The sequence below is a fragment of the Arvicola amphibius genome, chromosome 11 (assembly GCF_903992535.2).
Source record: "Arvicola amphibius chromosome 11, mArvAmp1.2, whole genome shotgun sequence".
Classification (NCBI taxonomy): Eukaryota; Metazoa; Chordata; class Mammalia; order Rodentia; family Cricetidae; genus Arvicola; species Arvicola amphibius.
In genome coordinates, this window is record NC_052057.2 from 46,871,245 (window position 1) to 46,943,333 (window position 72,089).

The 72,089-nt window shown below is 45.2% G+C and overlaps 1 protein-coding gene and 1 non-coding gene across 2 annotated transcripts; one reads left to right on the top strand and one right to left on the bottom strand.

Moving 5' to 3' along the window:
* The first annotated feature begins 16,961 nt into the window (after positions 1-16,961).
* Tmem212 (transmembrane protein 212) lies at positions 16,962-39,164 on the top strand. Its single transcript, XM_038348413.1, has 4 exons — positions 16,962-17,120; positions 22,917-22,976; positions 24,358-24,681; positions 39,031-39,164. The coding sequence occupies exons 1-4, from the start codon at positions 16,962-16,964 to the stop codon at positions 39,073-39,075; spliced, it is 588 nt and encodes a 195-aa protein (XP_038204341.1). The 3' UTR covers positions 39,076-39,164.
* A 5,089-nt stretch (positions 39,165-44,253) lies between these two features.
* Positions 44,254-44,427, bottom strand: LOC119826949. The gene has a single exon (XR_005287512.1). It is a non-coding gene; the product is annotated as a small nucleolar RNA SNORA81 (small nucleolar RNA).
* Between the last annotated feature and the right edge of the window lie 27,662 nt (positions 44,428-72,089).

Genomic DNA, 72,089 nt, shown 5'->3' on the forward strand with positions numbered 1-72,089 from the left:
TGCATTCTAATCTGAAGGATATCATTAACTTTTTGGTGTTTTATCTATCCAAATTGTGTGCAGGCATGCAAACTTTTCATGAAAGCAGACAAGAAGAAAGTGTGGGAATCCTTTATCACCCTACCTTTCCTTCCTGGAGGTTAGGATTTTCTGAGCTTTGTTGAAAGCTGGCAAACTGCGCAACCCCCACCCCATCTCCGCTCCCCTCAGAGCTAGATATACAAGGTGTTTGCAGGATGCCCAGCTTGTTATGTGGGTGCTGGGGTGCAAACACTGGTCCTTAGGATTGCAGAGCAGGAGATCATAACATTACCCCACCACCACCACCACACTGTGTATCCTGGGCTGCTCTCAGTCTCTGCAGTTCAAGATGACGGTGAACTGATTTTTCTGCTTCTGACTTCCAGGTGCTGAAATCACATGGTCACTAGCTCACTCTGATTCTCCTACTGTAAGCCTGCACTGGGTCTCCTCTTTCCGGACACTCCCCAATGGCCTACAGACCATAGGGATCTAATTTCAGAACTATTTGAGGGGCTGGAGAGATGCCTCAGCAGTTAGGAGTGCCTGCTGTTCTTCTACAGGACTAAAGTTTGCTTCTCAGCACCCACATCTGTGGGCTCACAATCACCTGTAACTCCAACTCCAGGGGACCCAATGCCGGGCTTCTGGCAGCACACACACACACACACACACACACACACACGCACTTGTATATAGGCATACATGAAAATAAAACTCAAATCTATCTTTATAAGAAGCATTTGACATGAGCATGTTAATGTATCCTAGAGGTACCAGCTTTTGGGGATATTGAAGCAAGAGTGAAAATTCAACAGCCTTCTGAGTCACACACAAAGTTCAAAAAGCAGAATTAACTTATCTGTGCTGTACCATGAAGAAAATTACCTCCTCCCTCAGCCCTACTGCCCTCCTTCTCTCTCCCCTCCCCTTTCCTTCCTTTCCTCACCTCCCCTTTCCTCTCTCTCTCTCTCTCTCTCTCTCTCTCTCTCTCTCTCTCTCTCTCTCTCCCATAGGATCTCTAGCTATTGTTCTGACCATATTCACTAAGACAATAGGAACGTGCTCCTCCGGCCTCCACAGGCACCAGTCACTATGCCTGGCTTTTTTTTTTTTTTTTTTTTTTCTGGCCATATCCCCTTAGTGTTTGGGCTTAAAGGAGGAGATAATCCCCCAGGGAAAAGTCTTTCGTGAATAACGTAGATGGGAATTTTAAATAACTGTGTCCATTAAGTTTGCAGATGGAAACTCCAAGAAAATGTCAGATTCCGTATTTACAGTGGCTTCAATAAAGCAGAAAACTAGATTAAAATGTCCAAGAATTCAAACTATAGTAAACAGAGATTTTGATAAACCAACTTCACATTCCTTAAATGGGAAATTTGATTTAGAAAGACCCAATATAGCCTGGGGTGTAGCTCAGTGGCTGGAAGGCTCGCCTAGCATGTTCCACCCCAACAACCCACACACTCTGCAGGTAAACACTCTGGAGTTCCCAAACACCTACACAGGGACTCCAAGGCCAGCCTGAACTACGCGCCCTGTCTCTCTGTGTCTTTTCGCTTGTTTGTTTGCTTGCTTGCTTGTTTTTTGAGACAGTCACACTCTGCAGCTCTGGCTGTATTGGAACTCACTACCTAGATGAGGCTGGCTTCAAGCTCAAGCTTTCCTGAGGGACTAAAGGCATGCACTACCATGCCACCTGAGACCCTGTCTCAAACAAACAAACAAACAAACAAAAGCACTAGGCTAATGCATAACTCTGTGAAGCTTTTTCCTTCTTTATATACATAAATTTTAAAATATTTTCCTTAATTGATGTGGGGATGAGACACGAATGTACCATGGCTCAGTGTGGAACTCAAAGGGCAACTTGGAGAAGTCACTTCTCCCCTTCTACCACATGGGTCCCAGAGACCCAGCTGAGGTCCTCAGTCTTGGCAGCAGACAGCACCTTTATTGCCTAAGCATCTCAGCCCCTGTAGGAGCAGCTGTTATAACATGGTTGGTTCTTATAACTAAATGTTACGATTTGTATGTTTCATTCTTACCTGACATCAAGCAATCCCCGGGCAAAAACTCAAACCAACTCTGCCATTTGCATTAAAAATCCTTGGCTGGGCTTGGGGTGTGGCTAAGGGGTAGAGTCTCCTGGATTCAGTCCTCAGGACTGAAACTCAGAAAGTTCCCTCATGGCTTCACATTGACCCTAGACGCATGTATTTTTAAATGATTTTTGTAATTTTTTTTCCTGATTCAAGGAAGTAGGAAAGTTCTATGGGGCCTGAAGTGGATATCATCTGGGGATTGCAACCGGGATTGCCTCTGTAGTACGGATCATGTTTCTTTTAGATATTTATAAAGCTTCACATTAGGGAAGAAAATAATGAAAACATGCATTGAAGCAACAGGGTAGGAATTTTGACTTTTGTTTCACTGGTAGAGTGAAATTTTGTCTCAAATTTGGAATAAAACTGAAAAACAGTTGTTAAACCAAACTGGAACTAATTTTTAGTAGAGAATAAGACTCAAACCACCTCCTGGGATTATGTAAATGAAACCTCTGGTGGATAGAAAGGAATGGAAGAGATTAGCAGGTGACATTTAAAAAGCCCCCACACCAGGGTTTTTATAACTTTGATCAGTTTAGCAGAAAGAAAACCTAAGAGTAAATATTTGGTAATCTGAGAATGTATCCATGTATAAATATAAGTCTATTTTCACAGGATTTTTTTTATTTGTGTGTTATATGTAGGTCTCCATAGACTGTGTGTGTGTGTGTGTGTGTGTGTGTGTGTGTGTGTGTGTGTGTGTAACCAGAGATCAGTGTCAGGTGCCTCCCTCTACTGCTTCTCATTTGGTTTTGGAGACAGGGTCTCTTACAGGTTCTGTCACACTGACTGACCAGAGAGTACCAGAGGTCATCCTGCACTGCCACCCCACCCCTGGGTTATAAACACAAGTCACCGAGTCTGGCTTCATGCGGGTGCTAGGGATCCAAGCCAGGTGTCTTAGTTGGGTTTCTATTGCTGTAAAGAGACATCACGACCATAGCAACTCTTATAAAGGAAAATATTTAACTGAGGTGCCTGTTATGGTCAAACGCTGCAGGTCCCCATGTGGCAGCAGTGGGCAGTGGGCCATGAGACTATGGCAGCCACGAAGGCAGCTAGTCCCAGGCAAGGAGTCACACGGCAGGTGAGAGACAGAAATGGCTAGACACATGCCATGCAGTGAGGTTGGATATTTATTTAGTGGGTTATGGAAGGGAAGGAGAAAGGGGAGAAGGGGAAAGAGCAGAGAGAGATACACAGAAAGAGAACCAGAGAGAAAGAGAGAGAGAGAGAGAGAGAGAGAGAGAGAGAGAGAGAGGCAGAGAGAGAAAGAGGAGGGGGAAGGAGAGAAGGAGGAAGAAGGGAGAGAGGCAGAAGAATGGAAGGGCTCAGCCTGGAAGCAGAAGGAAGATTCTTCTGCCTTACTGGTGGATGGGGAAGGGAGTGGGCAGGGCTTGTCTCTTACAGGGACAGGACAGACCATTACAGTACCAGCTTCCATTTTCAGAGGTTTTCACTAGCATCATGGTGTGACATGGTTGAAAGCAGGCAGAAATGATGCTGGAGAAGGAACCAAGTGTCTTATATCTTGACTTGCAGGCAACAGGAAGTAACCTCAGACACTGGGCACGACATTAGCTTATATGAGATCTCAAAGCCATTCTCCACAATGCCACACTTCCTCCAACAAGCCCACACCCCCTCCTACAAAGCCACACCTCCTAATAGTGCCACTCCTTTTGGGGGCCATTTTCTTCCAAACCACCACACCAGGGTTCATGAACTTTAGCAGCATAGACTTCCCCATTTCCCCATGCCTGCTTTCACAGGTCTCACCCCTCTGAGAGGGTCCATAGACTCAGCTAAGTAGAAGCTGTATTCAAAAAGGCACAGCCTAGTCATTCTGTCTTCTCTTTCTCTCATTAATGTACCATTTATCTCCAAAACTAATTTTTCAAAAATTCTCCATTCTTACAGGAAGTAGATAATTTGATGGATATATAAACATCTCTTCCTGGAGGCTGAGGAGAGCAAGGGTCAGAATTTGACCTCTGGTCACTTTTGTCTACCTCTGACAGACACATAATGAAAGAAGTGCGGAGCAGAGGGTTACTACTTCATGTCGTCTGTGTTTCTCCTGTGTGAGTGTCCGTGCTCAGGCTACGGGAGGAGAGCAAGGAAGACCTCGACGAGGAAGGTGTGAGACAGAGCACAGGCCTTGTCCATTTCTAAATGCCCCGACTAATTAACACAACGGCCATAGCTCACCATTCCATTGTCAAAGGATAGAGATGACTAGAATGTTCAGAAAAGAAGGGCCGTGTTTGTGGCAGGAAGAGAACCAGGAGAACAGTTTGTAAAAAGCCAGATTTTAGCCACATGTTTATTTCCATTAACCCTTAGGCCAACACTTTAAGAACGAGAAGAAAACCTCTCTTCATGGCAGACTGAAAGGCTGAACTGTGGTCCTAGCAGCTGACTTTGCCATGTTTCCCAAGCTCTGTAATAAAATTAAGATTTCCATCTTTCTACTTCCCTTTGTCCCTCTCTCCCTCCCTCCCTCTGTCCCACCTCACCTCTTCTGTACTTTATCTCATCTGTCCCAGGTTGGCCTGTGGCTCCCTATCGTCCTGTCCCCACTTCCTGAGTGCTGAGGTCACAGGTGTGTGCCACCTGGGGCTTTGTGCTAGGCAATCATTCCACTGATTGAGCTACATGCTCAGGCCCCTTTCTGTCAGCTTGTGCACGTATGTGTTTGTGTGTGCCACACGTGTGGAGGCCAGGGTTTGACATCAGGTACCTTCTTCAGCTGTTCTCTCATTCTTGAGAGAGTCCCTCCCTGAGCCTGGAGCTCACAGACTCAGTGACACTGCCTGGCTGCCAGCCCAGAGCATTCTCTGGCCTGTGCTTCCCCGATGCTGGTATCACAGGTGTGTACAGCCACATCGGCTTTTCCTTCTTTCATATTTTAAACATGGTTGCTGGGAATGGAACTCAGGCAGGTCCTCCTGCTTACAAGGCCAGCATTTCACCACTGAGCCATCTCCCCAGCCCTCCCTTCCTACTTTTCCTTCAACAGAAGAGCGCATGCTCAGCGTGCACGAGGGCCTGCATGAAGCCTCAGCAGCCAACACCACTAACACACAAACAGTAAAATAAAAGGGAAACTCTAGCAGTGCTGTGAGCATGTTGCCGGGTTACCACTACTGTGAACAGTAAGTGCCAAATGCCAACAATAGCATGGATAGCAGCAACAAGCCGTGTGCTGGTTGGTTACACACGTGCAGCAACAAGCCGTGTGCTGGTTGGTTACACACGTACAGCAACAAGCCATGTGCTGGTTGGTTACACACGTGCAGCAACAAGCCGTGTGCTGGTTGGTTACACACGTGCAGAAGAGTTTCCATCTTAGCATCCTGTAGTCACGGCACACGCAACTTGCAGGCCTGGAACCTCTGCACTGTGCCAAGCCCGCCTGAGTTCATCTCACAACACAGGACCAAGCAATGATGCTGAGGACTCACAGGGCAAGAAAGCTGACTTTTGACTTTTAGGAATCTGTTGTTGTTGTTGTTGTTGTTGTTGTTGGATTGTCCATTTGTTTGCTTGCTTCTTTGAGCCTCTGTAGCCCAAGATTCACAGTAACCCTCCTGCCTCAGCTGGTTTAAAGAAACACAACTAACTGGTTCTTTAAAACTTAAAGGTAGGCCGGGTGGTGGTGGCGCATGCCTCTAATCCCAGCACTCAGGGGGCAGAGGCAGGTGGGTGGATCTCTGTGAGTTCCAGGCCAGCCTGGTCTACAAGAGCTAGTTCCAGGACAGGCTCCGAAGTTACAAAGAAACCCTGTCTCTAAAAACCAACCAACCAACCAACCAACCAACCAATCAAACAAGCAAACAAACAAAAAAAGACTTTAAAGGTAAATTGAAAATTTGCTTTCTTCCTAAACTCTCTGTGATGATTAATATCACCAACTTGTCAGGATCTAGGACACCTAGAGAAAAATACCAGAATATATCTGGGAGTTTCTACACTGAATTAATTAAGGTGAGAAGATTTACCCTAAATGTGGTGACACCACCCCATAGATTAGGGTCCCAATATTTAATTAAGAGGTGAAAAGAAACAGAAGGTCTGCGTTCGTCACTGTATCCCGGCTGTAGGTGACAGTGTGGCAGAGCATGACTCTTCCTCTCATCAGGATGGTCTGGGTTCCCTCAAAATATCAGCAAGATAAAGCCTGCTTTCCTACATGACTCCTGGTCAGGTGTCGGGTCACAGCAATGGGAGGAGCCACTGGTAGGCTGAGTAATGGCGCACCCACACCCCGATGGAGTGAGAGCATTTACGCCTTTGGTTAGCAGCAGGGAAAGTCCTAGAACATCGTCCCTGTCCCACTCAAGCATGGGAGTATAAAACCCCAAAGAACAGTGTCCCTTTTTTTCATATTTTGTTTTTCTATAAACAAACTTTATCTGCGGCCTTGTGGGAGACAGCCAGTTCCAGGAAAGAGAGCTGACAATGTCATTCCCCTTGAACTGTGCGTAATAGAAAAACAGAGTTTAAGTAAATATTTAAATTAGGACAATTACAGAAATCTAACTTTGTAGTACCTCCCCTACTATGTATCGATCCTTCCTTCCCGGGGCTGTGGCTTCAGTGTGTCACACCTGCTCCAATCAGAGGAATGACCATGACATTGGATGTGCTGACACAGGGCGACCGAGAAGAGTGTGACGGAGAGGTTAGGCTCCTGCCACCTCGCGAAGAAAGACGTGTCTATACATAGCGGTAGAGCATCACCTAGTGCTAAACCCAGACATAGCAGAGGAATGTAACAGTAGGCCTACTGAAGGTTAGGCTGGGAGGCAAGCAAACGATGCCTTCTTGGGAGTTTAACTGTGGATTCGCTCCAGGGAATGACAGGCTAAGCATAGCTAGTTCTTAATGTTTCTCTGGCTCTGTCTGTGACTCTCTGGTTGGCTTATCCCTTCACGCTTTCCATTGTTAGTACCACACATTCTTTTCCGTGACCTTGCCTGTTGGATACAGTGGCCATGCTTGGCCCCAGCTTCGTCAGCTTGCTTTGTACAGACAGTGAGGAAGGAATGGAAGCGCTTTGCCATTTGGAAGTTGCACAAATGCTTCCTTGTCCTACTGTGGAAAAAAATACCACCAAGGACAGAAACCTGGGCTGAAAGGGGACAATTAGTCACTGCTAATGCTATAGATCTGCCAAAGGGTGATGCTTGGATTGAGACCCAACGCTATACCCAAAGGGTTTATTAAGATGATCAATTTTTGCCAGTCTTTTTTTTTGTTTGTTTGTTTGTTTGTTTTTGTTTTTCGAGACAGGGTTTCTCTGTAGCTTTGGAGCCTGTCCTGGAACTAGCTCTTGTAGACCAGGCTGGTCTCGAACTCACAGAGATCCGTCTGCCTCTGCCTCCCGAGTGCTGGGATTAAAGGCGTGCGCCACCGCCGCCCGGCTTAAGATGATCAATTTTTGTATCTCAGAAAAGATCGTGATATCATCTATATAGAGATTCGGTGGGAAAAAAGTTTACATAGTTCAATCCTCCCTTTTCCTCCCCCCCACTTTCTTTCTTGTCAGGATAATAGGCATCCCATGCTGGCCTTGAACTCACTATGTGCTGACGAGGACCCTGAACTCGTGATCCCCCTTCTCCTACCCCAGTATTACAAGTGTGTACCACCACAACAGGTTTGTGCAATGAGGGGATGGAGCACAAGGCTTCATAATTGCTAGGCAAGCAGCCTATCCTGAGTCTGCCCCCAGGTCCTTGTGATAATCACGAGGAGGGCCTGCTTTACAGATCAGCACAGTGGATTAAAGAAGTACACACCAGAGTGTTCTTTCTCTCTCTCTCTCTCTCTCTCTCTCTCTCTCCTTCCCTCTCTCCCTCCCTCCTTTCCTCCTTCCCTCTCCCCTTTCCCTTTCTCTTCCATAACCCCCTAAACAAACTATACCCATTTTCTCTGCATGGTGTCTAGCCGTCTCTCACCCGCTGCAGCTCCTCATGGGACCTACTGCCCCTCTGACCTTCTGAGATCTCTCACCCACAGCCATCATGTGCTTCTCAGGGAAGACCTGTGGGGCTGTCTTCTACAGCAGATGGTTTAGATACAGTAGTGGTTGTGAGAAGCAGTTTATCAGTCCAACAATCCGCCCTAATCCTGTACTCCAGGCTGGACATTGTTTTGGGATGTGGTGTTCGTAACTAAAGCAAAGGCCTTGCATTCACGGGGCTTTCCTCTAGTGGGGGAGGATGCACAATAAACACATAATCCAAGAATTTGAAGACAAATCAGGTGTGATAAAACCATGTCATAGTATGAAATGTATCCCACAGGCTCGTATGTCCAAATGCTTGGTCCCCAGCTGGTGACTCAGAATACTTGGAATAGGCTCTCAACCTTTAGGATGTGGAGCCTCACTGGAGGAAGGGAGTCACTGGGGGCAGGTCTTGAGATTTTATAGGCTGTTCCCTCTCTGTGTCCACTCTCTGTTCCCCCTATGCTTCCTGAGTGCTGGTGCCCTGTGACCAGCTGCCTTCGCTACTGCCATCATGCCTCCCTCCCTTAGTGGACTGTGTCACCCTGAACTGTGAGCCCAAACAGTCCTATCCTCCTTCAAGTTTTCTTCCTGTCAGGTATTTGGTCACAACAAGAAGAGTAACAGAGTCCCCCAAATAGTAGGAAGAGCACTGGGCATGTGTTGCGAGAGCTTTGTGCAGAGACTCTGGGTGAGAGGATGGGACTGTTTGTGACACCGTTACCTCACCTGGGTTCCCCACCTGTGTGGAAGCAGAAGCCCAAAGCTTCTGGTACGTTTAGCATTACTTGGAAAGCACAGAGAAAGTATTTTGTTTCCTGATTGGTCACAGATTTCTATAGGCCCAATAGACATTTATACTGTCTCCTCTGAGGCTCAGAGCACCTTGAAGAAGAGGAGTCAGAATGGAAAAGCTGGAAAATAGGGAGAGTGTCTGCAAAAATCCCAGCCTTTGAGCAAGACACAGCCATGGCAACCACAAACTCACATCAGCCATAGCCATGGCAACCGTGAACTCTCAGCAGCCATAGCCATGGCAACCACGAACTTTCAGCAGCCATAGCCATGGCAACCACAAACTCTCAGTAGCTATAGCCATGGCAACCACAAACTCTCAGCAGCCATAGCCATGGCAACCATGAACTCTCAGCAGCCAAAGCCATGGCAACCACGAACTCACATCAGCCATAGCCATGGCAACCATGAACTCACAGCAGCCATAGCCATGGCAACCATGAACTCACAGCAGCCATAGCCATGGCAACTGTGAACTCTCAGCAGCCATAGCCATGGCAACCACGAACTCTCAGCAGCTGCCCATGGTTATACTCAGTCAGCACATGTGTCAGGCACGGATGGAGGAGGGCTCAGGGGTTCTCCTTCTCATTGCCGAATTATTTGCTCCTAATAGAATCAGGGAGCAATCATTACCTTCATCCATGTACCCATCCACGACTCTGTCAGACCCCATTGACACCTCTAATCCACAGTCACAAAGATGGTTAACCAAATAGGTCACCAAACCCAAGCAAAAGTCACGAATCCAGGAAAGGGACTGGTAGGGTTTTGCATGTTGTGTGGTAGGGTGCTGGGGGTGGGAGAGAAATAAGGCCAGCTGTGAGAGCTATTAATTAAAATACATTACATACATGTATGAGATTGTTAAATAACAAAACTAACGAATAAAAGATCATAATCTAGAGGTTTGCTTTACGCAGTCTTTGCCAGTCAATTGCCTTTGAGCTCTTCTCAAGAAGCTGGGGAAAACATGCCTCTTCTTTCCCAACATGGTACCTCACAACCATCTCTAGTTCCAGTCCTTCCTGGGGATCTGATGCCCTCTTCTGGACTCTGTGGGCACTGCACACACAGGGTACACAGATGAACATGCAGTGGAACCTTCAATACACACAAAATAAAAATAAAAGAAAAAAATTTTTTAAATAAGATGAAAAAGAGTAGTGACTCTTTGTCTGCTGTCTGCTCACATGTTTTGATTTTTTATAGCACAGACAACCATTAGCTGATGGCTCAAACATCATGACTGAGGTTAACGCTGAAGCTGCTAAGTGTTAACTGGTAGCCGCTAACTACCCTAGCGGCCATTGTTCCCCCAGGTTCAAAGGGAAGCTTCTTTCTAGTAACACTGGGCGAAATGTCTCAAGCAAGGATCCGCCTAGTCCAAACCCAGTGCTCTCAGATCTTGCTGCCTTTGGCTTGTATATCGAGGAACTCTGTGACTTGATCTCAACTTTCCAGACCACAGCACAAGGAATGAAGGTTTCTTAGGGCCATGTAGTCTGCTCAGACACGTGTGTCTGCTCTTTGGGGATCTAAGTCATAAAAATTCAGAGACGAAGCATCTCAGAAACTGTCAAGCCCTATCTCCACATTTAATGAGGTTAGGAAAGGTTGGAACTTATGAAAAGTCATTCTTCCTTTCTTGTTCCACCAAGAGGTGTTTTGTTTTGTTTTGTATTCTGGAAACTTCCACACATCAGTTGTTCAAGTCCATGTTCATCATTTATACTCTAAATGAAAGTTAAAAATTACACACACACACACACAGGCAAACACACCTACAGACACATACACACACAGGCAAACACACCTACACACATGTACACACACAGGCAAACACCCCTATACACACATGCACACACAGGCAAACACATCTACACACATTCTCACACATACACACACAGACAAATACATGTATACACACATACACAGGTAAACACACCTACACACACTCTCAAACACACAGGTATATACATGTATACACACAGACATACACAGGTAAACACGCCTACATGCATGCACACACACATGTGCACACACTCACATGCACACATACACACTTTAACTGAGATTGAATGTATTATAACCGGGGTGTGCAAACCGTGGTGCCCATGGAGAGGTAAGAGGACCACTCTGTGGAATTTGCTCTCTCTTTATACCTTCACTTGGATTTTGGGGATAACTCAGGATGTCAGGCATGAGCAGCAATGTTTTTTTTTAATGAGCCAGCTACCTGGCCATACATTTTTATATTTGTGTATAAAAACAAAACTTTGATTTTAGCTCTCTTCTTTAGTTTAATTTAAGAGAATGGTGGGGAGAAATCTTAATAAGTGTTTTTGTTCAGTTCTTTTTAAAATGTGGGAGTAAAGTCATGGTCTGATGTCTGACATCTCTTTGGTGTGTTGGCTTCATCACCATATCCTCTCGTGTGCTTAGACTGAATACAGTTCTGTGTTCTTGCTAAAATGTTCAGATGTACACACACAACTGGGGAGGGGCAGGAGGGAGAGAGAGGGGGGAGGGAGGGAGGAGAGACAGAGGAACTCCTATATGCTAGTCTAGTGGAGAAGAATGAAAGCTTCAGTCTCCAGAGTCCAGGAAGCAGAACTCAGAGCGGGACTGATACCACACACCTCAGAAGGTCAGCAAAGCACTGCAACCCCGGATCACAAAGTGAACAAAGGAAAATTTGGTTTTGGTTTTTGGTTTTTTTAATATGTCAAAACAAGGAGTTAAATGATGGTACGTTTCCTAATTAAAAAGACTAAGGCCAAGGTGGTGGTACATAGGGGTAATCCTAGAACTTGGGAGGCAGAGGCAAGCTCAAGGGTAGCCTGGTCTATGCATCAAGTTCCAGACCAGCCAGGACTGCATAGTGAGATACATATATACCTAATACACACATACACACATACTTAAGTATGTACATGCATACATATATAAATCAAAGCTTTCAAACTTTCTCCCTTAAAGCAATCTTTAAAACAAACAATATGAGAATTTTCTGGGCACCTGGAAACTTTGATTTGCTCATTTTTATCTCTTTTCTCCATTTCTTTCACTTTCCTTCACTTTTTAAACGTTTTGTGACCTGCGCACAAGCAGCTTGCCGCTTTCATGGCTCCTATGTTCCTAGTCCAACTCTCCCAGGTGCAGACTTTAGATTTGTGATCGCCACAGAAAGCCGTTTATGGAGTCTTCTCTTGGTTCCAGCTTGACTCGCTGCTGTCCCTGCTGTCTTCCCCAACCCCTCTCTCCTCAGACACCCTTAGTGTTTCTCCCTGCCCCTTCCTGGTGGCCAGAGCGTCAGTCTGTCACATCCCTGTCCCTGGGGTGGCCTTTGCGGAGGACAGTGCCCACAGTGGCCTGTGGGAGGCTCCTGTTAGGGACAAGGCACAAGTCACAGCTTTTCCCCCTGGACTGAGAAGGCTGGGCTGACACAGACGACGGGCTGCGCCAGCTTGCTGGTGACAGTAGTTGTCTTGCCCGGGAAAACCAGGGAAAGGCTGATAGATTCCAAGTGATTTCAAAACGCGCGTGAGGGAAAGACACCAAAAGCAAATACAGTTGGAATCAGGTTAAATATAGGTCGGTGCAACTATCTTTAAGTAGGTCCAAATATCTTGCATATTGGAGGGTTTAAAACTGAGTTTGACAGTTCCTAGTTAGGGATAATAAACATTGAACTTTGCCCTCCGTCACCCCTGGGTCATTATGGGGAAAGAAAGTTTAAGTCAGAGTTGAAACTAAACAACCAGTAAAAGCAGAAGAAACAAGCTGTGTTGAACACTGGAAATGCTTAAATGAGTTGAGAAATGGTTTTCTTGGAAATAAACAATCTACGAAAGGGCACTTCTAAGTGGGAGGTGTCCCTCCACAATGTACCCTGGCGCGCAGGCTCCGTGTTGCCTAGAAACCAGGCTTTAGCTGGCTGCTGAAGCAGGCCCAGGAGCCCTGTGTCCGGCACCTCAGTCCGTCCTCGCCCTCAGAACTTGCTGAGCCGGCACAGTCCATGTTTAACTTGAAACTTTGAAACCTCCGGACTGTCCCAGCATCCTTCTTCTTTTTCATGACTTAACTATTCAAGCAATGCTGACGAGTTCAGAAATTTAGTACCTAAATTTATCTAATTGTTTTTTTAAAATCATGTTCCATTGAGATACTCTTGAACAAATGCTACACAGGTGACCCTGAGCAGTCCATCCCATCATACTAGGAGGTGGTGATGTCGCTTAGTCCTGTTATGGTCATAGTCACTCGTTACTATGACAACTGGCATACTACACCCTTTCTCTTCCTTCAATATCCACGAATGTACCCTGCTGGAGTTGGTTACTACACTGCTGTTACCAGTGGTTTATTTTTTAGATTTTTTGTACTTATTAGAAAGAATCTTCAATACTAAACTAATGTCCTTTCTTTGTTGGGGTGGGAGGGAGGGAGAGAGTATAAAGCTAGACAGCTATGGCATACATGTGGCTGTAGGAGAACAAGTCACGCGTCCACCCTGAGCTTCCACTCTGAGGCAGGGTCCTTTACGTACCTTTGGATAAGCTGAGCTAGTTGGCTTGGCAGATTCCAGGAAGTTCTCTTATACTCTTCCCTTGTCTCTATACACCCCATCTTGCCTTGTGAATATCGTAATTACACACACACACACACACACACACACACGTGCACTCACACGCACACACTCACTCATGTAGGTTCTGAGAATTCCAGTTCTGGTCTTCAATTCTTGAGCAATCAACATTTTATCTGTCGGGCCATCTCCCTAGCAAAGCCACCCACTTTTCTAAACTGGGCTTCTAACTTGCTATGTGGTGGAGGGTGACCTTAAATTCTGGATCCTCCAACTCAGGTCTTTCCGACACCAGATGTATGCTCTATCTGCTATATGGGTGACCACCTCTCAGTTCTAAAATAAGACACACGTCTGAAGCTACTAGGAAAATAAATCTTAAGTATGTCTCTCTCTGAAGCCCCATTTTCTTTCTTTTCTCTTTTTAATACAAATGAATCTCTCCTGTCATTTTAAGCCTTAAACCTCTAGCACCCACAAGGCTGTTATTCATAAGGATTATATGAGAAGGGATGTATGGAAAAAGACACGGGATGATGGAATCAGGGTCGCCCTCAGCATCTCTGCCATCATCCAGCCTTTGTGAGTCTGGGATTCCTTGCTTGACTGTGTGCAATGTGCAGAGGTGAGCTGGATTCAAATGTCCGTTTTTGTTTGGTTTTTTGCTTTACTTCATTTTAGTTGAGATAGAGATTTGCTGTGTAATCCAAGCTGATCTTGAAGTACTGATCCTCTGGCCTCAGGCTCCCAAGTGCTGGGATAGGCATGGGATATCCAACACTGTTTTGTTTTTTTTTGTTTTTTTTTTCATTTTGTCTTTAGTGGCAAAGTGGGATTGAAATGTTGGTGGAGCCTGAACCATTCTCCCTTGAGCCAAGATCTTGGGGTTTCTTTGAGTTGAAGAGAAGGGAAGGTGTGCAAAGACTTTGACTCTGCCTCTTTCTAGAAGAATTTACAGGATTCCTGCTCTAGAAAATTGGTGCCAAGAAGAAGGGTCTTCCCCGGTAATGGTAGCTGCTGGTGCCTAGGCACAGAATGGCTGATAGTGGAAGCTGGGAACAACTGCACACCCACTTCTGTGCCCTCTGAGAGATGCTTTTGCTTTAACAAAGTAAACATGAGTCCAACCTCTCTGGGAATCACGGAGGGAGATGTCCCTAGTTCCACCTCATTTTCTACTTGGTTATATTTAGTGATAACACCTTTGAACCACTAATAAAGTTATATGGATAACATTTGGGTTAATCTGGAATGTTATAGGCTCTTAAAATCTCCCCACATTAAAAGGAAACATTCTGTCTTTGTTTGCCAGCCTTTGCACTGTGTACTGTTTAACAAGGGGATTTCAACAGTCTGTTTTCCAAACGTGCAAACAGCAGAGAGTGAGCTGACCCGGGGCGTGCAAGCACACAGCAGAGCTGCAATCTTGAGATAAGAAGTAGAGGAAAATGTCAAAACAGCTCAAACAAATATGAATGCAGACAAACCTTTCTTCCCCAGACCCTTTCCCCGGGCATGAGGGAACAAGCTGGCCTCGGCATCAGCTCTGGTGAACTTGAACTCACATACATTCACCCTTGTGCTGCTCCGTGGGGCCCAAATGCAGACTGAACAGGCTAACACCTCCATAAATTGATTCCATAAGTATTTACTAGTGTGGATCTGCTCAGTAGACACAGTCTTAAGCTGTCAGAGACGCAGTCCTAAGCTGTCAGAGAGGCCATGTGTATTAAGACTCACAAGTTCTCTGCCCTTCGGGAACTTTGCTAGTTTATGGAGAAAGAAAACAGTCTGAGAATCTAGCCCACAGCATTGAGAGGAACCAGGGCACAGTGGCCGTGCCAGACAGTCTGAGCAGCTTTCCCGGATCCTGCATATCTGGATACAGCTGTTTTGAAATCTGGGTCAGCTTGTGGAATGATTATTGTAGATCAGAAGACAGAAGTGCGGAAAAGTGGAGAACAGGCGAGAGGCTCCCCTCTCCGGTACGCGGCAGGGCCTTTCGGAAATCCTCATCAATCTGATCAGCAAAAGTCAAACGTAGTGTTTCCAAGGTGATGGACAAGAAGATCAATGATTTCTGAGCCACTGTTACAAGAACCTCGAAGAAAGGTGAGTTCAGGATGTTCTCTGTGAGGAGCTTGCTCCACCCTAAGCATCTACATGTGAGCTGAACTGGTGTTCTCAACCAGACACCTGTGAGAGGAACATTAGTGTCTCCCGCTTCTCCCATGAAGAAACAGACCTAGAAGTGGTTTATTCTTCCTCAGGATACAATCCCAGCAGACAGTGAAACTAGAATCAGATGCTTGCTCTGCCTGACTTCAAACCCATGTTCTGGGCTGATGAGGCAGCACTGGCCTCTAAGCCTGAAGACCTAAGTTCAAAGCCAGGCCCAACATGGGGGAGGAAGAGAACTGACTCCTGCAAATTGTCATACTGTAGCGTGAGCATCCCCCTTCAAAACACGTGTGCTCATGCGTGTGCATGTGCACGCGTGGGCGCACGCGCGTGCACACAAACACATGAGTAATATGTGTGACTATTTTATGTGTGTATACCACATGTATGCCTGGTGCCCAAGGATGCCAGAAGAGGGTATCAGATCCCTTGAGGCTAGAGTTATAGACAGTTGTGAGACACCAAATGGATGCTGGGAAATGAACCCAGGTTCTCTGGAAGAGCAGTCAGTGCTCTTAACCAGTAAGCTACCTCTCCAGCACCAATAAATGTAATTTAAAAAAAAATTGAAAATAGTTGAGCATTATGCCTATAACATCAGCCCTTGGAAGACAGAGGTAGGAAGATCCCTGAAAATTCAGGGCCAGCCTGGTCTTCATAGCAAGTTCCCAGACCTTGCCTAAAGTAATAATAATAAATAATTGTATCGAATTAAACTTGGCAAGGAAAAGTTTGTTTGCTTAAACCGTTTAAATTAAATACAACAAAAAGGGAAAAGTGATTGGCCGTGTGGTTCTTGCCTTGCTTTGTGGGAACGCTTGCTGGGAATGTGGTTCTATTGTGCAAGAGGATGTTGGCTTTATACTGTAACCACCAGGCAGGTTGAGCTCAGAAACAATTAGTTCAGTCCCTGAGCCTTTGAATCTGATTAAGCCAGGAAGTGGTCACTCCCCAGGACATAGCAGATGAAGGGAGTCAAGGCAGCCACTCCAAAATGAGAAATCAGCCCCCACTCTCCCTGAAAAAGGATAGTGTTAGAGTTTATCCGGTCTAACTCACATCCAGGGCTCTAGCATGCCCTCCGTTCACCTTTGGAGAAGCGGAAGTGATGTCTGCAGGAACCTGTTGCCGGTGTTTGCGGTCATCGCAGTTAGTCTCTAAGAAACTTATGTTTACAGAGGGCTGGCTTGCCCTTGTGTTTTGGTAACAAATTATCTCAGAGCAAAGACTCAAGTCACAGAGGAAAATGAAGGGCCCTTACCAGGCTGCTGGCAGGACCCTACTTACTCTAGGGAGCCTCAGCATCCTCTCTGGAGTGCTTGCCTTCTTCCCCGTCTTCTCTTGCAAGCTTCAGTATGCAGGATGGAGCGTTTGGATCGCCTGTCCCATCTGGAACGGGGCTTTGGTAGGACATATTTCATTAATACACTGACGTAAAGGGAGAGGAGAGGAAAGGGGAAGTAAAATATATCAGTTAAGAGTTTTCCAATAATTCAAAGAAGTATATACCCTTGCAGAAAACCGTACTCCTGAATTGGGAGCAGGAATTTCTATGAACTGAATTTTAAGCATGCAATTGTTCTTAGCATTGTTTTATATGTATTTGTATGTCATGTATACAACGAAATGTTAAAAAAAATTATGGGGCCTGGTGGCATAGATCTGTGACCCCAGCTCCCAGGAAACTGAAGAGGGATAGGAGCTAGAGGCTAGCCTGGGCTACACAGTGAGGCTCTGATTGTTATGCAGTTGTCCACCCCTGCTAAGATTGTGTCACCACACTGGGCATAGTTTTGACTAAGATTATATACATTTGATGAAGGCTGAACATATATTTCAGGCATAGGCCAAGAGGAAGGGCATGCGTGTCTCTAACATGCCACTGAGTGGCTACAGGAGGTAGAACGGGGCAGGCTGGGGTTGGGCACAGAATCAGAGGCACAAGGGGTAGGGAAGTAGCCTGTGTTCAAGTTCTGACTTTAATGTTCTTACTACTTGGTCTAAAGCAGGAGTCTTGGCCAGTTAGCTCCTTCTTGCTCTTTTCTGTGCTGTGTGTGGGTACATTCATGGGTATAAAGAGACCATGTGAACAACTGTCTAACCCTAAGGCACTTGGTGAGGAACTTAGAACAAAGACAGCCACCTGCTAGATTTTGAAAACAGTAACATTTGATGGAAACTCTTAACTGAGTAGATGTCTCCAGGGCCCTGCATTCTGGTAACACAAACTGTGTTGTGCTGAACTCTGGCTGGGTCTTGAGGACGACAGGCGAGGCTGGGTCTGTGCAGAAGAAGCCCCAGAAGGAAGCGGTAGAGTGCCCACTCCTCCCCTGTCTAAATCTGGAGCAACAATCATTTTCTTCCTCTTGAGTTTCTTATTAAGCTACAGTTTTGTCTGATCAAGGTCAGCTTTACAAGGCCGCTGCTTTTTCCACACCACCCCTGCCAATCACTACTTTAATTGCTGCTGAGACACATCTTCCTCCAGGGAAAGATGACTTGGATATATCAGTCATATTGCAATCTCCTTTACAAATGGCTTCGTATTTCTTTTGATGCGTGAAAGGAAGAAATTTTTGCGTGTGATACAGTCCCTTGTATTTGCTCAAAGCTTTTATTCAAGACTTTCTAAAGTCCAACCAGCATTTCGTTCCACACCCTCCTAATTCTGTTCTAAAGCCACATGGCACACAATTTTCCTAGGATGTCTGGGCAAGACTATTTAAAGGCATCACCTGCTAGGAAGCATGCAGCCAGCAGGTCATATGTCCTCCCGAACTGAGCCCTATTAACCCTCAACACATGGCCCACAGAGCTGTCTCCTATGAAGACACTGGATCCTGAGAACACATGGTCGGCAGAGCCTTCTGATGAGGAGACTGGATCCATAAACACATGGCCTGAAGAGCCGTCTCTGGCAAAGACACTGGATCCATAAACACATGGCCTGAAAAGCCGTCTCTGGTGAAGACATGGGTCCCATGCATTCAATCAAAGAATCTACATGTAGAGAGTCAGGGTCTTGGCCAGAAACACGTTACAGCCTACTTCCCAGAGCTCTGCTAGTACTAGATCAGGGTTCCCCTTGAGCCCTGCTGAGCAGGCTTCTCAACTGTTGTAGAGGGGGCTCGGCTATGTGGGGACTTAGCAGTCGTGGGCCTACCATTTACCAGACAGTAGCAAAGGAGAGACAATGTTTGGCAGTGGTTAAAATAATGAAATCAGAGTTTATTCAGGACTAATGCTGAATGGAGAAGGAGACCTCTGTACAGGACCAGGTTCTGCTCCAGATGCTGCAGCACGGCAGAGAATGTATGTCAAGGAGCAGGGAGTGGGGCATTGGACAGGAAATTACACAGAGGAAACAGCAAGGAGAATTTATTGGGATTTTTGCTGAGGATGGACTAGGTGATCAGACATTGTTTACAGTATGATGCTGGAGGATAAAGAGATCAAACACACGGTTGGTCAAACATCTTGGCTAAATGTTTTTATTTATCTACTTGTGGGACTCAGAGCACAGCATTCAGCAACCAGTTCTCTCCTTACACCATGTGGGGTCAATCTCAGGCCTTCGGCTTGGCAGCAAGAGCCCTTACCTGCTGAGCCATCTCATTCACAGGTCCCCAGGAAGATCTTACAAGGAAGTGCTGATTCTGGCAGTTTGGCTGGTTGGAGTAAGCAAATTGATCTTTGTCAGCGGTTAGTTTCCCACTTGAATAGTCCAAGCCTCTTTTTAGTCATCCTGCCTAAAAACAAATTAGTCATCTCGTCATCCAAACCAATTCTTTCTTCTCCAATTTCCCTTTCTTTGTGTTGGGAAATCAATTTCAAACCAAGAATGACCTTTGACTCAATTCTTTCTGCTAAAGTAGTCGCTTTTCAGACTGTGGGGATAAATCACTGGGAGCCAATGGGAGACAGGGTCAGCGCTGGGGGAATCTACGGGTAGAAGGGTCAATGCTGGGAAAAACTATGGACAATAGGGTCAGTGCTGGCAATCTATAGACGGCAGGATTAACACTGGGGATCTATAGAAGACAGAATTAACACTGGGGGAGTCTATGAACGGCAGGGTCAGTACTGGGGATCTACGGGCAGCAGGGTCAGCGCTGGGAATCTATGGGTGGTAGGGTCAGCGCTGGGGATCTATGGGCGGCAGGGTCAGTGCTTGGATCTACAGATGGCAGGGTCAGCACTGGGATCTATGGGTGCGGCAGGGTCAGCACTGGGGATCTATGGGCGACAGGGTCAGCGCTGGGGATCTATGGGAAGCTGGGTCAGCACTGGGATCTATGGGAGGCAGGGTCAGTGCTGGGGATCTATTGAAGGTAAGCTATACAACTCTTACAGATGACCTGAGTTTATTTTACAACACCCATGGTAGGCAACTCAAACCTGCCTGAAATGCCAGCTTCAGGGGGTCTGTGTGATGAATCATTTCTGGCCTCTAAGGAACTCTCTCTCTTTCCCTCTCTCTCTTACACACACACACACACACACACACACACACACACACACACAAAACAAATCAAATTTACTAAAGGAAATAAAGTAAAAGTAGATGAGAATGCGAGTTTGGCACACTAGAAATATGTAGGTATTAATTTTAGTAGGAAAACAAGAGAGATAGAGCCTGGAAAGGACTGCCTCACTGCTAGCTGTAGTAGACCCACAATAGATGCTTGTAACTGACTGCGTTGTGTATCCTATCTTCGCATGATACCTCTAAAATTGCTTCCTTCAATTCATCTGCTTCTGGGAACTGCGTGCTGTACTTAAGCAGTTTAAACGTCCCCTGGAAGGGCTCACAATTACCCCAGAAAGCCAGCCAATAGCACGGCAGCAGGCTCCTCACCTCCTGTCCCTCCTCAAACCCCACTGATTCACCAGTCCCTTGCTTCCCAGACAGCCTGCGCCTTCCTCCTTTTCTTTGCCCTCATGACTTCTGTTCCCTACTCTCAAATCTCTTCCTTTTTCATTCTTCCCCTCTTCTTATCTAAATATGGGAGTGAGCATCAGGAAGATGGGTGTGCTCAGCCCCATCCCATCAGCCAAGTGGATTTAAAAAGTTACAGAACAGTCAAACATCCTAGGCTTCCACTTGGTGGAAGAGTTTTTTTCAGAGCCGTGTGTAAACAAGGCAAAATTCAAGCTGGCGGCTGTGACCAAAATAACAGGAAACTGACTGCAATTCTGCAGCGTGTTTCAGCTTTCAAAAGGAAAGAAAGTTCTGCCAACACACTTAAGGCAAGCTAGAGTCTCAGCATCCCACAATGTCTGCTGTCTCCAGAGCTAAGCCAGCCAAGGGACAGGAGCAGTCTCCCGCTCTCCTTCTGCTTCTGAGGTTCTGATTGATGACAGGTGAGCCATGTGTTGGTCTGGAAGCTTAGACAGCCCCAGGCTCCATTGCTCAGCTCTTAGTAATTCTCCCGTTTGCTAGGCTGTTTGTGCCGCCGCTGCCTCCTTAACATCCCCTGGAAAGGTTCCTCTTGCAGAATCAAGCCAGGAACTTCTTTTGTCTACAGATGGTCCTGTTTTTATCCACAGGACATTGATGGCAGACCCACGCCAAGTCTGCAGTCTTGGGCTCGTCAACTGGAGCCATGCGTGAGCAGGAGTTTCCCTCTTCCAGTTTCTCTAAATCCAAGTTTCAAAATGGTAAATACACTAAGTTTGGAGCTCTGTGAGCAGCATCCCACTGGCTCGCACGGGCAAGCTCTCGTTTCCCCTGCACCCAGCAGGTCTGAGACCTGATTCATACTTATTCCTCTGTCAGAATCGAAATTGGGCTGTGTTTAAACCTCTCTACACTGGGCTCATCTCTCCCTGACTTTCTATCTGGACCTCAAAACCCATGCTTTGATTGAGAAGAAGGATTTCTGTGGTTTGGGGATAAGTGATTTCTAGTCTCAATAACCACAAACGGCTCCTTCACCAGACCTCACGATGAATCCAAGATGAGCTCAGAAATTCTTTTTCCATTATCTACTGCGGCATTCTGGACACGCTGTCCCCTCCTTATTAACTATTTTCTTTCTGCACTTTGGGCCTCTTTCTTTAAACATGGACTGTAGAGGAAAGCTCTTCATCAAAGCAGACACGACTGCACCTGGAGCACGAATACGTCCATCCTAACGACTGTCTCTGTTACTTAGGAAACAGAGGTCACGTGTCTGCATCCCTCAGCAGGTCAAGGCCACAAGCTGTGAAAGACCAGGCCAGGGCTGGGGATGACTCAGGCCTTGGAGACAGGTCTCCATTTCAGTCTGTCCCAATTGGAAAGATGAAAACCAGAATACTGGGGTGGCAACATGGCTCAGTGAGTAAAGGTGCTTGCAGCCAAACCTGTCACCCTGAGTTCAATTCCCGGGACCTGCATGGTAGAAGGACAGACCCAATCTACATACACACACACACACACACACACACACACACACACACACACACTCACTCACGAGGAAGGGGAGGCAAATAAAGTCAAACAAATATTAAAAATCCTTAAAATTTGTGTGTGTTACTTTTCTGTTTCTGTGATTAAGAAAATACCACAACCGAAAGCAACTTCGAGGTTTATTTTGGCTTATGGTTCCAGAGTCTACGGCGGCAGGAAATGTGTGGCAAGCCAGCAGGAAGAGGAAGTTGGCTCCGTACATTTTCACCCCCACACAGAAAGCCGAAAGCAGAGGGAGCAAGCAGAAAGTGGGGCAAGACTATAACCCCTCCAGGCCCACCCCCAGTGGGCTTTACATACTCCCTCTAGCAAGGCTGCCATTCCTAAAGAGTCTAGACCCTTCCCAAACAGCCCCACCAGCATAGAACCAAGTGACCAAACCCACGAGCCCACTGGGGGTATTTCTCATCCCAACCACCACACAAAGCAGGGGGCAAGATCTGTGAAGGAGGATTTAGCTGCGGTGACCTGACAGTAGCAGAGGTGGTGGCTGTGAGGAGAAGGCGGCACAGGGAATGGAAATGAGCGGGGTGTGACTCATGTCCGGGTGACTCTAATGGCTATTTTCCTCCCTGTCAACACATTTCCTCCCACAAATGAAGACGGGATCAGAGCCGTAAATCCATTTCACCCCTTGCCCTGCCTTCTTGCTTGCGATAAAGTTGTCACTCTGTGAGACAGACTGAATTCTTTGCAGAGCTCCCTTCCACTGGGGATGTTATTTTTTTTCCAATTTTCTTTTCACAGGCCATCACCACTGGGGCACTTGTATTGCTTGCTCACCGAGACTGGAGCCGGAGACACTTGGTAAACGCAAAAATGTCGGCAGGGATGGTACAGTGGGCTTGGCAGTCATGTGTGCGTGTGAGTGTGTGGGTGTGTGTGCACGCGCGCGTGTGAGTGTGTGCGTGCATGCGTGTGCATGCATGAGTGTGCGTGTGTGTGTGCGTGCATGTGCGCGCGCGCGTGCACGCGTGCTCACGAGTGTGAATTCATCTATTGTCCTTGAACTTGCCATATAGCTGATGATGACCTCAAATTTCTAACCTTCCTTCCGTCTTCCAATTTCTGGGATTACAGGCATGTGCCACCTTGCCCAATTTTATAAACTATGTATAATTTTTACATATAATATAATATTTATATTATTTAATTTAATATAATACACAGCTGGTCCTCTGTGTATAATTTTTATCCAGTTCTTACTCCAAATAATTTCTCTAATTTCATGATTATTGTATGGGGTCAGTGTCAGGGCTCCGGAGTTTAATACAGAAATGAAACAACGTTAAATAATGTAAGTGCCCATGGGGTGGGGGTGGGAGGTATAGATTGAACCCAAGACTTGGTATCTGCCAGACAAACACCCTGCCTCCTGAATTACACCCCTGGCCTCGTCACCTCCCGAGCTTACTCAGATCTGGGAAGGATGAGAACTCCAAGCCTGCTTGCTATTTAACAGCACTGAGCCAGCTCTTTCCAGGATACAGGAAGAGTGTGGTATCTGATTCCAGGTCTTATTTCCGCGGCAAAGGCTGTAGTGGGTCGGCTGGAGCTTGGGCTAGCGCACAGGCTCTGGTGGAGAAGGTCTGGACGAGGTCTGAGAGACTGCCCTTATGAGAGGCTCTTCGGCAGTGTAGCGCAACCCAGGCACAGATGGCACCCGAGTTCCACCATCCTAGAGAGGGCCTTGTTTCCTCAATGCCAGCTGGCCCTCTGTGCGCGATAGGGAATAAGCAAATATTTACTGAATTGATTTCATTTTAGCTCCAATTGGCTGACATGGTTTCCTCTTGTAGCCTAGATTGGCATAAGAGGAACGGGTCCTAACAGGAAGGTTGGGGTGACCAGGAGTGGAGCTCAGTGGTGGAGGGTTTGTTGGTCCTAGCAGCATAAGGAGGCCGTGGGTCTAAATTTGAAATGGCAGCACTGGGGATGACGCTGTGTGTGTGTGTGTGTGTGGGGGGGGTAATCCAATGTGGCACTTGGGATGTAGAAGCAGGAAAGACCAAGGGTTCAAGGCCAACCTTAGCAACACAGAAATCTGAGGCTAGCCTAGGCTACAGGAGACTCTGACTCGAAGTAGATGAGATATGAAAGTTGCATGTGTTTCTTCTTCAGCATTTAGGGGAGACTGAGGGTCGCCGGCTCGTCTTCTAAGTAACAGCTTGTTTCTGTTCATTTCCAGTGGGAAGCTGGCTTCACCTTTGCAGTTCTGAGCGTTATGGGATGTCCACTTCATTTTGCAATAGCCTTGGAATCTGCTCTCCTTGGTCCATATTGCTTCTACTCCTTTTCAGGGGTTGCAGGGACCAACTACCTTGGTTACGCAGTTACTTTTCCTTTCCCATACACGGCGTTCCCATCAGTCTGCGTGGACCCGCTCCACTATGAAGCGTATCACCTGACGCTTCAAGTCCTGGACGTGTGTCTGAGCTTCGTCCTATTCTGTGTGTCCCTGGCCGTGTTCGTCAAGCTTTCCACACGGCTGGTGCAGAACGAACACGGAAATGTAAGTTCTCAACGGAGGGAGGCCGGGCCTTGCTCACTCGGGAAGGTGAGGGGAAGGACCAAGTGGGAAATCCTAAGTGGTCTACCGCCATCTGCTGCCACGGTAACCAGGGTTCAGCATGTTACAGGCTCTCAATAAGCGATTTTGGATGAATGGGAGGACTTACGTCTAGGGAATAGCTGGTCTATCCCCCAATAGTAGACACAGCCAGCATTTTAAAGCTGTATGGGAATAAGTAATAGTACATACATACTCCCACCTCTTGACATTTATCTCTTTTTAAGTTTTTAAAAAAATTTTTAAGTTAACTGACAGTTCCAGACATGTATGTAGCATATTAGGTCATGCTCTCCTCACATTACTTTCTCTTGTCCCCCTTTTCTCTTCCACTGAGCCTCTTCCATTTTCATGTCTTTGTCCGTGTGTGTATGTGTACACACATGCATGTGTTTGTGAGCGAGTGTGTTGCAGTGCATGTGTGTGTGTATGTGTGCATGTATACATGTGTATGTGCATGCAATGAGCTCACTTGGCCCGATGGATTTCACTGAGGTTTTTTACAAGATCATGGTTGAGTGGACATTTACTGGCAAATGAGCTGTTAACCCAGGAGGTGACACCACTGAAGAAATATCTCCCTGGTGCAGGACAATTGTCTATATTCTGTCAACTATATTTTAAATAAACACTGATTGGCCAGTAGCCAGGAAGGAAGTATAGGCGGGACAACCAGACAGGAAGTAGAGGTGGGTCAATGAAAACAGGAGAATTCTGGGAAGGAGGAAGCCAATTCCTCTGCAGTTGTGAGCCTACCACAGAAGAAGCAAGATGTGACCTGCCCCGCTGAAAAAGGTACTGAGCCATGTGGCTAGCATATACTAGAATAATGGGCTAAGATAAGTTATAAGAGTCAATAAGAAGCCTGAGCTAATGGCTCAATCAGTTTATAACTAGTGTAGACCTCTATGTGATTTCTTTGGGACTTAACGACTGTGGGAACTGGACAGGACAGAAACCCCGACAACATCTCCCTTTACTCCAGCAATTATTAACTGCCAAGAGCTTCCCAGGAAGGGGTATGACCCATGAATGTCCCCCCAGTCCTCCTCATGACAGAGTGTTGGCTGATCCAGTCTTATCAACAGGGAACTAGGGAGCTATAGCAGCTGTGAGTTCATGAGCACACTGGCCAGGTGGTGTCTGGAAGCATTTCACAGCCCACCTCCCAATCCTCCAACCCTTGAATTCTCCCCAGCTCCACCTCTGTGATGCCTTGGGAGAGGTGACAATAGTCACTCAGGCTCAGCCCTTAGAGCGTTGTGAGTCTGTAGTAACCGCCATTCTCTGGCAAGTGAGCATTTTTTGAGGGACAGCAAGTGAGCGTTTTCTGAGGAAGGCTGAACTTTAAACAGGCACTCCTGCCTCATGTCACAGCAAAGGGTAGGACAAAAGCAAACACTGTGCAATCTACTAGTTGAAATCAACAAAGTTAAATTCATAAAACAGAGCAGAGTGTAGCTATTGACAGAAGTTGGGGAATCAAGAAATGGGAAGATTTTTGTCAAAGAATGTAAATTTTAGATGAGTAAATAGTTTGGGGCATAACACCATGAGACTATAGATAACAATACTGCATCATGTACACAAGATTTTCTAGGAGAATACAAATATATACATACCATATTTTATTTATGGTATATATTTATATACCATATATAATATTATTACTGATATGTATTATATAACATAAATATATATTATATATGGTATATGTGATACACACACATATATATATGTATGTATGTATATATGGCTGGCCTCATACCCTGTATCCTCATGCCTCAGTTTTCCAATGCCAGGATTGTGGGTATGTGCCAATACACCTAGTCTTCAGGAGTAAAACTTGTGTGAGTGCACGTGTGAATTGGGGCTGCACATGCCCACGTATGTGCGTGGAAACCCAAGGAAGGTGTCAAATGTCTCTATTGCTCTCCCTGTGCCTCTTTCTATTGCTCTCCCCCATGTCTCTCTCTATTGCTCTCCACTGTGTCTCTCTCTATTGCTCTCCCCATGTCTCTCTCTATTGCTCTCCCCATGTCTCTCTCTATTGCTCTCCACTGTGTCTCTCTCTATTGCTCTCCCCTTCTGTCTCTCTCTATTGTTCTCCCTGTGTCTCTCTCTATTGCTCTCCCTGTGTCTCTCTCTATTGTTCTCCCTATCTCTCAATTGCTCTCCCCATCTCTCTATTGCTCTCCCTCTATCCCTGTGACGCAGGATCTTTCATGTATCAGGTTAGGCTGGCCAACCAGTGAAATCTTAGGATCTCCTGCCTCCACCCAGTTTTTCATGGGTGCCCATGTCCCGAGGTTTGCACAGCAGTGCTCTGACCCACTGAGCCACCTCCTCAGCTCCCTTAAGCAGTAGTCTCCAGTGTTCTCACCATGCAAACACTTGCATACAGACATGGTGACATGTGAACTGACTGACGACAGACTCAAAAGTATGGCTGTGGAAAGGCATTTGCCGACACACTGTATTTAGACAGTATTACTTATTAGTCTAGTTTGCTTCAATAAATTTGAGAAAAGTCAGTTTCTTACTTGTAGAAAAGGCATGTGCCCACCCTGTCCTGCAGGGTATAAGTGCAGAGTGGACAGTAGGTTTTTCTTCTAGGAAAATGGGTATTAAAATAAACTAACCTCAGATTTCAAACTTCAAAAATAATAGCTTTGTTTGTTTATTTTTGTGAGGAGGTCTCTCTTTGTAGCCCAAGCTAACTGGAATTCACTATGTAGCCTAGGATGACCTCAAAGTCTTGGCAATCCCCATCTCCCATACACTGCAATTATACTTGTGCCTCACTGTATCTGACTCTTACCTTTATATATTTTTTAGTTTATTTTATGTGTATGGGTGTTTTGCCTGCATGTATGTCTATAAAACATGTGCATAACATATCTGTGGCGGCCAGAGAGGGCTTGAGATCCTCGGAACGGAAGTTCCAAAGTTGTGAACTGCCACATGGGTGCTGGGGACTGAATCTGTCCCATGCATGAGCAGCCAGCGCTCTTGCCTGCTAAACATCTTGTCAGCCACAAACCAAAATTTAAATCATGCTTTGGCATGTTCCTTTGTAATTCCTCTGGTGTTAGAATAAAGATAATCATTTGCTTTATTTAACCACATTCAGCTTTACCATATAAAATTATTCTAATAGAGAATACTAAAAGCATTGTGGAAACTGGCTGTAGAAACATCATTTGTGCTTTAAGTATTAGTCAAATATGGACTTTTTAATTTGGTGGCAAAAAAACATACAGAAAAAGTTCTCCCAATATTTCTGTTTGGACCTTGGTAGCGAAGTCTGTATATCCCAAACCAAGCTGAACGTTCTACTTTTTCCAAGAGGACTAGTTATAATACTAATGCATGGCCCTAGCCAGCCTCAGACTGGGTGGTACTGTTTGCATTCTACAGGTTTATGCTCTGCCTAACCAGTTCACTTAGGGTTTGGGGTGTTGGTTGAGTACTTGCCTACTGTGTATATAGCTCTGGGTTTGATTCCAAGCCCCACAAAATGAGGTATGGTTTGCACACCTCTGTAATCCCAGCTCTTAGGAGGTAGAAGCAAGTGGATCAAGAGTTCAGAGTCATCCTTGGTTATAAAGTTCAACACTCGTAAGGTACAAGAGACCTCAAAAAAAAACAGGAAAAATATAACTTGCTTCAGCTCACTCAGCTAAGAGGCAGAACCTAGGGCACCTTCTGACTTGATTCAGTCAGCCTACCTTGTTGCTTCCTTATTACTACTGCTGGACTGCTGGCCCTAGTCCAGTCCACTGCAACAGACCTGAAGATGGAAAAGCACATGTGATCTCTGCTCCTATGTCTTCCAGGTGTGGCACATATCAATCCCCTGCTGTTGGAAGAGCAGCCTTCCTTAGGCAGAAATGCTCCCACTGCAAACGCAGCTTTTGTGATTAAGATTTCTATCCACTAGGGTCAGGTAGTGCTGCTAGCTTATTTTCTTCCAGTTCAATCCTATGTACCCAAGCAGCAAGCTGGAATACAGGAAGTTGGCACTCTGGATGCCTTTTGTGGTCAGTCCCGTCCTCATCGGCTTCTGCTTAAGTCTGCAGAGGAAATCCTGTCCATTCCTAAGACAGAGCTGGTTTTGCAGGGAGGCCTGCCAGGCCAGGCAAGTCAGCCTACATTACCTCCCTCCCTGCACTGCCAGGGCATCTGGAAAATCAGGAGCTGACATTTCGCCCAGGTAGTGAATAGCCCACATTTTCTAGACTTCTTGTTAGATAGAACCCAAGGCTATGAAAGCCAAAGAAGTATTGGCTATTATAATAATGCTATGCACTGATCACAGAGTCCTCCAAAACCAACTGGAGACCGAGTCCTGTATGTAAAAGCAAAGAGCCTTTATTCATACACAAGTTTGCAAACTCGGACTCCCCATGTGGCCGTCATATTGAAGTGGTTGGAGAGCCCCAAGCTCAGTTTAGGTTGGGTTTTTGGAGTAGCAAAGGTAGGGGTGAGGGATTTCTAAAGTTCAGGACTTCTGATTGGCTGACATTTGTCTAGGGGTGTCCTGGTGAAAAGTGATGGGTGTGGGCTGGTAGGTGATCCTATCTACAATGGTTGGAAAGTTAGGATTTTTTTTGGATGTTCCTGGGTGGTGCCTGGGTAGTCTCAGTTTGTGGTCTTCCTTGGAACCAGGGTAAACTATGGAGACTCAAGCTTCTACTGAGCTTGTCATGGCTGGGTCCCACAATTCCCCACTATGGGAGACCCACTAGGCATATGGCTGTCCCCCATTATGCATGATGCTCAAAATCCCTACATTTCGCCCAGATAGAGGGCAGGGAGAAACAAAGGGAAACTGGATGCGGAGTTTGGTCAGTGAGCTCAGAGACTGTGCTGGGAGATGAACGGGCAGCAGAATAAGTGACCTGTGGGTCATGACCCCTTTGTGACCCCTTTGGAGCTAGAACAACCCTTTCACAGGGCTCACATATCAGACATCCTGCTTATCCAGTATTTACATTCTAGTTAATAGCAGAAGCAAGATTACAGTCATGAAGTAGCAACAAAATAATCTTATGGTTGGGGTCACCACAACATGAGGACCTGTAATGCCGCAGCGTTAGGAAGGCTGAGAACCACTGGGCTAGAGGGAAGGTGTGCCAATGTGGAAGTCACTCCTGTTGCTCCAGCACAGCTTCCTGGCCCCTAGAGCCCATGAGAACTGTGATCTCCAAGCAGATGACATCAGACACACCCAGGCAGGTTGGACCATTTGTTGTTCACTTTGAGATGGTGTCTTCTATAGTCCAGGCTGGCCTCAAACTCACGGCATAGCTGAGGATGACCCTGGTCCTCAGTCTTCACCCTCTAGGTTACTCGGATTGCAGGCAGGCTCTAACATGCCTGGCTTCAGGATTCTTATTAAATTTCTGGACCCCACCTGAACCCTGCAATGTCAGAACCCTGAGGAAAAACAGACAATATGCATTTGTAACACACATCCTGGGAAGTTCTAATGGCCACAGAAGTCAAAGAATTGACGTTGTAACTTCTTTCTTTCTTTCTTTCTTTCTTTCCTTTTTTTTTTTTTTTTTTAAAAAAAAATAAGGTATCAGTCAACCCAGGCTAGCCTTCAAATTGCAATGTAACCAAGGCTAACCTTGAACTTGACTTTTGTGCCTCTCCTTCTATTTTCTGGGACTACTATAGTGTAAACCACACCTGGAAACTAAACTGATGGTTTCATGCACACCAGGCAAACACTCTATCACTGAGCTACACCCCCAGCCCATTAGGCTATATCTTCATATAAGAGTCTCCCCTTACTGCCCTTTCTGGACAGAGTCCCCATTTCCCTATCTGCCTACAATGCAGCACCAAATTTAGGTAAACATCTAGATAAATCTAATAAATGGCATCTTCTGATAGAGTGTTTTTTGCATGATTTGACATTAGTTGATCTGGAATGGCAGCAGATCGACTTCCATTAGCCATGCTGTGGGGCTGACACAATGGAACCTGAAAGTCTGCATTAGCATAGACGGCTCTGCCCCCAGCCCACGTTTCCACAGCCCAGCCAGGCCCACCTCCATGTACCTCTCAAAATAGTGCACACAATTTCCACCAGTGAAATTATTATATTATGTATCAAAGTTTCAGAAAACATAGGCTTAGAAGAAAACAGTGACCTAGGTATAGACTCCTCCACAGTGTGTCTATCTGTGAGGTACCCACAGACAGTTATAATGGCAGATATTTTTCCTTTATTACATATGTTTATTGGGAGTTGTGCTCAGGTGCCCACAGCAACTGTAATACATTCCATGTGTCTGTGGAGGTCAGAAGACATCTTCTACAAGTCAGATTTCTCCTTCTACTATGTAGATGCTGGGAATGGAACTTGGGTCTTCAGGCGTGGCAGCAAATACCCTTACCACTGAACCATCTCACCAGACTGGTGTAGGAGGTCCTTCTATCTATATGTTGCTTTCATTGGTTGAATAAAGAAACTGCCTTGGCCTTTTGATAGGGCAGCACTTAGGTAGGCAAAGTAGACAGAACTGAATGCTGGGAAGAAGGGCAGATGGAGAGCCACCATGAAGCTGCCAGAGACAAACATGCCGAATCTTTCCTGGTAGGCCACTGCCACGTGGTAATATACAGATTAACAGAAATGGGTTAAATCAAGATGTAAGAATTAGCCAATAAGAAACTAGGGCTAATGGGTCAGGCAGTGTTTAAATCAATACAGTTTCTGTGTGATTATTTTGGGTGTAAACTAGCGGGGTGGCTGGGACGACAAGCTGCCTGCTCATTGCTGTTACAGATTGACCCCACATTGGGCACCATTCTGTAACAGGAGGGCCTGCTCATTGGGGTTTCTGTCCTGCCCAGTTCCAATAATTGGCAAGTCCCAAAGAAAAATCACACAGGTTATAAACTGATTGGCCCATTAGCTCAGGCTTTGTATTAGCTCTTATAACTTATGCTAACCCATTGTTTTTATCTATGTTAGCCACATGGCTCAGTACCTTTTTCAGTGGGGCAGGTCACATCCTGCTTCTTCCGTGGTCTGGGCAGGACTGTGGAAAGTATTCTTCCCAGAATACTCCTGTTCTCATTGTCCCACCTCGACTTCCTGTCTGGTTTTCCTGCCTATACTTCCTGCCTGGCTATCGGCCAATCCGCATTTAAAATATAATTGACAAAATATAGACTTGTCCTGCACCACCAGATTGTGTTGCCAGAAAGTGACTTAGTTTTTGTTTTGTTTTTATTTTTCCTAACAACACCCTAAATTTTTCTTTGAACTATGATACTTATTATAAAACGTGATCCTGGCTGATACTTTGTCTTCATGAAACATTGGTAGTGCTTTAAAGTGGCAGTGGTCAGGGTCACTCTGAACATCACTGCTCTTCAGGAGAGTGGCAAGATCTCAAAATCACGAGAGTCAGGAGGCTCTGTCTTTTAAAAGGAAAACAATAATCAAAATACATTGTAAATGTATACAATTCTTTGGGAAATAATAATTATGTTTGAAAAACACAGAAACCTGAAGAAGACCATGTTTGGAGGGAGATGACAGCACATGGTGTTGGGGGGGACACACTTATTCTCCAACAACCAAAGCTACATCCTTCTGAGGGTTTGCCCTGTAAGTGCAGATACATGTTTTCAGAAAGGAGTCAGGCACCACATCTCCGGCCCTCCTCCACAGCTGTCCTCTGTAGACATGAGGTCATCTTGTTACAGGTTGCATGGACAAAGGGCAGTTCAATCCCAAGCAAAAATAAATGATTAAGAGAGGCGTGGAGCACTTGGAGACTCTGAGCAACGTAAAGACTCATGTGCAGTCATTCTGACTTCAGTGGCCGGGTGGGAAGGCCTCTGGGCTGCAAAAATAGGATGGATCACCTGCCTCACACAGTCCCACCCACAGTTTAGGTAGGACAGAAAACCAGGAACACCACAGCCAGAACTGTCTGTGTCCTTGGTCCAGTAAGTAATGAAGTAATGAGAAAATAAGAGGAAGGATTTCTGGCACCCTGCAGGCATTCCCTGCAGCTGCCCTCCCCCACCCCCGCCTGGAGAGATGGCTCCTTTTATTTTTCTTTCATTATTTTTTGTTATGTTTATCACTTTCCCCCCCTTGTCATGTGAATGGTGGCTTTAGTTTTTTTTTTTTTTTTTTTTGAATGGAGATGTGCTTGCTTCACATAAAAGACGCTGGTAAACCCTGCAAGTGCAATTTAAAGACACTCGAGTGAAATATTCGTTAACGGGCAGCTCTTTCCCACAGTGGAATACAAATAAGAGCTGTGCAGTGGCCCACATCTTGAGTAGAATTCTCTGCCTCATTACAAATATAAATGTAGTGGGAGGGATATATTCTGAGACAGGATCTCTCAATGTAGATGGGGCTGGATTGGAACTTTCAGCAATCCTCCTGCCTCAGCTTCTGCAGTGCTGGGATAACAGGTATGGTCCACCCCACACAGCATCTGTAAATGTGTGAGCATGCATGTGCAGGAGCTGTCACCTGTGTGCGCATATGTGGTGGCCAGAAGTGGTGTCTGCTAGCGTCCTTCTCCACCTTGTCCTTTGGCACAGGTCTCTCCTTGATCCTGGAGCTCCTCTTTCTGCTAGATTGCCTGGCCCATGAGCCCCAGGGGTCTGCCTGTCTCTACATTAGCGCTGTAACCTCCCCCTCAAACCATCTCCCCAGCCCTGCGATTATTAATAAACTTTGAAATAGGTTCACCTGAAGCTACTTTCAAATTTTTGTGAGTATACGGTAATTATTTACAGTAATTACTCCTGGGCTTCACTGTGATGCTTTTATACATGTAAAGCCCACTTTGATCATAACCCCCATCACCTCTCTTGCTCCCTCCCACCCCCACTAAACCCCTTCCTCTTCCCAACTGACCCCCTTTTGCTTTCATGTTTTTAGCTTTTTTTCTTGGTTCAGTGAGTTTAATTGGGTTCGCTTACAGGAACGAGTGAGGGGCTTCAGCTATAACTCCTGCATTAGGGTCTGAGGCCTCAAACTGAACGCCAAAAAGATCTTTTTAGGAATACTGGGAACTCAGTCCTCTTAGGCGGATACAGCAGGGCTGAGGTAGGCCAGGTAGCAGTCAGAATCCATTGCATTTCTCCCTTTTGTAGTTTATTGTATTGTCTTCAGTTGAGTCAGTAGAGAAATCAGAATCTAGAAGGATAATCACAGGTCTGCGGATATGGGGGGGGGAGTTAAAATACTGACCCCTGGGGCTGATGAGCCAGGCATTGTAGTGGAGATAGGAGCTTCAGGATCAGTGGGAGACCTGTGTCAAAGGGCAAAGTGAAGAGACATAGAAGAAGCTAGCAGATATCAACTTCTCACCTGCACATGTGCACACACGGGTGACAATGTATGCAGACGCACACACACATACCACATTGAGAGGGGTGGAGAAGGAGGAGAGAGAAGAGGGGAAGAGAGGAGAGAAAGAAGAGAGAAGAGAGGAGGAGGAGAGGAGAGAGAGGACAGACAATCGTGATGCAGGGTACTCCCAAGTCTGCCATCCCAAGTTCTGAGAAAGAATGGTGACACCAGCCTGTTATGCATAGGAGCGTGACAGTAGGTGCTTTTACCAGGCACTTACTAGCTGTGTCACCGCTGCAGGCCCAGCTCCAGGTGCTTTGCTTCTCTGTCCCTCAATACTCAGAAGTTTATGTGCCCGTTTCACAGATGCGGACACTCTTGCAGAATCTGGACTCTTGTCCCATCTGACTCTTGCAGGGTCGGTCAGGCCCCTGATCACTGTACCTTATCAGGTAGGGTGTCATCAATCCTGTGACCTTGCCACAGGCTTGCTTCTCTCACTCCTGAATGGCAGTCTTTCTGAGGTTTCCCACTGGTGAGCGTTTGATGTTCTTAGGATGCTTGCATTTCACTTAACCCATGGGGTCAACACCAAAAATGGCAGCAGCTTGTGAGGGGAAATAATGAGACGAGTGTTTCTTGTAGTGAGCTTGGGTGGGCTGGGTAGACAAGAGGACTGAGTCCTTGACAGCTACACTTGGTCAGTTTTTACGTAGCAACTACCTTTAGCTTTGACCTGCTGCCTTTGGCTACTCGCACAGATTCCCCTTTTAACATGAAATATCCTTGTAGAATATCATATTGTTACCTAAAATAGTGTTAATGAATACGTTTGAAGAGATATTAAGCACCTTTAAAAAATAAAATCAGGGCCCCATGGCCACTACTCAGGAGCTTGTCAGAAGAGGATTGAAAGTTCAAGGCCACAGCGTGAGTTCAAGGCCAGCCTAGGGAAATCCTAATTTTAAAAGTGAATAGAAACCCCTCTGAAAGTGCTTGTCACCCTGTGTGAAGCTCTAGGTTTAGTTCTGAGTGTGTGTGTGGGAGGGGGGCAGAGGGGAAGCAGGAAAGGAGGAAAGAAAGAAAGAAAAGAAAATGTTTAAAACATAGGATAGGATTTTTTGCTATTGCTATTATTATTAAAAAGTAGAACTTTGGGAACTGAGAAGATGGCTCAGTCAGTACTGCTTTTGCCATGTAGACATCAGGAGTTGAGTTTGAACCCAGCACCTCTGCAAGATGTGGGTACAGCAGTACCCATCTGTACCCACCAGGCCCTGGACAGAAGGCAGGTCAATTCCTGCAACCCACTGACCTGCCAGGCTGCCTGGATTGGCAAAACTGGCAGACAGTGATTGAGGAAGACACCTGGTGCCTCACCTCTGGTTCCACAGGTGTGCACACACAGTAGTGATTGAGGAAGACACGCAGCGCCTCACCTCTGGTTCCACAGGTGTGCACACACAGTAGTGATTGAGGAAGACACCCAGCACCTCACCTCTGGTTCCACAGGTATGCACACACAGAATGCTCACCTCTCCATGCAAACATGTGTACACACACAAACACACATGCACTCTCACTCCCATGTACATATAATATACTCATATCACAAGGTAGAATCTCGATTTAAAAACCCAAAGGCCTTGATTCTCCAGAACTGTGAAAAAACTCAAAGCACCACAGTTACCTCTACAGAGATTCCTGGGTGATTATAGTGGTGCTAAAAGAGAAAAGGGAATCCAGTTCTAGTCAGAAGGTAGCAATGTGGGTTTCCTACTTCAGAGGATGTTAAAGAAAGCCTGGCTAGCTGTCCCAGGATGCTTGAGTTCATGCCTCATAGTCAAGGAGGAAGAAACTGAGAAAGGGAGCGTGGGCTAAGGAGTGGCCCTGTGACTCCCCAGACACTGGCCTGAGGGTGTGGGTGGAACCGTGTGTGTGTGTGTGTGTGTGTGTGTGTGTGTGTGTGTAGGGTTGACATTGTGACTCCCCAGACACTGGCCTGAGGGTGTAGGTGAGACCATGTGGGCTGCAGGGTTGTGCTTATTATGCGCTGGGTCACCTTTTGGAGAGGCTCTGGACAGGCTGACTCCAGAGAGCTTTCCAGATATCTCCCAGGTTAGGACTTTGCAATGAAAATTTCCTTCATTCTGATACTTCATTCAGACACAGTGTCCTGAGTCTCAGAGGCGAGCACTCTGTGAAAGCAAGTAGAGAAGGAGATGTTTGTTTTATCTTGTTTAAGGAACGCACGTCTCTTTCCCATTTGAATACACTGATGTGTCCTTGGGTTCCATCATACTGCTGAGTTACCGCATCAGCCCATGACACAGCACATACGAGAGCGTTTCTCATGTGAGAACACACCTGTTCACAGATCCTGGGTCGCTCTAACCACAGTCTTAACTTTTTAATTTTTTTTTTACTTCAAGCACTTCAGAGCAAAAGTTTTCTTTAACCAATATCCAGTCTCTCGTATCAAACTATAAGAGCTTTTGGGTTGGCTGTCTGGGAAAACAATCAACTTTCCACTAGATTATTGAATAGTCTCCAGTTTATTTGCAAGAAGATGAGGAAGAAGAAGAGGAAGAGGAAGAGGGGGAGGAAGAAGAGGAGGAGTGTTCTTTTTTTTTTTTTTTTTTTTTTTTTTTTTTTTTTTTTTGGTTTTTCGAGACAGGGTTTCTCTGCAGCTTTTTTAGAGCCTGTCCTGGAACTAGCTCTTGTAGACCAGGCTGGCCTCGAACTCACAGAGATCCACCTGCCTCTGCCTCCCGAGTGCTGGGAGGAGTGTTCTTTTAAAATATTTTCCATACATAACCAACAGGATGTTCAGAATGGCAGTCTTTATCCACTATGCACCAAGCAAGGGATTGGTATTTAGAATATAAAATGAAAAACTTCAACACCAAAAACTATGTAATCGATAAATGGGCCAGTGAAATGAATTGACAGTCTCCAAAAGAAGAACTACAGATATGCAAGAAATATTTGATAAGGTACACAGTGTCTTTAGCCATCGAGGAAACATGAATTTAAGCTGTTTCTGAAATCCCATCTCACCCCACTCAGAATGGCTATCATTAAAAAACCAACAGCAACAGGCACTGGGGAGGATGTGAGGCAAAGAGGAACTCTTGTGCTTCTGGGGGGGGGGATACAAGGTGGTGCAGCCACTGTGGACCTCAGGATGCAGCCGTCTCCAAATCTAAACCTAGAACCCTACATGGCCCAGCTGCACCGCTCCTGGGCACAAACCTGAGGGTGTGAAATGAACACAGAGACACCCACATGTACCTACTGCTGCATTGGTCACAACTGGCAGGTGATGGCATCTGCCTAGATCTCCAGCAATAGAGGAACAGATGCAGAAATATGGTGCATGTCCACAGTGGAATGTTATTCAACTGTAAAGAAAACTGAAGTCATGGCCTTTGCAAGAAGGAATATAATTAACTGTCACCATGCTGGGCGAAGCAAGCCAGACCCACAAAGAGATATTCTGTATGTTTTCTTTCATGTGTAGAATCTAGATTTCAATCCAAATGTATATGCGTATATACATATATATAAAATGGTTTTCTTAGTCATGTGATGCATGCTTGCAGTCCCAATAAGCAGGCATCTTGTGTAGGAGGATCATGAATTTGAGTCAGTCTGCTCTATAATAGCAAAATGTTGTCTTTAAAAAAAACTAAAAATAAAGGCAAGAAAGAGGTCTCCAAAGTCAAGTCATTCCGGCTCGTCCAGCAGACCTGAGCTGGACTCTCAGCCCCCTTATCAGGCAGCTCATACTGTCTGTAGCTCCAGTTCCACAAGAGACAGACAGGACATACACACATGCATACATATGTGTGTGTGTGTGTGTGTGTATAAATCTTTAAAAAAAACCCTCGATGCCCACAATATGAAATGAACGAAAAATCAGGTATTCCTTTCCTCTCTTATACCGTAGGGTAGCCTCATGCCACAAGGGGAAAAGCGGTTGTGGCACCAGGGCTGGGCTATAGTCAGAGCCTCTTTGACAAGAGCATTTACCTTAGTAACCTTATGAAGACAGTCTTCCTCGTAAATGTCCACATTCATAAACTCAAGCATTACTTAGATATTCATCTTTCATACCCGCTTCCCACTGTCCACTTATCACAAATTACAATAAAAAGGGAGACAGCTAGACTGTGTCCTTGCGTTCTAGTGACTGACGGAGAAGAAAGGAACCCGAGACTTGGAAGCAAGAGGCCAGGTAAGGGACAGCAGTGTCTGGCGTAAGAGTAACTTGTAGGAACAGGGAAGAGGACACATATTATCCTGCATTATGCAGGATTCTCTAGAGGAACAAACCCGACAGACTCCATACATCATGTTAAGACAGCTTTATAAGGTCAGTTACCGAACAGTCCAATCCCACAATGGCTTTCCAAGGCTAGACGGCTAGAGAAAGCAAAAGCTGATGAGTCTGAGCAGGTAGAAGCCTCAGAGGCACGAGACCAGTGACCCAGCTCCAGGATGAGCCTAAAGGTCCTCTGGTCCCATGGAAAGACAGCGGTCAAAGTGATGTTGGAAGGCTCAAAAGTCTGGAGTCCGACAGTAGTACAATTAGGGCGCCTGCTCATTAGGGCGGAGCATGCGCACAGGCTTCTCTTCTTCCATCTATGTTCCCGCCACTAGACGGTACTACCCACCTTCACGGCAGGTCTTTCCTCTGGATTTACTGACCCACATGCCAGTTCTCTTTGGAAACACCCTCGCAGCCATGCCCAGATATATGATTTGCAAATTTTCTGGGTGGCCTTTAACCCAGTCAGGTGGACATCCAAGATTCAGCACCAGAGAGTACTCAGATAATGGCACCTAGAGAACTCAGCGACAGTTACCGTGGAGACAGGAGATGCACATGAGAGGTGAAACTGAGTGATCGACTTTAATGTGAGCTGTAATCTTAACAGGTAAACAGTTCCAAGTCTCTCAGCACCGAGCAAAAGTCATTGTGAGGACTGAAGAGAAAGCCGAGGCCAGCAAGCCCAGCCAGAGAGTCCCGGAATACGCCAGACTTAAGTTGTTTACATAGGCCATACAAACAGTGCCTTGCCCTTGAACTCATGATAAATCTAGTGTTCAATGCCGTGGGCTGTAAGAGTCTTAATTCAACTCAGTATTACGAAATGATTTATGCATGTGTTTCTTTTCCGGTTGCTATGACAAAATGCCCGACCAAGGCAGCTTGAGGAAGAGTTGGTTTGGGCTCCCAGCTTGAGGGGCTGATGGGAAAGTCACAGCTGCAGCGTGAGGTGGCGACCACACTGCGCCTATAGTCAGACAGTAGAGACAGATGAATGTCAGCTCCTCTCCTTCTCTCATTTTTACCCGGCATAGGGCCCTTGCCCATGAAGTGATGCTGCCCACATTTAGGGTGGGTCTCCCCACCTCAGTTAACTCTCTCTACACATGCCCTCACATACATGTCCAGAGGTCTGTCTGCTAGGTAACTCTAGATCCTGCCATATTGGCAGTCTTAACCATCACATTTACCGATTTTCCCTTCCTCTTATGACAAAGAGCTCAGGTAGGGACTCAAAGGTGGCCAGGTTCTGCCTTGAGCACCACCCTTCCATGCCCTTGCATCAGTCCGTGGCTCCCCCTTTTCTCCACAACCTCTTCCCAATCTCCCCTCCTAAGACCACCCTTTAGGATGGTGGCCTCCTTACCAGCCTTTAAGCTGTTCGGCCTCACACCTCCAATTCTGTAACTGAGTCCCCTCTCCTGTTCTAAGGAGCCATACAATTGTCTGTTTCCTGGACACCTCCCTGAGGCATCAACTAATCCTCATGATGTTGCTGGGCCCCCGGAGATCTCCTCCCAGGCTCCCATTCTTCTTCACCTCCTCCTGAGTTCCCAGCACTTGTGACACTGGGCAGAGCTGGAGACCTGACATTCTGCGGGCGCCTTACACCCCAGGTCAGCTACCAAATCCTGACAATGTTGTCTAAAGAGTCTCCGTTGTTTCCCTACAGCACAGATTGCTACCTCAGGTTCTGCACACCACCTTCTCTCGCCCTAGGACACATCCTGTGTGTCCATTGTAGAACCTGGATTCTAGAATGATCTCTATCAAGTTCAAATTTGCTTTTATCACTCCCTGGCTTTATATCTGTGATGATGTGAATGAGATTGTCCCCCCCCCCCATAGGCTTGTATATTTAAATACTTGGTCACAAGGGAGTGGCACTATTTGAAAAAAATTGGGAGGGGTGGCCTTGTTGGACTTGTAGCACTGAGGGGTAGGCCTTGAGGTTTCAAAAACCCCATTCTAAGCCCAGAGTCTCCTCCTTCCTGCTGCTTATGGGTTCAGATGTAGAACTCTCAGCTCCTTCTCCAGCACCATGTCTGCCAGGTCTGCTGCCTTGCTTCCTGCCATGCTGATAATGGACTAAATATCTGAAACTGTAAGCAAGTCCCAATTAAATGCTTTCTTTTATAAGAGTTGCCTAAGCCATGGTGTCTCTTCACAGCAAAAAACCAAAAAACTGACCAAGACAGTAGAAAAAACCCCTCAATGCCACCCCTTCATCCTCGGGTTACCATCCAAACCTCAGTCCCAGCACAGCCTGGTACATTCAGCTCTTCCCAGAGTCTGTGAGTTTCTTGGAGGCAGGGACTGTCTCTGTTACCCTCTATACAAGTTTTTGTTTTTTAAAAATCTTTTGTAATTTCTTTCATGAATACAATGTATGTATATCATAAGCACCTGATACTTTTCCACTACCTTCTCCCAGAACCTCTTCCAATTTCATTTTTCCTCCTCCTCCCTGAGTCTAGTTAGTTAATACTGCTTGTATGCACATGGATACTGGGCTATCCACTGGAGCTGGGATAACCAACCATAGGCAATGACCTTGAAGAAAACTGCCTCTCTCTTCCCTGTACCAACAGCTCCTCAGGTTGGGGTGGGGGCTTGTGAGCACGTCTCATCCACACTGGAATGTCGGCCAGCTAGATCTTGTGTTGGTCTTGTTCAAGCCAGCACAGCTGCTGTCATACGCAGGGATACTGTTTGGCAGCGATCCTCTGACTTTTGCCTCTTACTGTCCCTTCACCCCTACTTGTCAATGTTCCCTGAACTTGAGCGGAAGGGGTATGACATAATTATCCTATTTAGGGCCAAGCCTATGAGTTACTTTTCCTTTCAGCCATTATTGAACCAAGCAGGTCCATCACTCCTGTGTTAACTCTGCATTCCATGCAGATGCCCAGTGATGTGGCTTTACCATTTTGTTTTTAATGTTTTGTATCCTGGTAGGCTTCAAAGTTTGATGGAAGAGGCCAAGGCACTTAAACTCTGATTTATTTCGATTTCTCACTCCCAGGATATTATATAGTTTAAAAACTCCTTTTTTAAAAAAAAAATAAATCCCACTGTTAGGGATTGTTAAGTCTCCTCTATTGACTTTTTCATCTGTGCCTTATTTCTCAAAATATTATTGACATCCCATTCATTTTACAAATAATATAGCACTGTTCTTCAGTTGACATGGCTTCCAAATTCTCTTGTTCAATTGATTTCAGATAAAAAAAATCTGGGGGAAGTATCATTGTTTTATATTGGGGACTTGAGCAGCACAGATTTTTTTGTATCCAAGGGCAGCCTTAGAAACAATCCTCTGGGGTACCAAGGGATGGCTGCATGCTGAAAACTTCAAATTGGGAGCTGCAGAAATGGCTCAGTGATGAGACCATTGGCTACTCTTTCCAGAGGACCCAGGTTTTATACCCAGCACTGACATGGCAGCTCACAACTATCTATACCTCCAGTTTCAAGGGCTCCAATGCCCTTGCCTGGCCTCTACAGGCACTCTGTACCCATGGTGTATAGACATACCTGCAGGCAAAACAACCATGCACATAAAATTAAATATTTAAAATAACTTTTCATATTGTATGCATCAGTATATGTTGCTATCCCAGCATTTGAGAGGCTGAGACAACCCGGACTGAGTTCAAAGCCAGCCTGGGGCATATAGCAAAGTTTTACCTAAAGGAAGAGGCAGGAGAAGGAAGTGGGGAAGGGAGGGAGAGAGGGAAGGAGAGAGAAAGAAAGTAAAAAGAGTAAAATATCAACAATAGAACAAGTTCAAGAAAATGCCCAAGCAAAATGTCCAGATTTAATGGCAAGGATTTCGTTCTTGGAAGTCTTTCTTCTTGAAGTCTTCATAAATGGCAACACAACAGCACAAAGGGTTCTTTCTAGTTACGTCTTGACAGTTGGTCAGTAAACGTATGGTTTTTAGAACTTATTTTAATGTATATATGTGTATGTTTCTCTGTGTGGTTGTGTCCATGAAGTCCAGAGGACAGCACTGGATGTCATCTTCAGGAATGTCAGCCATCTCCTGTGAGACGAGCTCTCTCACTGGCCAGGGCTCGCCCACCAGGTCAGAATGGCTGACCAGTGAGCGCACTGTTAGGGAGAAAAAATGCAATCCGAGGATTTGGGGAAAATAATCTTGAGACATAGTGTCAAAATGATCACGATTGTTAGGCTTTTTTTAAAACTTGATTTTGCCATCAGTGTTTCTTTTCTTCTTTCTTTTTCCAAAGAGTCTTGTAATATCAGCCACGGCAAGGAAACGTTTAAACAGCTGTAATATCAGCCACGCCAAGGAAACGATTAAACAGCTGTAATATCAGCCATGGCAAGGAGACGATTAAACAGCTGTGGCACACAGAGATATTCTGAGATGAAACACGTCTCAGAAGACGACAAACAATTCTTTCTCTGTGTGCATGTTTCTATGTGCTTTCATGTCTGTATGTGTTCACATGTGTAAACATGTATGTGAATGTATATAGAGACCAAAGGGATATCTTTTATCTCTGTATACGTTTCTGCATGTGCCTTAGTGTATGTAGTGTTCACATGTGTACACATACATGTGTGTGCATGTATATAGAACCCAAAGGACAATTTTTTTCTGTGTGCGTGTGTTTCTGTATGTGCCCTCATATGTGTATGTGTTCACATGTGTACTCATACATGTGTGTGCATGTATATAGAGACCAAAGGACGGCCTCAGGTGTCATCCTCAGGTACTTTAAGCACTGTTTTTTGAGACAGGGTCTACACTTCACCAAGTAGTCCAGTCTGGCCACCTAGTAGCCATCAGCGTCCACCCATTCTCTGCCTTCCCAGCTCTGTGGTGACCAAGTGCAACCATACACATCTTTCTGCTTTCATGTACATTTAGAGGTGGAACTCAGGTCCTCACGCTTGCAAAGAAGCATTTTAACAACTGAGCTATCCCCAAACAATTCTATTTGAAATGTAAAATAATTGCTTTGGGTGGATAAGACAGTCTTTTTCTGTAGCCCGGAACTAAGGCTTTTACTCAGAATATGGTCTAGGGCAGCCTCAAACATGGAATCTTCTGGCTTATGCCTCCTCAGTACTGGGTTCAAAGGTTCGCTGCACCATGACCCTGCCAAAGCACACGATCGTGCTGTCAGTGTTTCAGGTGGAATTCAAATGGACTTTTGAACAATGTAATGATGCAATGGCTTCTTTGTAGAAGACGTCGGAAAAGGTCATCTCAGTCTGTGGGTGTGTGCGAGGTCCCTTCAGCTCATGCAGACATCAGACCCAGAGGGCAGTGTGGAGTGTGCTATTCTGACTATCGTTCTCCTATGATGGGGAGAATCAGGAATCATGTGGGGCTGCCCTTGGACCAATCACTGTGCGCTCCGTTTTCTGAGCACCTGCTATGTTCCAGGCACTATTTTCTAGACCAGGGGTCAGCAAACTACAACCCAGGGACTATAGAAGACCAACTGCCTTTTGGGGAGTTTTGAATCTAAAGCTAAAAATAGTTCTATTTATTATTATTATTATTATTATTATTATTATTATTATTATTATTATTATAGATTTTGTTAGAGAAAGGTAACTCTCAAATCTAATTTCTGGGCCAGAGAGAAGGCTTAGTAGGTGATGGCTGCTGCCAAGTCTACTGACCTGAGTTCAATCCCCAAGACCTACATAACAGAAGAGAGAGTCAACTAACAAGTTTTCCTTTGATATATACTCATAGTGGCATGTGTGTCTCTGCCCCCATATGCACACTAAATAAATGTAAATAAATGAATTTAATTTTCAACCTTCTTTTAAAATTTTAAAGACACATTTCACCAAATCTTAAGACACTGGACATTAAGAAAGAGGTTCACCACACCCAATCTTTAGGGTTCAATGCAGCCACTTCTCTTCCTCTGTGTACTCTCTTAGCATTATTACAAAATCCAAGACAAAATCCCACTTTTTGAAATTATAGCACCCCACTTAACAACAAAGTTACTTATATTCTTTTAATGTTTGGAGGGAAAAAAAATCAAAATTTCATGACACTTAAAAGTTCCATCATACACAGATCTTCATGTCCATAGAGGAAGTCCTGTCAGAAAACGGCCACCGCTGTCTGAGGCTACTCTCAGCTGGAGAGGCAGAATATCAGTGACAGAGACCATGTGACCAGTTAAACCTAACATATGTATCAGCTGGCTCCTTGCAGAAAAATGACCCAGTCCCTCTTTTAAGCACTTGACATGTGCTGGACACACCAAAAATACAGCTTACCTCCAAGTAGGAGAGACATGCGATAAATAACATACATCATTTAAAAAGAAGAACAGTATATTTGTAGGTGGTTATCAAGACAAACAAAGGGGCCAGAAATGCAAGACAGGAGCATAAGGTCAAAGGAATGCAGGATGAACATTAAATTCCATTTTTATGCTTTCCCAGCTATAGCTAAAATCTCACCTAAGCCTACAGCAGTCATTTTTTAAGTCTTAAAACAAATTCATGCTACAAGAAATTTGCTATGGCCATACAATTAAGAAACTTCTCCAGGAAGGAATATAAGGGAAAGTGGGTTGGATTTCTACCCAAGGAAAGTGGTTGCCTGCAGAGTTGTGCTAGCATTATTAAGGTTGCACAGAGAAGCCAATACTCCATGGCACTGTGTGTTGTTGGGCATGTCTACATATGAGTGTGTGTGCATGTGCATGCATGCGTGTGTGTGTGCATGGTGTATGTATGTACGGCCATGCATGGGATAGAACCAATCACGTCAAATGTCTCATTTCTCACTGAACTAGAAGTTGGCTGTTTGTGGCTAGGCTAACAGGCAGGTAAGGCCTAGGGTCCATTTGTCTTCACCCCACAATGCAAGGGTTACAGACATCTGCAGCCTTCCCTGGCTTTTTACCTAGCCCTTCTTTGGCACTTTTGCCCTCAGGCAGATTGAGGTTTAATCATGTCCTCTCACCCTTCCCATCTGGGTGTCTGGGCAGCTTTCAGCAACTCAGGATCAAATCACTTCACATGAGCCTACTTTCCTCTTTGGAAAATAGGGTCAGCCCCATCTTCAGCCACTGAGGAATGATGTCATTTCTGATGTGAGACCAAGGAGGCCAACAGGGTCCTGGAGAAGTACTTAAGAAATACTCGCTTCCTTCCCTCCCTTCTAACCAAATCCAAGTTCTTGGCTCCCAACTAAAGATTTCCGAAACTTCCCTTTCATCTCCTGTTGGATTTTGAAAAGCCCCAAGTCAATCCAGACAACACAAACAGCAAAAGAAATACTCCGTGCCAAGATCCCCACTTGCGCACACGGCCCCTGCCCGCTGCGGCAATGACCTGCCAGTGCTGTGTTCCTGCCAGAGTCTTGATTGCACGTGTATTTCTTTTTTATTCTGTTCTAACACTCTTCACGCCACTCCCAGCAATGTGGCTCTCTCTGCTGATGCCTTTTAAATCCGTAAGTGCTTCCATGGTTCTGTGATCTGAGTCATCCTTCAGGGGTTTCTGGGACATAAAAATGACCAAATTAAATGTCAGAAGCAAAATTGTATTTTCTTTGATAAACTGTACAAATAAATACTTCTCTTTTTCTTCTCTTTCTAGGGTCAAAAGAATGGACAATAAATTTGGAGTTGTGTTCCCCTTACATTGACCTTAATTTCTGGTCATTATTTTGAAATATTTACAAAGTAATTGTGTTCTTTAAACTTCCCCCCTCTATGTTCTTCTGAAATAAAATAGAAACAACTGTATACTTTGGTCCTCCCATTAACATTTTAAAATGTACATATTATGGTGTTGAAATGGAAATATTATTGTTGCCATAGAAATATATGAAATATAACTTTATAGCCAATAAATGATTTGTTTTCATTTTCGTTATTTTATGAGTGGAGTCTCATTTGATGTCAATACCATATCACATAAATTAAGGGACATTTCTCTCAGTTTTTCTTCTTTACCACCACCAATGTGGCTCTAAAACTTTAAGACACACATTCTTGCTTTTAGCACTAAGAACAAGCCACTTACGAACTAAGAATGACCCTTCGTTGGTCTGTCACTTCACTTCCAGCGTGTGTGAGGCCTGGGTTTGATCCCTAGCACTTCATAAAACCGGGTGTGACAGTGACCTCTGTAACACAGCACTTGGGAGATGAGGCAGGTGTCTAAGGCCATCTCTGTCACATAGTGAGTTGGAGGTTAGCCTGAGCTACATGAGACCCTGTGTGGAAAATGCTGTCAGCAGATCTGCAAGGTGGCTCAGCCAGTAAAGACACTGGCTGCCATACCAGCTAGCCTGACATCAACCCCTGAGACCCACATGGAAGGAGAGAACCAGCTCTCACACTGTCTGCCGTCTTCCCACACATACTGTTTAAACTCCCACCAGCATACACATAAATAATTTTTAAATTACAATTTAAAAAAACCCCAACAATACAAACAAACAAAATACATTTTGTAGATCCAAAGAACCTTAGATACATGGTAGGCCAATTTCTCAATAAATGCTCCAAGATCCGTACAGCCCCTTACAGTCTTTACCAAGAAGGCATGGCACGCAGTTACTGCTTGACTACAATAAGACAGTTGAACTGGGAAGGTGCTTCCTAGCTTCTGTGTGCTTGCTCTTGGGTTGAGGCTCACCTCAACTCATTGCTGGATTGAGATCTGTGACCCAGCTCAGTATCGTCCGCAGCCCTGGGAACTTGCAGGAACTGGGAATAGTCAGATCCCAGCCATCAGCTCCAGGAAGCCCTCCTGTGATGATTCTGTCACACAGTACAGTCTGAAACACACAGGTGTTCTGTAAAAGGAAGTTGACAGAGCTTTGGAATGAAAAAACCCCGGCATGGGAAAACTTCCTTCTTCTGCATTTTAGGACAGACTCCCAATTTCCTCATAGTCCAATGGGGATAATGAGAGCAGCTAATTCATAGTCTTGCTGAGAGAAATCAATGAGATTCCAGCAGGAAAGTGCACAGCAGAAAGCCCTGTCCACCTGAGATTCCCTAAACACCCAGTGTTGGTGACATCAATCGCTTAGGGATCAATCCCGCTGATCCAATTTTTATTCCCAGCATGCACTTAATGGGGAAGGAAAGGACTCCAAAAAATTGTCTTGTGACCTCCAGACATGTGTTGTGTGACACATGCATGCCTATACACCACACACACACACACATGCACAGGCACACACACACACACACACACACACACACACAAAGTGATAAGGGTTTGGACTTCATTCAACAATTTTAGTAGATGTCTTCAAACATCAACCAGGAAGGGTTCCACTCATTTGAAAACAGAAGTTCAGAGTAAACATTTTAGACATAACATTTTAGACACAAGACATAAACACCTTCATCTCACAGATGCAGTATCTGCGATTGGGAGAGGCTTCATGACTTGTTCAAGGGCGTAGAGCTGAAACATCGCTATCTAGCGATCCAGTACACGCCTCCCAGGTCCCAAGTCTTCAACACACTGTTTTTTGCCTCGTTAAGATAAGATTTCTAGCCACGGGTCTGGCCATTGCACACGTAGGGACTTCATATTTGTCTAATGTCTGAGTTAAACAGTTAAGTGTCCGCTTAAGCCCTGGACACCCTGCTTATTCATGTGCATACATCCTGCTTTCTTACTTATGGCCCTCTCTGGGCTGAAATAATTTTAGGTTTCCCTTGGGCATTTTATCAACAAGCTAGATCTCTGGTTGCTACCACACCCCTCGAAGACCTGGACAGTTCAGTCGTTGCTTTCTGAAACTGAGGGAAGAAAATCTGAGGAAAATGTGCACAATTTGGGGGCCCGGAAACCTATGCAGTTTTTGTCGTATCATGTGTACAGTGCGGTAGCATATGTCTTAGGTTAACCACAACCCCGTTCTTAATGCTAAGAACTGCACTGGGTATCAACAGGTTAGTGCTTGCCATTCTGGTCACGAAGGAAAGAGCAGGCATTTTTCTGTGCCCTTGCCTGGGAGAAATGAAAGAGTTAATTCTCCCCCCTGTGTGCCAAAACCATCTAGTTTACAGACTGGAACGAATATATACGGCACCTTTGTTTCAGAGTGTGGCTGTTAAGATTCCTGAGCTAGTGACAGGAGCCGGCGCAGGAAAACGGGCTGGGTTACTTACTTTGAATGTGGGCACATGGGCTGTGGGAAGGAAACTATTTAAAATGGGGCTTAGGGAAAGGGGGGAAAAAATCCCCTTTCCCCAGCTGAGATTCTTCTAGGATGTCGTCATACAATCTCCAAGACCTCCACGGAACAGTGGCTCTCATTGGCTGTATGCAAATGATCTGAGAGCACTGGTTTCCTGGCGGAGAAAAACTTAGACCAGAGAAGAAGGATGCAGTCAGCCTGGCTCTCTGCAGTCCTGCGAGAACAGAGTTGTTCTTGACAGGGCAATTTCAGCCTTTGACATTCCAGGAAATTGTTCCAGAACATCACTTGGGGTTTCACTCGTCCTGCGACATGGAGACACAAGTGCAGTGTGTAAGATTTAAGTTTTCTCCCAGACTTTAATATAAAGCCCAGACCAAAAACACCATGCGTGGAGGCTGAATTTCACTGAACATTATCACTAGTAATTAAACCCAGTATAGGGGAAGAAAGGTCTGCTGGCCAGGAAACTGCAGGCACAATCTGAAGTCTATTTCCTCTCTGTTTTACAGATGGGGGTTCTTGCTGTGTCCCAGATGTGACACCCAGATAAGGTGTTTTGGTCATTAATGTAGCTGCAGAAGTTAGCCGCATCCTAGAGGCACAGAGGCCTTGCTGAGGTTTGCTGGCCTGTCCATTTCAATGTGTTTCATTTTGTTCAAGCAGGACAGCTGAGAAAGGTCAGGAGACTTGGGTTAAAAGCCCGGAAATGGACCAGGGCCCCACACGATGACATCATTTTCTTGCAATGTGGTGAAGCAATGACAATTCCATGAAGGGGGAAATAAATGACTAGGGAGGCCTGGCCACAGTGAGTCCCGGAATCCGCAGAGGAAAGGCCTGCTTAGCTCAGCTCTCACCTCATGGTTAATATTCTTGGAGAGAGATCTCAGAAGAGAGGGTTAAGAGAGATTGGGAGAAAATGTGTGTGGTGAGGGAGATAGACATAAGAGAGTGCAGTGCGGGAGAGTGAGCGGAAGAGAACAGGAGAGGAGAGTGACTTGGAACCTGGCCCACTACTATTTATCGACAGTCCTGTGGCTGGTGCAAGGAGAAGAATTAAGATAAAAACCTGTTTCAGTGTCCAGCTGCCAGGCCTGGTGCAGGGTACATCGGCCCTTTTCTGACTCAAACCACTGTCTCATGAGCAGTAGTGGGGGCCTCTGTGCTGCACTGACCTTCCTGGAGATGTGCGTAAAAAGGCCTAGTGATTCAGCTAGAAACGGGACACCAGACGGAAGAAACGGTGCCATACAAGTCCCTATACAACTTGCCGGCAGCTCCACAGAAGTGACTTCTCTTCCTGGCTGCCGCTCTGATGAATTCTGGGCATGCAAAAGGGCAGCTTTGAATCTTGTGTGATACTCCTGAGACTTGAAATCATCCTGTGAATTCCCTGAGCCGTCCTCCTCCTCAGAGGGACTGTTACAATCCAGCAGAAACAGCTGCAATGACCTTGTCCTGAACACAGTGTGGACCGGATGGCCAGACTTTCCTTAGTAGCCCCATGATTCTGTGAGTGCCTTCCTTGGGGAGTGTGCTCGGAAGTCTAAGTTTGAGAATTTGCCTGATGGTGAGGTTTGGGCAACATAAGCCTCCTGGGTGAGCTTCCCTAAATACACAGAGATCGCTTTTGCAGACTGATGGAAGATGTCTTCAAGGCACCGGTCCTAGGAGACGTGTTGACCGTTGACCGGGCGGGCAAGAGCCCTGGACTAGGTGCCAGCCTGGGCATGTGATCCTGTACAATGTGTACAGTGTGGTGGCTCTACTGGCCTCCCCAGTGGCAGAGCCTGACCTGGATTCCATCCAACTGGTCCAGCCCTGAATCAAGTCAAGGATTTCAGAGCTTTGGCCAACACAGAGAGAGGCTGCATGGGAGAGCCCTGCTGTTCCACTGTTGGCAGAGGTTTCTGTCCCGCCCAGTCCCACAGCCGTTTGTCCCAAGAAATACACAGAGGTACTATATTAATTATAAACTGGTTGGCCTGTTAGTTCAGGCTTCTTATTAACTATTTCTTATGTCTTAAATTAGCCCATTATTTTTGTCTGTGTTAGCCATGTGGCTTGGTACCTTTAGCAATGAGGCATTCTTATCTTGCTTCTTTCCTTTTCCTTTTCCTCCTGTTCTTGTTGCCCCACCTCTACTTCCTGCCTGGTGGCCCCACCCGTTATGTCTGGCTAGTGGCCAATCAGAGTTTTATTAAAATACAAGTGACAGGGTACAGACCATTGCCCCATAGCATTCCATCTCTGACCAGAGAGCAGGGTTTGGAGAACTGGGCTTCTGCTCTGTACCTCTGCTCACTGACTGGGTGGCTGCTTCCTGTAACTGAGTGTCTGTTCCCTTTGCCATACCCCGCGTGGGGACTCCTTTAGAACTTTGCCACTTTTCTTTGTTCTTCCCGTTTAGATCCTCTTGGAAGTTAGCAGGAGCCACCAAACACCAACTACAGGTAAGATCAACAGATCACAGCTTCTTGAGACTTAAATATGTATTTTTTTTTTTAAAAAAAAATTGACATTAAATCACTTTTACAATGCCACTTCTTAGCCCCCTGGATGGGGTAATGTACTATAAGGACTGTCTCAATCATGCCAGAACAACCCTACAGCACCTGAGTCAGTACCAGGAGGCCCATCTAATCTGAGGTTTAGGGAGTTATTTTACGCAAAATGGGGGAAACCATGCAGAGACATATATGCTCTTGGGAAAACTCACACACAGGTGGACCCATACCCAGGAGGACGCACCCAGTCTTCTCCCTCCCTCTCTTGGGGGGAGGGCATCTTCCTGAGTCACTATCCCCAAGATTTGTTGAAGGCTCTAGCTGCTGTACAGCCAGGAAGCAGAGCAAATCTAGAGAGACAGATAGAAAGAATTTTACTTCAATGCCCACAGTTTCTGAGGTTTTATTTTTCTGCCCAAATTGGCATTTTTGTACTCTCTGAACACCCCCTTTAATCAGTTCTTGGTTCTCTCCAGTTAACCCTACAGGGAGAGGAAATTTGTTTTTACACTGGTGTATTTGATCACGGAATCTGAGGCTTGCATTTCTCACCATCTGAATAGCCCTCACGCTTGCCCACACATGTTGAGAGTGCTGCTTAGCTTAAATACACAGATCACACGGACTGCAGACTCCCCTTTCACCTTGCTCTAGGCAAGGAGGAAGATCAAAGCCGCCTGGCTTTTTCCAGGATGACCCCTGCTTTGTTCTGAACCCTTCACCCATCTCCTGTTTGCAGAAGGCCTACAAATCCTCCATGTTTGTCTGTTCTATAACCCTCCTTCTTATAAACAAGAGCCCATTGCTCATTTGGCATCCTAGGGACAGGGACTCTCCCACATGGGTAGAGTCTTTATTTTGAGGTGTCTTTCACGGTTATGGAACCAACTCATCCTAACTTATAAAGCTCACAGTGTTAAGCAGTGAGAAGCAGTGCAGGGTTTCCCGGTTGATGCGGAGAACTGGAAATGGCTATGTTCCGATAAGACTGGTGCAGCGCAATGTCATGCAGCTTTTCTATTATGAATTCTGCCTTGAAATACTCACGTGGCCAACATTTTTTTAAAAAGTGGCCCTAGCCTATTTAGTTATTAATTCCTTTCATATTGGAGGAGAATAGAAAGTAAATAATAATAACCAATTTCACATAGCTCATCAATTATTATTGATAAAGAATATATAGGGTACCGGGTTGTGTATTCTTAATACGGCACAATGATTTGGAAAAACAAATCTCCCAGCCCAGGGGCCAACAAGAGGTTCAGTGGAGAAGCACTTTCCACTAAGCCTAAAAAACCATGTTCCATCCCTGGGACACACCTCCTGCTGGCTTGCTGTCCTCTGACCTCCACACATGTGGCAGTGGCATGTGCACGCATATTCACATATGTCCACACAAATAATTGTTAAAAATAACAACAGCAAACAACAACACTCCAGTCCACAAAACAGAGATGATATAGAAGATAAATGACAAAGAAGTTTGGGCAAGAAAAGGACTGAAAACCAAATCCTTTCCTCTTGGGGTGTGTGTATGGGGGGGTCCTCTCTTTTCTCACATGTAAAACAAAGAAGACAAAATTAACTATTATGTATAGAATCCTCTAACTTAAAATACTTGTGCTAGTGTAAAAACATTAAGCCCCCCACAAGCTTTGTTTGTCAGATTTCATGAAAAAGATAAGCTCCATAAAATTATGACTTCAGACAGGGACATGGATGCTATCACTGGAGAGGAAACAACAGGCAGGGAAGCCTGGAGCTTGGCCACAGATATGCAAGAATGTCTATTGCCACAGGCAGCCTGGACAGAAGGGAGACCAGGCTGAGAGCCGCTCACTCAGGCCAATCAATCAACAAGGATTTAATTTGACTCAGGTTACTTTATTTGTCAAGGGATTCTTACGGGGGTGCCTGAGATAACATGGCCAAGGATTATATGCCCCGCTGAGTGTAGTAGATTGCAAAAATATCCTAGCGACTAGCTCTGTAAGACTAGGGAGGGAAAGGGCCTGGGTAACCAGAGAGGGCTCAGGAAATATTCCAAGAATGCTCTGAGGCTGAGCCCAAACAGTGGGGCCTGGCTGGGGACTGTGAAGAAAGGGCAGTAGCAGCAGACAGAGAATGGGAACCAAAATGGATTTATTCTCTTTAAGTAGACTGCGCAGCCAGCTTGGGAGGGGACATCACGCTTACAAAAAAAGCATTTTGACCGTGAACCAAAGAATAAGCTTTAGATGTTCTCAAAATATAAAGATGCCTTGGTAGTCAGGATTTCCCACCGGAGTCACCTCTCCAGAGAGAACGACAAAGAGATCACAGAGTGCTCTCTGGGCCAGGCGCTCTATACAACAGGACACTGTGAAGTGCGGTGCTCTTACTGCCATGCCCACCAGGAAGCTGAGACAGAACTGGGACTGAATTCTAGGACTCAAATATCTAACTCTTTCTTTTCTTTATTTCCCTCTTTGTCTTCCATTCCCATCTTTCGTTGGAAGTTATCTCCTTCTTTCATCTTTTTCAAAGATACTGGTTGAGTCCTCTGGGTGAGGCACGTGGGAACCTTTGGGAGGGCAGATGGCCTGTGAGTGTGGAGCGGCAGGCAGGAGGTATGAGCTTTTAGTATTAGCTCTGCCTATGACTCATCCTGTGTTTAGGTCTTGAGGCTTTGTGTTTATTCTTGGGATATAGTTCAGGCATTTTCCAGATGAGGAAGGGCTCTGGGACACCTAGCTGGCTTTTCCTAATAACTTACCGAGTCGTCTTCATGTCATTTAAGCACGGGTTACTTCTCTGAGGGTCTTTGATTCCCTGGCTGCAGACACTCTGGCACCAGGAAGCCTTAAAGGTCAAGGAGCGAAGACACACACAGAAGTGGGTGAAATCAGGGGAACACTTGTTAGCAGCCTCTGAGAGCCTGTGGGACGAACACTGGTTTCTAAGATAGATAGATGGTGTCATTCACAGTATTGAATAACTGTGCTCACTCAGTTGGGGCAAGGACCCAGCAGGTGTGTTCTGGAACAGGGCTGTTTGCAAGAGAGCTACTAAACTTTAACCAGTGTGGACTGCCAGTGCTGGCCGTCATGAAGCCCAGGAGCAACAGTGTCCAGCAGCCTCAGTTTCCTCATCAGGGGAACAGAAGGCCTGGACCCACTCATCCCCCTTGGCTCCTTGCAACGCTCATCACTGTGATTTGTTAGTTTACCAGTTCTTGTTAGTCGTTTGACTCCACAGGGCCCACAGATGAACAACTTTCGCATTCTCTTCCAGTAATGCAAAGCAGCACACTGATAGAGCAGACAACGATGCATAACTGGAAACAGCAACTGGCAAGATGTGGCTCACCGAAGGAACTAAGTTATGCTAGAGACCTGCTAGCTGTGTGTGGCGGTCAGCGTTAATTGTCCATGTGATACTGTAGAATCATTTGGAAACAAAGTTTCGGTAAGTGCTTGGCTAGTGCAGTTTGGTCTGTGAGCCTGTCTGTGGGAGATTGTCTCTATTACATTAACTGATTCGGAAAGACCAAACCCGTCTTGGTCAGCCTCTCCCAGGGTTTGGGTTCTTAGCTGTCTAAGAATGGGGGAGGGGAACTGAGTACTGATTACGCATGCATTGGTTTCTCTCTGATCTTGGCTGTGGACATGACTAGCTAGTGTAAGCTCTTGCCAGTCTCAGCTTCCCGCTATGATGGATTTGTGATTTAACATGTTTTCTCCCCTGAGCTGCTTTTGTTGGGATATTTAATCACAGTGGCAAAAATGAATCTCAGGCAACATGCTTAGCCACTTCCATGAAAGCATAGCCAAATCCTTGGCAAACCATGTTTACTCAGGGTTGTCTTTGCTTGTTGGTTTCAGATTCAGCTGTGAAAAGTCACACAGAGAAGGATCCTTTATACCTTGTATCAAAGGCCCCTCAGCAATACTATCATGCAAAACTATAGCACAAATTCAGAGTCAAGATGAAAACCATGTCTGTCATGGCTGGGATCCCTCCTGCTGCCCTTCTGTGGTCTCATTCACTCTCCAGCCTCAATCCCTGGAAATTCCTGGAAACCATGTATCCATTCCCAATTTTTATAACTTTGCCATTTCATAAACTTTATATATATATAAAACACAGATCATAAATGTCTAAAGTAAACTTTTATAATCTCTGTTTATTTATTTCCTTACTTTGAGACAGAGACTTATGCAGCTCAGACTGACCTCAAACTTACTGTGTAACGGCAAATGACCTTGAACTTCTGATCTTCCTTCCTCTGCTTCCTTAGTGCTGAATTATAGGTGTGGAAGCCAGACCTGAGTTGTGCGGTATGGGAATCCAGTCTAGAGCTTTTCACGTGCTATACAAGCATTCAAGCAGTGGAGCTATAGCCCCAGCCATCAAATACACATCTTCTGAAGAGAGTGATCACTGCAAAGCAATTAAACATAATGGGGAAACAGTCTCGAAATGGAACACCAAGATTAGTGAATCCAGGCAGTAAAAAGAAGCGCTGACTTCCAAGACCAGATCAAAACTCCCCAATTCCTTTGGGATGTTCACCTGTGAGAAGCCATGTCACAGGCCAGACGACTGGAGACTAACAGCTGGAGAGATCATCACAAGGGTCAGACAATAGACAGGCACTCCGGCTGACCGATGAATTCATCTGTGGCTCGGCCTGTGATTGAAGCTGTCTTGGGTCCTCCAGTCCAGCTCGTCTGTCAGCTGTACACCTCTGAGTGACATCCATTACGGACCCAAGAAGCTAAAGAGTCACAAGCTGAGACCTGTGTGACTACTTGATCCACTGAATCTGGTTGTATGATAAAAGCAATTATTCTTTTAGGCCAACAAATTTGGTGTAATAGTTGCTTAGCCACAGCAGCCTGGGCAGAGCTAAATGCTAGACAGAGCAGCCCAGAGCCCTCCTGCAAGTGCTGAGGAAACACTTAGATCCGCTTAATGGATCCATAGAGATTTGTTCATCTCTCAATATCATCACTGGAAGCCACAGAGAGATTCAAGACTCGACTCCGTGACTCCCTCCACCCCAAGCCTCTACCCTTTCCCATCTAATGAGTGATACCAAACTCAGAAAACATCTGCAGAGCCACATCTGTAACCCCAGCACTCAGGAGGCCGAAGCAGGGAGGTATGAATATGAGGTCGGTATGTATGCTGCATTCCCGCCGCAAAGAACACCAGAAAAGAGGAAGAGGAGATGAGGAGAGGCAGGACGAGAAAGGGGATAGGGAAGAGAATGAGAAGGAGGAGTAGGAGAAAAATAAATAAAAGAAAGGACCTTTCTCTGCAGGGTCCCAACACTAGCTCTTTGACATGCTACACTTTTATTTCTATTGAACAAAAGCTGAATTAGCCGAGAGCATTGACATATAAAGAAAAAGTAAACTGGGTGGCCTTACATGTGTGGAGCTTACAAACGCTGCACATAATTGGGCTATTTGAATGCAACTAGCTTCCAATTAGGGGAAGCAACGTGCTCAAGTACATAAAACAAGGATTTTGGAGTCTCAGGGTTTGAAGGCTGTCTGTGCCCAGCACACTGAAAGATCTTTCCTGCTGCAAGAACAAAACGTGGCCTCTATTAATATCGAGCTGGCCGCCTCTGAACACTTGCTTCCTAGTGATTTATGGTGGCCAGGCCGCTTCCTGCTCCTTTTGAACTGTCACATTTCAACCTAGGAGGAATTCTAAGCAATTCCACATCCCTTGGCCTCGGGGCAACTTCAGGGGAATCTTTTAGAGAGAATTTGGGTATTTACAACTCACACATTGATCTTGCTTGATAGCTCACAAAGGAGAAAGGGGGGCTTGTTGTTCTGTCTGATGCCAACTGGGACTTGATCCAAACACAAGTAAGACAGTCTAGTGCAGGCAGTGTGTGTGGGAACAGATCCTCCCTGACCTCACAAATACTGTACGAAGATGGAAACTTTTTCCCTTACAAAGATCAAAGATATTATCCTTTGGTCAACGACAATGACATTTTGCTTCTAAAATAATTCCATTTGAGGGAAACAACTAAATAATCCAAGTCACATGCTGCCCATAATTGTATCTCAAAAAAAAAAAAAAAAAAAAAAAAAAAAACAGTGTAAGGGGCTCAAAGCCGCTGTAAACTCGGCTGCAACATTTTTGCCACTCACACAATTTAATTAAGGGAAGGCTACATTCAGCTCTGTTCTGAACATTGTTTACATCAGCACATGCCCTGGTGGCTTCAGGATATAGCTATCAAGGCTTGACAGTCCCACCTGGGATGCAGACAGTTTTCAGTATCCACAGCTGGAGATGATGCTGTTAGAATGGAAGAACAGGCGGCTCTGAATGTGCAGCTCAGGAAGCAGAGTGCTTGCTTGGCATGCAAAAGCCTGTCTTAGTTTTCTATGGCTGCGAAAAGACACCATGCCCTGGTGGCTCTTAAGAGAAACATTTAATTGGACCTGGCCTACAGTTCAGACGTTAGTCTGTTTATTGTCACAGTAGGAAGCATGGTAGCATGCAGGCAGACATGCTGCTGGAGACTGAGCAGTGAGTTCTTTATCTGGATTGGTAGGCAGCAGAAAGAATGAGACATTGGTCCTGACTTGAGCTGCTGAAATTTCAAAGCCCACCCCCAGTGACACACTTTTGCCAGCAAGGCCATACCTACACCAACCAGGACACATGTCCTAATCCTTTCCAATAATTCCGGTCCCTATGAGCTATGGGGGCCATTTTCATTCAAACCAACAAAGGGTCCCAGATTCAATCCTTAGCACTGCATACACTGTATGTATGCATATTGTAATATAGAAAATTACAGTGCATACCCGTAATCCCAGCATGAGGGAGGCAGAGGCAGGAAGATTAGGAATTCAAAGCCATCCTTAACTACTAACCTGGGTTACATGAGACCCTGTCTCAAAATAATTTAATCATAGATTGCTAATTCAAACTCATTTCGGTAAGAAGGGAAACTAACTGACTTCCATAATGAAGAGTCCAAACTGAGGTCTTACAAGTTTTGAACGCGGCAAGGAACAAAGGTACTTGGGAACTCGGCTCCCATCCCTTCTTCATTCCACTAGACTCAGCCCCTCCCTGACTCTCCAAAATCTCCCTGGCCTCTAGTCCCACTTCTGAACTAAAATGGCTTTTCCGAAGATCACCTGTTACCTTAGCAGCCAGTCCAAAGGTTCTGTTTAAGTCCTTACCTGTGCAATGCAGCACTGTGGAGGATGCTGCTCCCTGGACTGTTCCCCATGGCCTGCTCAGCCTGGTCCGTTACAGCGTCCAGGATCACCAGCTCTGGAGGGGCACCACCCTGCTGGACACTTATGGGTCAATCTAGTGAGAACATTTTCTCAACTGTGGTTCCTTCTTCCAAAATGACCTAACTTATGTCTAGTTGACAAAAAAAAAAATACAGCACATATCTAAATACTGATATTCTTCAAAATTCATCGCAAGTCTTTTTTCTTGGTCTCTCATTGGATGATCTCCTGCCACCATGGGATGCATGAATCAAACTCAGGTTCTCAGTCTTGGCCACACTTTTACCCACTGAGCCACCCCATCAGCCCTAACTTCTCACTTTATCTAAACCTTCTCACTGAAAATACATGGACAATATCCACTCAAATGCTCATCATTTCAGGATATTTGATCACACTGTGTAAAGTTGTGTCTCTGTTTTACTTCACCTGCCTAAGGTACCTTCTCATTGGTTTAATAAAGAGCTCAACGGCCAATAACTAAGCAGAAGAAGATAGGTGGGACTTCCAGGGGGTAGGAAGAGGAACTCAGGGGAAGAAGACTCTAAGAGGCAGGAGATGCTCCAGGCAGATGATGGAGGAGAGTTATCTGTCTATGTTTCTTTCATTGGTTAATTAATAAAGAAAACTGCCTTGGCCCTTTAAGAGACAGAAAATTAGGTAGGTGGAGTAGACAGAACAGAATTGTGGGAACAAGGAAGTAGAGTGGGGGAGATGCTTCAGGCAGTCGCCATAGTGAGTCTCCATGCTGCTCCTCTCCGAGATGGACGCAGGTTAAGATCTCTCCTGGTAAGCCACACCTCGTGGTGCTACCCAGATTACTAAATATGGGTTAAAGGAAGATGTAAGAATTAACCAATAAGAGGCTACAGATAATGGGCCAGGCAGTGTTTAAAAGAATACAGTTTCTGTGTAATTATTTCGGGTGTAAAGCTAGCCGGTGGCCGGGTGGCGGGACGCAGCCCCGCCGCTTCACACTACAGGCAGATGTGGAGGAATCCCGTTATACAGTACTGAGGAGAGGTAACGAATCATGTGGTAGAATGTAGATTAATGTAAAGAGGTTAATTTAAGTCTAAGTCCTATCTGGGAACAAGCCTAAGCTAAGGCCAAGCTTTGATAGACAATAAAACGTCTATGTGTCATTGCTCAGGAGCAGACAGTCCAAAAAATTAACTGTTACATTTGGTGTCCAACGTGGAGGCAGATAAATCCAAGCATAAAGCCTAAAAAACATGAGCCTAGCAACTGCAGTCTCTCAGACAGTTCTGGTGCATGCAGCATACAGAGGTGCGGTTCCTTTAAGAGGCCTTGCTGTGCAGCTGAGTGCGTGAACAGTTGGTACACTGTTCAGTGAGAGAAACACTTGCCACAGTGTAGACTCAGCCACATCCCAGAACTAGGGTGTGTAATGTGCTTCCTAGCTGTTGCCCATGGGCATGAGGTTCATCTCTCACAGATCTGAGGCGGGCAGAGCATTGATCCACAAAAGGGGCATGTAGACACACAGAGGTATCCTGGCCTTAAGACTTGGCTCACAGGGTTAGAGATTGGCTGCAGGCATGAAGAAATCCAGGTCCCGACTGAGAAAACCACTGAACAGGTAAGCATGCTTAACAATGTGCTTAGATGCTGAAGAAAGAAAAGGAAATGGATGTATGTAGACAGCAAAAAAAAAGTTTTAAAAGACTAAGATAAAATCTTTAAAGAGAGAATAAAGTACTATAAAAAGAAGAAGACACATGAGGATGGGAAATATTGTAACACAGGATGTTTAGACCCTATTTAGTGCGTTATTAACTTTGATATTTTAAATGTTAATGAACAAAAAGCAACAGATACTGAAAGGAAAAAACCTGTTGAATTAAGTCCGTCTGTATATTTTAAGAATGTCTTATCTTCAGAATGGAAGTCAGGAAATATGTTATGTTGGGGGAGAGATTATGCCTTGTTTTCACAGGAGACAAAAAGCTATGGATTTCTTTAAAATTAATAAAGAATAGATTTGACTGGGGTAGACCTCTTGAAAAATCTTGGCTGCAGTTATGAAGAAACCAAGAAAAGCTACACGACAGGTGACATATATGTGCTGATCCCTCTACACGGGAACACCTCTGAGATGCTACAGAGTCCTCATGACGTATTACATGCCACCCTTTCATATGGCAAAGATGGAGATTCATATTGCAATTTTGTCATGAAGTCCAAACTGAATTACAAAGTTGACAGGTATCATTTGTCTGCTCAAACACAGAACAGAGACTCATCTTCAGCTAATTTGTGCACACTACACATTTCATACTTCAGTAAATGTAGATATGTATGCTACCTTTAAAAGTTTGTCTGTTTTCAAAACTAAAGGACCAGACATTAGTGAAGACAAGTAGCCCAGGCAACCCAGCTTCTTAGAATGTCTTTGTTGCAGCTTCCTCAAAATTCTGCATCCAAAACAACTTCTGAGCTGCTAGCTGAGAATGTCCAGTCTCATATACCAGTCTAGCCAGGACTTCAGTTAAGCCTTGAACTTTCCCACTGCACAGACACTGGATAACAAATGATACAGCTAGCTCCACTAGTACTATTATCCCAATTTTCTCAGGGCTCCCTAAAGATGCTGTAACCCCCAGACAAGATGTAATTTTAAGAACACAATACCCACATTCCAGAGAGGTGGGATAGGTGACTTTAGGTTGTTTGGTGGGTTATAGATATTTGTTATAATTTAGCGGGGTTATTACTCATGGTCAGTAGGGAAACTAAACAAAGAGGTTAGATTAGGGATTTCTTTCTTTCTTTTTCTCTCCTCTATCCTTCTTTCTCTCTGATCTAGAGAAAAACAAAGTGGGGGGGATATTGGAATGATAGGGTAAGAGGGTAGATACTTTTAAAATCTACTTTTAAACTAACAAGCATCTACTAGTCTCAAATATTTTACATTGCTATAGATTTTTATGTATTGATACAAATTTAAAGTTATTTCTGTTATGACATACTGTAAATATGAGTCTACTCTTGTTTAAGGTATTGTACCTTTGCAATTCATTTAAAAATGTAAATTTCCAGTCTTTTAAAGCTACTATTACAAACTGTTCAGGATAATTAAGAAATGCAGGTCAATAGTCATCTATGACAATCAAACTTGTAGCCATGTTTGGTATGTTTTCAAGGTTAAACAGAGATATATTTTAGATAGATAGGTGGCCTTAAAATGTGTCAGAGATCTACATAATATAAAACTTAAAATGTTTTAATATCATAATGCTTTTCATGACACTGAGATACATCTGCTCCTGGCAGTGCCAATCTACTTAGGAGAAGATGACAGGCACTGAAAAACCTCCATATGGAGTTTGCTTTCAATGTGGCAAAGCTAGCTACTGGGTAAAAAACTGCTCTTGTCTCAACTGCTGACAGTATGGTGTCCAAATTAGACAAGCAGGACACAAAAGAAGTCAACTGTTGAACTTAGCCAAGACAATGTATGCCAGCCCTTCAAAATTCCTGCTTCACAGAAAAGTTTGTGAGATAGTCTAGGTCTGAAGGTTGAAGATGGATGCCCCAACATTGCTGAGGACTCCCAGGGAGCAGCTGTCACTGTCATTTCTATAGTTTTGGAGGTTGTTTGTTCTGCACTTCCTGTTTATTCAGGTAATATTTTATCCTTCTCAGGTCTCTGATGGGGTTGAAGACTAGATAGTTACAGTTTTACAGTTTTCCTTACTAGCAAATTCAGAAAAGAAACTCACAAAAGAGATGTAAAGTTTATAAAGATTGAGAAACATAAAAGCTTAAGTTGATTATCTAAAAAAATGTTTTAAGGTCTAAAAAATATTTTTAGACTGGTGATACAAGTTATTATAGAAAGTAGCTTAGGTATAAAACTTTGGACTTGCCAAGATAGAATAGATAATACAGTACTTTCTCCAAATTGCCAATACAAATGGACTCGATGTTGTGAAGATGTAATTCTTACCTCATAGTTGTTCTTATTGTATATTGTTTAACAGTTTAGAGTTAAAAACCTTGTATTTATTTAAGACAAAAAGGGGGGAATTCTGTGGGATATTTGATCATACTGTGTAAAATTGTTTTTCTGTTTTACTTCTCCTGCCTTTAAGGTACCTCCTGAATGGTTTAATAAAGAGCTGAATGACCAATAACTAGGAAGGAGAGGATAGGCTGGACTTCTAGAGAGAGAGAAGAACTCAGGGGAAGAATCTGAGAGGTGAGGAATCATCAGCAAGATGTGGAGAAAGATGGATGTAGAGTACTGAGGAAATGTAATGAGCCACAGGGCAGAATGTAGATTAAAGTAAATGGGTCAAGTTTTAAGTGCCAGTTGGGAACAAGCCAAAGATAAGGCCAAACTTTCATAACTAATAAAAAATCACCACGTCATTATTTGGGAGCTGGTGGTCCTAAGAAAGACCTGTTACAGTGCATCCCGTTTTATAAGCCAAAAGATTCCTTCTTAAAAATGTCCCATTAGTGCTAGGCAGTGGTTGCAAATGTCCTTAATCCCAGCATTCATGAAGCAGAATTAGGTGGATCTCTGTGAGTTTGAAGCCAGCTTGCTTTCAGAGTGAGTTCCAGGACAGTCGGGCTACACAGAAAAATTCTATTTCGAGAAACCAAAATGAAACCCAACCAAACAAGCAAAAACTATTAGTAAACTCATAGAGTTCTGACCCTCGTCCATGCTCACCCATGTTTGTCCCGCCTGGGTGACCCACACCCTCCACATCCTGTCTTTTGTTATTCCTTCAGTGTGTTCTTTTCTTCTCTTCCCAATAAATTCTGTTTCATTAGGGTCCACCAGTGTTAGACACTCTTTTAGTATTTCTTCATCTCTTCTTTCTCTCTGGTAGATTACACTTTGCTGGCCTTTTTGGATGCAGTCATGCAGCAATGCCATGACTTGCTTGAGTCAATCAAATTGAAGTGCAAGTGCTGAGGAGATGCCTCAAATAGCAGATGCTTGTCCTGAAAGCATGAAGATCTGACGCTGAGCCCCAGAATTCACTTTTAAAAACATGGCAGGTGACAGGCTTATAATCCGAGTGCTGGGGAAGCAGAGGCCGGCAAATGAAGCCTGGAACTCACTGCTGGCCAGCCAGCTTAGCCTACCTGTTAACAGGTTTTGCCTCTTCCTTATCGATCAGTGGTTCTTTAAGCATTCTGTCCGCAAGTCGTTGGTGAGTTCTGTGCATAACAAATGCATTCCCTCATTTTTGTGGTTGGTCTTTTAAATCCTAATGCTGTTTTTTGATGATAAAAACTATTAATTCTGTTGAAGTTCTGTGTGTTAGTCTTTTCTTCGGTTAGCACTTCTTTTTCATATGCTCTGTTGAATGAATACCTTTCCACTCCTGAGTAACAACACTTTTTCTCTATATTAGGTTCTAGAATTGAATTATTTTTACATTTAGGGTTTTGGTTCTGTGAGTTGGTTGTTGTATGCATATGTGTGTGTGTGTTCACATGGGGGAGCCAAGGGCACACTTGTATACATATGTGCATACATACGCAACACGTATGTGGAGATAAGAGGACAGGTTTTAGGAGTTGACTCCATTGTGCCTTTCAGTCCCTGACCCCCGGACAATCATGTCTGTCTTCATACCACACTCAGGACTTTCCACCACCCTGAGCATGCCCAGACACATAACTAAAACAGCTGTTGAAGGCATAGCCAAAAACAAATGTTACCAGGTGCCCCTCACCTCCACCAGACAGTGACATCATTGTGGGTCTTAGTGTTATAAACACTGTACCCCTGAGCTTCATTGTCGAGAGTTCTCTCAGTCACAGGCTACTGGAAGACTCTAATTTGGCCTTACACGCATGGTAGCCTGTAACTTTCTCGTGCTCCACCTTACTGAAGCAGGGTCTCTCTTGGTTCCACTGCTGTGCTGTGTACATTAGCCGGCCTGTGACACTCCTGTCCCCAGCTTCACTTTCTGTAGAAGCGCTAGGATGATAGAGGCACACCGCTGCATCTGGAATTTTTTTTTAAAGCTAAAATCTCACTTTGTAGTCCAGACTGGCCTAGAACTCACAGAGCTTACCTGCCTCTGGCTCCTGAGTGCTGGAATTAAAGGTGTTCGCTGCCATACTCAGCATATCTGAGTTTTCACATGCGTTCTGGGGTTTGACAGGTCTTCAGGCTTGTGTGGCAAGTGCTTGTTCCCACGGATCCACCACCCCCAGCCCTTGCATTCGCTTTTCATAATGTAATGTGAAGTCTGGATTAGTGTGTGTGTGTGTGTGTGTGTGTGTGTTGCTGTTGTTGTTGTTGTTGTTGTTGTTTGAGACAAAGCAAACCTAGTTTGAGAGCTGTGCCGGGTCTGGAGGTCACTATGTGTACTATGCTGGCCTCCGACTTGCACTGATCTCCTGCTTCTGCCCCTGTTTCCCAAGTGCTGTCAGTAAAGACATGCTGACCACCACCATGCTTGAAATTTTTTTCTTTGTTTTGTCTTTTTAGGGTGGTTTATTCTTTGCTTGCTTTGGTTTTTGAGAAACTCACCTGTTACCCAGGTTGTCCTTGAAGTCACTAGGTTGCCAAAGCTAGCCTGTAGCTGCTCCTGCCTCCACCTCTCCAGTGCTAGAATTCACAGGCCCAGTTCTACGTAGGGTGTTTGGTTTGTTTTTGTTTTTTGTTTGTTTGTTTGCTTGCTTGTTTTTGTTTTTCAAGACAAGGTCTCATTATGTAGCTCCGGGTGTTTTGAAACACACTCTGTAGACACGGCTGGCCGCAAACTCACAGGCCTGTCTGCCTCCCAAGGGCTGGGACTAAAGGCATACGCCACTACATGTGGCAACACATGGGTTTTAAGCTTCTCACATAGACTGCATCTGATAGTTGCCTCCTGTTATTTTTCTACTATTGATGCTAAAACCCAACTAATTGATACTAACCCTGGGCCTCTCTGAGGTATGGCAGTGCTTCAAACTGGTGTGAGGAGGTGAACCTTCCAGGTGCTGTTAGTACACAGGAACCTAGCACCCCTCCGTGACTGTGCACACACCCCCTCCGTGAGTGTGCACACACGCCTCCCTCACAGTCCAGGACCTCACCTTGATCAAGGAAAGCATCTATTTTATTTGCTTGTTTGGGTTTGTTTTGCCTCTTTGTTTGATTGCTTTGGTTTTTTGTTTTGTTCTGTTTTGTTGAGGTGAGATAGAGCCTCGCATACACTAGAGTGGCCTCAGAATCACTGTGCAGCCAAGGCTGGCCTCGTATTCTAGATCCTCCCGCCTCTGCTTCCCCAGGGCTGGGATTGAGGTGTGCACACTATGCCCAGCTAACAGGAGAATGGATTCCATGTCAAGGTTCTTTCCAGAGGTATACAGAGTAGGATAAATAGGGAATAGACATGCAGCTGTGGAACTGAAGGGTGTTGTGTGCCTCTAAGTTCTATGGCTCCATTCTGTGGTTCTGGCTCATGGCTCCATTCTGTGGTTGTGCTCTGTGGCCCCATTCTGTGACATAACTCTGCGGCTCTGTCCTGTAGCTCCATTCTGTGGTTCTGTCTTACAGATCCGTTCTTTTGGTTCTGCTCTGTGGTTTTGTGGCTCCTTTCTCCTTGCTCGGGGCATCATTTCCACAGTGACTATTTTATTTGGTTTCGTGTCTCCTGAGGCAGGAAAGGTCTCTCTGATTTAACGGGCCTTTAATAATATAGTGGAAGAAAAAGATTCTAGCTCATTAAAATAAATCAGTCTTAAGATTACAAAATTATTTCAACACTAATTGATGTATTGACGATGACCAAAGACTGTATTTCTAAAGACTCGGCTGCATGCAGATGGGACACGAAGGCAGCCATGAGAAAGGATTAAAGTTCTGTCATTGCCTTTCTTCCTCACAGAGTCCAAGGATTACTGTGACCCTGTTTACCTCAAGTAGGCAAAAGGTCTTGTCCCAAAGAATGAGATCAGCTGCTTCAAATAGGAAAACTTATCTTTCCCTAGAAGTCGCATTTGAATGGATCTCTTTGTGGCTTCTTCCGTGATTCAGTTCTACCTAGTGCATATAAACTGTTAAAAGCTTTATGGCAAGCAGTTTCCAAGACAGGGAAGTCCAATTCAATGCACAGGCGGACAGCTCTTCCTTCTAAACACATTTTCTGTTCGTTTTGTTGGTAACTTTTTTTTTGTTTTGCTGTGCTGGACTTGTAGGCCAGGGTCTCACTAGGACTTTGCAAATGTTCTACTCTTCCACCCCCAGCATAAAACCATGTCTCAATGTGCTGAGTAGGAGAACAGCCAACCGCCCAGTTTTCAGAGCTCCAGGAAAGAAGAAATTGGCACAAAAGCTTGGGGGTGACTCCCATTGAGTCAGTGTGTATGAGAGCTCAAACCCGAACACGAGGCTGACCAGAGTGCCTGCCCCTCCCTTGCTGTGGATGCTGAGGCTGAGCACAGTGCCTGCCTCTCCCTTGCTGCTGCTGCTGCTGCTGCTGCTGCTGCTGCTGCTGCTGCTACTGCTGCTGCAGCTGAGCACAGTGCCTGCCTCTCCCTTGCTGTGGATGCTGGAGCTCTGTGTTCCTGCTCTACAGGCAGGGGAGGAGGAACTGCAAAAGAATGTACATGAGCAGAAGTGGCAGTCGCCTTGGGTGAAGGTCAACTTTATGCAGAGCTAATTTCTCCAGGTGTGGCCCACCTGCTGCTGAGGACACCAGTCAAAGGACAAGAGACACATGTCTTCAGGCTTGGCAGCGAGTATCTTCGCATGTTGAGCCATCTGACAGACCCCTGTTGGTAGCCTTTAACTGAGGTCCGCACTATTTGGGTGCCGTAGTGAGAAAGCACAGCTCCCTCCGTGCCACGAAGGGACCTCCTCCACACTGAGCCATTTAAAATATCTCCAATCAGTTCTGCTCTATGAAAAGATCTTGACCTCCTGGCATAAGAAAACCACAAACCAAATGTTTCCACCATCCTGCAACATGGCAGCTGGGCATAGCTCTAGGATTCTACTTCCCCCCAAAATTAGAAAGGAAATACAGATGGTATTTTTCAGTGGGACTTGGGAAGCATTAGCGTATCACACCTCGGGCAAGTTACTTAACCTCCATGCTTCTTCATCTATTGGAAACTCATAAGTTCAGCAGTGCACAGCCACATTGCTGTATGCAGGCAAGCTGGGTAGAGGCTGGGAGGCACTCTGCAAACACCGAGTGTCTGGAATTATCTCTTGTCATGCACTAGTCACAGACCCATCTAAAAATGAAAAGAAAAAACCCTAAACTGAACAGCGTGCCCCAGGCAAAAGCAAAGAAGAGAAGAAAATTAGTTTGAATAGGCTTTTGACCATGAAAAGATGGTGCTTCTGAAGAGAAATTGGAGCAGGACATTTTGGTAGATTGAGGGTTGTTTGCGTGTGTGGAAGACACCACCACTGGAGGCAACTGCTCTTTTCTTCCATGCCACTCCATGCAGAGCTGACCGCCCTGAATGTCCCTTTCGTTAAAATAAGAAACTTGAAATGAATGTTACAGTACAGTGGGTATCATCATCATCATCATCATCATCATCATCTGTGAGGTTTCCTGGAAGAGCAGAAGTGGGGCTACCTTCTGGCCAAAGTCAGCCAAGTTGAACCTTGGAAGGTTCCATAGAAAATCCACTATGTATGTTTTCGGGTAAGCCACTTGTAATTCTTTAACTAACAAGATGGTCTTCTCCAGCCCAGGGGTCCAGTGAGATGGATAAAGAAAACGTGAACTACATAGGTATATGTATAGATACAAAATAATAAAACCATTCACACAAAAATGGGTTAAACTAGAGCCGAATGGTGGTGGCATAAGCCTTTAGTCCCAGCACTCAGGAGGCAGAGGCAGGCAGATCTCTGAGTTCGAGGCCAGCCTGATCTATAGAGCAAGTTTCAGGATAGCCAGGGCTACACAGAGAAACCCTGTCTCAAGAAAAACAAGACAAAAAGAAAAATGAGAATATTGTTTGTTTTCTTTCTTACGTGGTTCCTAGACTTCATATAGACACATACATTTGATGTGTTGATGCATACTCTAAACACCAACACTTGAGAGGCAGAAGCAGACAGATCTCTGAGTTCGAGTCCAGCCTAATCTACATAGATAGTTCTAGGCCTCCTAGGGCTACACAGTGAGACCCTCTCTCAAAAAATATAAAGAAATTAAAAAGAAGACGAAATTGAATTATCTAGTGGTCACATAGAGTATGAATGGGAGGGAATAACTGAGGAAAGAGAGGCAGTTGGGAGAACACACTCAATGAACAACATGTCCTTGTATGAAAATATCCTTATGAACACAGTACCATACACAAGTAATACACAATGGCGAGGATTAAAATCCCCCCTAACAGCCAAACAAAATACACCCTCTCAGTTGTTCAATTGACCATCGATCCACAGATGTCTCTGCCTGGCAGCTACCATGTGTGAGGGAGACTTTAGACTAAGCTTTTGTGTCCGATACATTTTGAAAAATAGCAAAATACAAAACAACAGACAAAGCAGTGCTTACTCCTAAGAGCTCTGAATCTAACTGGACAGATAAGGCATAGACCTGGGACAGATAAGGCATAGACCTGGGACAGATAAGGCATATACCTGGGACAGATAAGGCATATACCTGGGACAGATAAGAGGCCCCACCAGGCTGTCACTGATGTGGCCAAATAACTAGTTCAGTCCTAAGCGAAAAGTGCGGGGCAGCACGTTGGGAGCAATAGTGGGAAAGAATGGCTCCTAAGGACAACCAAACAGTGATTGGGCTGAACACTGGGTACCGGCAAGTCCGTGTGGGGAATTGTCAAGAGAGAGAGATGAAGACAGAAGTGGAGAAGTGGGAAGTAGGGATGGTAAGTAGTCAGTAAACTCGAGAATCTTTCATAGAACTCACTTGGAGATGGTGGCTGTCAGGCCACCAAGATGGCTCAGCAGGTAAAGGCCATGGCTCAGTGACAACCTGAGTCTTGTTTCCGGGATCCACACGGTAGAAAGAACTGACTCCTGCCAGTTGTCTTCAGGCCTCTGCACACACACTCACACACACACGAAGGCGTAAGTCACAAACAATCCCATACCAGTTTGGAATTATGATTAATAGAATGGTTATTTATTTAAAGGGGAAAACTTACAGATCACGGTCCCAGCCAACAGCCCTCTGCGCAATCAGGAAGGGAGCCTAGTCGCTGGAAGCAGAGCCGGAAGCCAGAGAGCGAGCGGAGGGAAGTGGCCGCATTTTTAAAAAGAGAGACCACGCCCCAATGGGCTGGTATCTCAGTGGCTATTGGCTGAAGGAGCGAAAGGAGCTCCCGCAAAACACACACAGACACACACACACACACACACACACACAGCATAAGGGGAGACCACACAGAATGTGCAAACTGAAGCACTGTGGACCTCTAAATACTAAATGCATTTCCGCCCCTGCTCCCCTCTCATGGGCCCCTCCGTCTTTCTCTTCTTTTCCTCCCTTTTCTCTTTCAGACTGAGTTTTCTCAGGCACCAGAGCACTGATGACTTCCAATCGTCCTGGTACACTACAGAAAGGGTTCTAGGGGTCTGTTCCTGAGTATCACAGTGTTTAGGTCCTGAACCATGGAATGTCGCAAACGAAGATCTCAAAGGAGCACTAAATTTGTACTCTTCCAACACGAGTTCGATGAGGGGTGGCCATTACCAGCCTTTCTGCTTCACATCCATTGTCCCTTTGATACTCCTCAAAACAAGTGCATCGGAAACTCTTCATGTACACTGAATAAGAATTAGATCTTAATTTCTCAGATCCGATCAGCTTTCTGCCACTCAATGCGTTTTGTTGTCCTGTTTTTTGAAGCAGGGTTTCATGTAGCCTCGGCTGATCTCTAAGTCACTATGTAGCCAGAGATGACCTTTAACTTCTGATCCTACGGCTCAAGGGTTTGAGCTAGCTGATGGGATTCATGTCATCTTAGGTTTGCAAATAACAGTGGCCCTTGTTGGGGTTTCTATTGCTATGATAAACACCATGGCCAAAAGCAACTTGGGGAGAAAATTTCCTTCTGCTTAAAGCTCTCAGGTCATACTCCATCCCTGAAGGAAGACAAGGCAGGATCTGGGAGAGAGGAACCGAGACAAAGACCATGGCTTGTTTAGCCTACTTTCTTAAACAACTCAGGACCACCAGGACATAGTCCACAGTGGTACAGGCCCTCTCATATCAATCATTAACCCAGAATATGCCTGGTGGGCTTGCCTATAAGCTGGTCTGCTGGGGGCATTTTCTCATTGAAGTTCTTGTTCCTCAAAAAACTCTCAGTCAAGTGGAGTTGATAAGAAAACTCAGCAGGCTAGCAGGTAAGTAAACCTTCTGGGCATTTCAATAATGGACTTTCATGATTGCTGTTGATGGACATGATCTAAAATCACCCCAGAGGCAGGTTTGTAGGCATACCTGTGAGGGAGTTTCTACATTAGGTTAGTTAGGATGGCAAGACAATGGCTCTGAGCAAAATCATTCCATGGTCTGCAGTTCTGGATGGAATAAGAAGTAGAAAGTGTGTTGAGCCCAGCATCCTCCTCTCTCTGCTTCCTGGCTGTGGATGCAGTGTGACCATCTACCTTAAACCCTCAACCACGCCCTCCCCAACATGGTGCACTGACTATACACCCTCAAACTCTGATGTTCAAATGAGCTCTTCTTTCCCTGTGCTAATTTTGTCAAGTGTTTTTTTGGTTTGTTTGTTTGTTTTTATAAAAACAAGAAAATGATTGAGGAGCAACTTTTTGCTTCCAGGCTATGATGTTATTTTGATGGGCTAGAAAGAAGACTCAGCAGCTAAGAGCATTACCTGCTCTTCCAAAGGTCCTGAGTTCAATTCCCAGCAACCACATGGTGGCTCACAATCATCTGCAATGAGATCTGCTGCCTTCTTGAGGAAGAGACCTGGTCCGTCGTCCTCATTAACTTAGACCATGAAACCCAACACAGACAAGTCCAACAGAACCGCCATATACGGGCTGCCCATGCATGCCTCAGCATTGTCAGGGCATAGATTTCATTGTATTCATTTTTCAAATGACATAGTCCTGATTGACCAGATCAAATTCCATCCAGCCATTCGCCCTTACTTCTCTTAAACAAACATGTACACCCACAAACGCACATGTTTGTACAGAGGATTCTAGCTAGAAAATGGAGAAGCAGATTCAGTCCTGGAACAGCAGAAACCGAGAGTTCCTCAGACAATAGATGAGCCAAGGGTACAGTCACTTTATATTGATTGGTGGGCTCTTCAATGAAAGACTTTTTCACAAAAGGTCCCCTTTGCCTTCACCGCGGGGCATTTCAACCTTCAAAGCAAGCTGTTGTGATTTTTATAGTCGTTGACCTGACTGATGCTAGTGGGAAGGGTTTTGTTGTTGGGTTTTTGGTTTTTGTTTGTTTGTTTGTGGGGGGGGTTGTTGTTCTCATGGGGGGTGATTTTGACTTTGGGTTGGGGTTTTGAATTTTGAAACAGGATTTCATGGAGCTTAGGTGTGCCTCAAATTTGCTTTGTAACCTTTGATGGTCTTGAATGTGGACAGAATCCTTTCTAATTGAATTTTTTCCTTGGTTCTGTGACATTGGATAAACAGCCTATTGAGATCTTGCCTTAAGCCTGATCCTTTCTCTAATCTTTGATATAATTTATATTATAAGCTGGAGTCTGGTCT

Bases quoted from the DNA above. Each gene is read 5' to 3' on its own strand.
- Tmem212 (XM_038348413.1), top strand. From the start codon at position 16,962: ATGAAGGGCCCTTACCAGGCTGCTGGCAGGACCCTACTTACTCTAGGG. The intron at 22,977-24,357 runs GTAAACGCAAAA...GTTCATTTCCAG, and splicing joins ACTGGAGCCGGAGACACTTG to TGGGAAGCTGGCTTCACCTT. The intron at 24,682-39,030 runs GTAAGTTCTCAA...TAATCTTAACAG, and splicing joins TGCAGAACGAACACGGAAAT to GTAAACAGTTCCAAGTCTCT.